This window comes from Henckelia pumila, chromosome 3, assembly GCF_033568475.1.
Source record: "Henckelia pumila isolate YLH828 chromosome 3, ASM3356847v2, whole genome shotgun sequence".
In the NCBI taxonomy this organism is placed as follows: domain Eukaryota; kingdom Viridiplantae; phylum Streptophyta; class Magnoliopsida; order Lamiales; family Gesneriaceae; genus Henckelia; species Henckelia pumila.
Genome location: NC_133122.1, coordinates 183,047,750 through 183,099,829, shown reverse-complemented (window position 1 = coordinate 183,099,829; position 52,080 = coordinate 183,047,750). Strand labels below are relative to the sequence as shown.

The following is a 52,080-nucleotide window of genomic DNA, read 5'->3' as shown; positions in this document are numbered from 1 at the left end:
AAAAAAGTACATAGATCAAGAAACATGATTTTCAGATCACATACGGATTGCATGTTCTTTATTTTCTGAATTTTCTCTGTATGTTTAGAAATAAGTTGAGGTCTTCAACTACCTATTATATCAATCAAGAATCTAATTGGTCAAACTAATATCAAAGTCTTATGTTAAAAAAATTAGACATATTAAAGACTAGACCTTAATTGTCAAATGATCCAAGTTGAATGGCACTTTCTCTTACTGATATAATTGCACTATCTGTCAATTAGGAAAACTTCATGAGCTTTGTTGTAACATGACAATAAGCAAAAGCATAAAAAGCACATAATTAAGACAATGTTTTAAACCTCAATGCCATAATTGAACTGAGCCTCTCATGCTCTTGGCTGCTGCTACAGTAAAGTCAATTCATGAAGTAAAATTGAAAATCAATGAAATAATACAGAAGGGTTTTGTATTTTCTGACAGGATCAACGCATGCATTCCATGAAGAAATGAAGCTATGATCACTTTCAGTTGGGCTATCTCTGAAAACCCATTAATGGCTATTATCTGCTGCAATTTTACCCACAAATCTGTCAAGAAAATGGCAGTAAAAGAAAAAGAAAAAAAGAGAGAAATGTACCCATCAAGATTTATGATATATATGATTATGAACATTTGGATAATATATACCGATTCAAAGAAGAAAACCAGAAAACTTTACCCTTCTCCAAAATCATAAACCTCGTTTTTTTCAAATTGTTTCCCGAACTACAGAAGTGGAGCTATATGATGACTAATATATTACGAATTTATAATACAAAACTTGCAGTTGAAGAAATAAATATACACAATTTTTTTTGATGTCTCGAGGGAAAATCAGCTTATCGCCCTCCACAGGAATGACACCGAGAGTAAACTACATAAAAAAAAATCTATAATTACTAACAAAAATGAAATATTTTTATTAACACGAGAACCTCTATAGCCAAAATCTTGCCCAGGTCCATCCAGTTGCTGCTGGAAGTATTGGAATTTGTTTAACGAATACTGCAGCTGACCTTCAATAATTAACATCTCGTACAACCTTTGAACTTATGCAAACTCTGCATACGTGGGATCACGTTGCAGTTTCGGACATTACTCTGCATCCCAAATACCTCGACCTCTAATCGCCTTTTATTGCAATATCAAGTCATAACAAAGATGTCCCGTGTCATCACCAACATGTAGAACTATTATTGGACTGTATTTAATTGACTGGCATGAACTCCAGGCTACTTGAGTGCACCTCCAGAATGATAGAAATAGGAAGTTCAAGATGTAGATACAACTCTTTTAGAAGATCAGAAGCTCCATCAACCTAACTGTAGCTTGGCTTCTACCATGTCTTTCTGTGCTTTCTTTCTATGGTAAAATAGACAGTCTCGACCGGCAAAGATATGAGCTTTTTTAGGGGGGAAAACACAAATCCCTCATAAGAAACAACATAAATAATGCCATCAACAGCTTATCAAGGAAACAGACAACGCTCATGCCAGCCTGACCTCCGCTGCCTGTCTATTTTGTAAGATTCCGAAGGTAAAACAGCAGTATTGGCCATAGTTCACAAGGACTGTCTTCAATCTAGGTAAGAGGGAAAGGGTTACAGATTCACTGGTGGCCCTGGTCTTTCCTAGTTCAAGGAACCTAGATCAAAGGCAACGTTCCACCACAAGAAAGTTGCAATATTTCCAGAGTTGATATCCTGGTTTGAATCTCCGATGAAGTTGAACTTTGTCTATTTCACACTCATTAATGATGATATTTACGAGTTTACATGCCGTTTAGTAGATAAACTTAAAGGAGTTGGTACCTTCATGGATTACGTATTACCTTAATTACCCTTTAATACACTGCCTCGTCAAATCACTAAATAACAATCCCCTTTCTCTTACATTTCCAAAACCAGGTATAAACTTTCCACGTATATGGGATGCTACAATAACAAATATAAACCCACAAATGCAGGTGTAGCTAACCTAGTGCACGCACATCCTGGTGAAGGGAACCTTGGCACTCCTGGCATTGTGTCCATAGCCTCCCAAAAAGCTGCTCCAGTTCAGTAACTGAGAAGGAAATAGCTCCTTATACCTTAAAATAAATAATTTAAATCAAATACCCATGCCTTCCTCGTATAAATTAGCAGAGCTACTGCATTTTTGTTTGAGTATTACATTTATCCTGGCACGCCTATCTAAGAAAGCTTCATTATTCACATGTTGCATGGCCAAATTAGCTGAAAGCCTAAAATAGTTATCAAAAAATTGTCGGAAAACCAGTTTGTGCACAAAGTAAGAAGAAAAATACGGGATGCCTAATGCCGTGTTTTGTGCCATTCCAAATTCAGTAAGTAAAAACATTCTAAGACTTACAAAAAATCGATAAATGGAAGAAAAAGCAGATGATGTGGTTAGTTTGGATCACTATCATGAATCAAACACGGAATAACTATGATCCGAGCTTTTAACTTATTAAAGCCTTGCATCCAATGCAGCTTGGTTGCTTTTTAGCAAATTTCATTATTCCGCAGTTTGTGAAGGGGTAGAAATGGAAATGGACCTTATGTAACTTCCTTGAAGTAGCACTTTACAAGCATTCTTCGGGATGGGTTCAAAGATCCTTAACAGTGGCTGCAAATAAATGTAGTTAATAGCTGTTGGAATCAACGAAATTAAAATAAACAAATAAAGAACCGTTTAAATGCCACACCAACCTGCTAATTTGATTTTCAAGGTCGTAATGAGGGTCTATCAGAATATTATTGTCTAATGCATATTATTGTCCTCTGAGCTTTCGTATGCCTGTTTGCAATAGATAATCAGGACTTATTTACATGCTTGATACAATCTGTGCAGTATATTAAACAAAAAAGTCACCAAAGAAATTACCATGGTACCTTTCGCAGCTTTGATAATGACATAAGGTACCCAATCACCAACATTTGGAGCATCATACTGTTGACCAAAGACCAGATTTAATAGTCAACTTTTCTGAATATATCAAATAAAATAACAGATCCTGAAAGCTTCATTGTCATGTTAAGTATTTTCAAGACCAAGTATATCTCCCTCTTTTGTGAATGCCTGGCATCTTTGACCATGAAAATATGCATTTGGCTGTCTATTTCAATCCAACTGCAGCCAGGCTCCTTGACAACACCATGCTGTTTCATAAGTTTCCTAACTCTAGTAGCATCTCTCCATCTCCCAAGCTCGGCATACATGTTTGAGAGCAGAACATAGGGGGCCGAATTTTCGGGATCAATCTCTAAAAGTTTTTTTGCCACAAATATTCCCAAGTCAATGTCATGGTGTACTTTACAAGCTGCAAGCAAAGATCCCCATATAACACTGTCAGGAGGAATAGGCATTGAAACTATCAAGTTCTTTGCTTCGATAAGCCGACCAGCACGACCCAGTATATCAACCATGCATGAATAATGGTCTTTCAGAGGTTTCAGACCATAATCTTTTATCATTGAATAAAAATATTGGCGTCCTTCCTCAACCAATCCAGCATGACTACAAGCACAAAGAACTCCAATCATACTGACATGATCTGGTTTATATCCAAATGCTATCATTTCCTTAAACAACTCGAGAGCTTCGATCCCTTTCCCATTTTGTGCATACCCAACAATCATTGCATTAAAAGAAACACCATCTCGTTCAACCATGTTCCTGAACACCCGATTTCCATCTTCAACCGATCCACATTTCATATACATGTCTATAAGAGAGTTACCAACAAAAACATCGGGCTCTGGTCCATGTTGGAATCGAAATCCATGCTTTAGAACATGGGTGTGAGCCTGCCTGCCGAGCTTTAGGTCAGAAAGATTTGCACAGGCATTGAGAAGGTTCCCAAATGTATAGTGAGTAGGCCACATAGATTCCCTTTTCAAGAGTAGAAAGAGTCCTAGTGCCTCTTCATTATCCCCTTTCTGCGTATATCCAGCAATAAGTGCGTTCCAAGATACAACATTCCTGTCCATCATCTTGGAAAACATAGTTCTCGCGGTATTTATGCTCGAAAATTTTGCATATCCACTGACCATAGAGGTTTCAGACACCACATTTCTTATAGGCATCCTATCGAAAATCCACCTTGCTTCATTTATCATACTACACTTAGCATACATATCAACCAGCGCATTAGATATTACAATATCATCTCTGAACTTCTTGAATTTCATAACTCGGGCATGAATAGTCTGGCCTTCTTTGGTTGCCCACAAGCTTGCACAAGCACTAATTACACTAGCTAGAGTCATCTCATCTGGCTCCAGCCCACAAACCATCATCTTGACAAAAACCCAAAGGGCTTCACTCGCAGGTCCATTCTGTTCATAGCAAGTAATCATACTATTCCAAGACACAATATTACGCTCGACCATCACATCAAAAGCCCTTTGAGCACAATCCACATCCCCACATTTTGCATACATATCAATTAGTGCAGAACCCATGTAAACATCCGACGTGAACCTGGACTTGGCTATGGAAGCATGAATTTGGGCTCCAAAAATTGAGTCCCTCAACCCAGCACAAGCGCTCAGCCCACTTCCATAGCTAAACTCATTTAACACAAAATTTTCTTTATGCATTTTCACAAAATACTCCAAAGATTTATCAAACATCTCGAGCTGAGCAAAACTTGACACCATCAAATTCCACGAGCATTGATCAGGTTTAGGCGTCAAACAAAATAAGCGCTCAGCCACATCAAACAAACCTGATATCATTAACGCGCCAATCATGGAATTACAAGAAAAGGTGTTTCTTGTGGGCATGTTATCAAACAGTTTACGAGCGTAACTAAAACATCCACATTTACCATATACATCAATGAGCCTGTTGTTGATGAAGACTTCCTCGCTGAAATGGGATTTGATAATGCAAGCATGGATGACACGCGCTTCATGGAACGACTTTGTATTAATGCAAGAGTCCAAGAGTTTTGCAAGCGGTGAAGATGAATACAAATTTGAAAACTTGGTATCAGAAAACAGTGCTCTCTGTGCCATTCCATTCCCAGTAAATTATAAAGCTCAACGGGCATGTCTCTTTGCATCTGTGTTCGGATTTTGCAGTTTCAGCATTCGGCACTTGCACATTGAATGAGTTTACCTGAGAGTCTCTACGTCGCTTTCTGAAACTCGATAGCTACATTTATAACAAAAACTCAAAGATTCTGTCTTCCCCGTTCAAGTTAACTATAAGCTTATGATTTGTTAAATGTAGTCTTCTGTACTAGTTAATATCTTACGACCACAAAACCTCAAAATAAACAAAATCTTACTTGTGGGCAACAAGGTGGCATGGCTGTCACCTTGTGTTTTTTAATAAAAATTTTTTAAAAAAATGAAAAAAACTTCAATGCCCGATTTCAGATCTGATCTTAAACCCTCTCACTCGCCTCTGTCAAAGAAATATTGATCTCCTCCCTACTCTGCACATTGGTCCCCTGCACATATTCATTCTTTTTTTCTAGTTGTGCTCACTAGATTCAAAATCAATGAATTTGATGTGGTTTTTTGTAGATATCTACGTAGTGTAGATTCAAGCCCACAAAATATATTCATGTGGAGAGAAATTCGATTATTTACTTCATCACTAGAATTTTTCCCGCCTGCGCACAGGTGTCGGGAAGGTTGACAAATGGCCAAATGCACTATACATCAGCTCATGCATATAATCAAAATTTGATGTGTTTTTTAGATACGCATTTGATGGCGTATTTGGCCGACGTTTAATGGTGAATGATTTTTCAGTTCTTCTTTTGTAAGAATTTTGAGGTCCCCCACTGCCCCCACCTCCCTTGGCAGAAGGTACGAACTAAGGTCAAGCAAAGTCGGAAAGAAGTTTCTTGAGCCTCCTCTCTCAACATCTACAACTATTTAATCGATTATTTACCTTTACATTTTTTTAATCATTGCATCTGACATTATAAATTGCATTGAATCCACAAGATAATATGTGATTCAAATTTTACATATTTATTCATGCACGAATTTCCAGTTTTTTTATGTATTGATGATAAATTTATCTTATCTTTTAAAATCGATGAAATATCAAATCTTGAAATTTGAAAAGATAAAAAAAGTCTGCATGTTAAGTAATGGGATTTGATATTGCTAGTTCTTATCACAGGAATATATACATATTTGCTCAACTCAATTCGTGATTCTCAAGCTTTACATCAATTTGAGATCTTCAAAGTTTGTGAATTAATTATGAGCTTAATTACATTTTCAATTTTGTATCTTTTAATTAAATATAAAAATAGAAAATATTATATACACACTCGCATATACTCCTCTGTCAACGCAATATAATCATCCTAAAAAATCATTTTAAATTACACATAATGCATGTATCCAGAAATTATTACGAAATGATTTAATAAAAACTAATAAATTGTCGGCCTAGTTCTTATTGCTCATGTGAAGCCTCTGGGGCCTTATCTAATTCTACGTCGATATTGGTCGTGATCAGCTGTACATTCCCCAAGTTGTAGATGATCGCAAGCCCAAAATTGAGATTAAATTCACATCAATACAGGGGACATATTCGTTCTATAGCCAACATGTATGAGAAGCCAGATTTAGTGGCTTTAAAGGTCGCACAAATGAAATACGGGAAATAAACAGACAAAAGTTGATAAACCGAAAAAGAATGAACTGGTTGTAAGTCAAAAATTTCAATTGTGAAAGGAACAAAATCTCACAAAATTGACCTAACTGGGTTTTCGGTAATATAATTCTTTTCTATTTATATTCGATGGGGTTCGTACTCTATAAATTTCTCTGCATTTCCACCCATTAAGCTTCTGAAATTTTCTCATCACATCGAGCCCGCAAAATACAAGAAAAGGACAATGTAGCACATAAATTCTAAGCCAGACACTTCAAAGTTCAAACACCTAATAGGTTCGGAAAGAAAAACCAATAAACCTTCAAACCACAACAGAATAAATATGATGGTGGAAATGTCTCTATTAGCATTTTAACTTTCAGTGCAGAACCGAATAATAAAGAAGCGGTGAGAATACCTAACACCCACCCCAAAACAGCAAAAATTCCACATTTTTTCTTTATTTGGGCATCATTTTAATTTTCTATCGCAGCCAATAAATTCTTTTTTTATCTCTGAAATTCTTCTAGAAAAATAAGAGATGGCAGAAAAAGAGAATGATTACGTACAGGGAAGCGGCGGCAGCGGTAACAGCCTACAATTTGAGGAGAGTATTTCGAGAGAGACGAGGGAAACCAAAGGTTCACGAATTTGAGATTAGGGAGAGACAGTGAACCTACAGAAGATGGTCTGCGTCTCAAACATGGGCTAAATGAAAGGTATAGGGTTTTCTTCATGGGCTGAAAGTGTACGCCCAATACAAAAAATTAAAATATAAGGCCAGGCCTTATTTTTTAGATAATTTTTTTTATCTAGGTAAAAGTTAAAACCTTAATATGTTTAATCTATTTTTGAACTTCAAGTTAACGGTTTCATAATCGGACCGATGATCAAATCGATCTATCTTAAAAAAAAATTGATGGGACTGTTTAAACCGAACGGTCGAACTGCAAAATTGTTTATATAATATAATATAATGAATAATATGTTGTGAATTTTAAAAACCCAAAATATTTATATAAATAGACAAAAATATATATATTTACCATGAATTGAAACAAAATAAATATATAAATATATTAAAAATATCAATTATAGTTATAGATTTTTTAAATAATAAATTAATGAATTAAAAAAGGGGAAATTTGTGATAAATCTTCAACAGCAAACTTACATACCTCCACAGTCTTTGTTTCAGAAATTTTTTGTTCTCAATCCCTGACAAAAGCCTGCATTTTGTTTCAACTCCCTATTTTGGCCATTTTATCAAAATGCCTTGATATTGTTTACGAAAAAAAAACGGGATTCTCCTGAGAAATCGTTACTTTCTCTCGCTCCTTCTTCTTGATTCTCCTCTCCCGAGTCTTTCTCTCTCAATCTTAAACGTTTAATCCATCAACAAAATGTCGCAGATCTATGTTTACTCCGGCAATGTTGAAGATCTGCATTGATGTGGGTTGAAGGGAATTGCCCATCTTTGTGCTCAAAGTTAAATTTTCACAGATTTGTAGGTTAGATTTTAGATTTAAAATCTTTTAAATTTTGGGAGAATAAATTATCGCCACAACTTGATGTATGTATTACAAATTTAAAATGTTGAATTGATGCAATTTTTTGAGATTTTTTATGATTATAGAGGTGGTGTTGAGTTTTCGTGCATTGCGTTAGTTTTATAGATTAGCTTACTAATATCAATTTTTATGTCTGTTGCTGGGAATGCAGTTCATTTGATGAGCATTTGTGATAGATTAGCTGATATTTCGTATTGTTCTAGATTATAATATTTTAATTCTTAATTTGGGGGTTTTAGTGTTGTACTATTACATTTATACTGTGAATGAAATTATTAGAATTAAAATCTAATATTCTGAAAAGTTGTTATTTTGTACTGTTTGTATGTAATATATTATAAAAAAATGTATTATGATTCGATTTACTGTATTGAAGAACATTTCTCTTTTGTAGTTTGAGAATGAAATCTGAAAGTGATCCTTGCAATATTTCATTTTTGGGTTACTGTAAATTCAATAAGTAGTTGTTTGTCATCTCAATCTTCAGTGGTTGTAGCTTGATGGATGTTTTTGCGAGTATGAGCAAAAAATGTGCAAAAATATCTCTGAAATCCATTATTCTTCAATACGTAGCTCCATTGCATAAGATGTTTGTGTTTTTGAATGATGATGATGATGATGATGATGTCCTTAATATGATTCATCTTCCTATGTGTGTAAAACTTACGACGATTGAATTGAGGGCAGAGAAAAGAAATGAACACTTCAACAACTTGAATGATGAGAGGTAAAATACTTTATTAGACGTATTTTCATTCTCCTATTTTGATATGTTTAGTAACATGTTTAATAAAAAAAATTAAAGTTACAATATTTTAGATTTATTTTATAAATTATCAATTAGCTGTTTGAAATCAAGATTAATTTTTAAAAATTTAAAATTTGTTTTTGTGGTTATTATTCTTTTTATATTATTAATTATATATTAAACTGGTGAGAGTTGATGAGAAATATACGCAGTCGAAGAGTGATAACGAGGTTGAACAGGACCCTTGCTCCAACACTATAGATGCCTGGGTTAATTGCATTCGTGGTGTAGGACAAACATTCAAGGGTGCCGGTGAATTAAGAAAATGTTTGAAAAACTTTTGTGTTGCTACAAGACGTTCATTTGTGTATGTAAAAAATGACAACAAGAAGGTTATTGTGATTTGTAGTGAAAAGAGCTGTGATTCGAAAATTTCTGCTTCGAAACATAAAAGAGACAATATTTTTGCCATCAGAAAATGTAAACTGCAACATAATTGTGGTGAGAACAATCTACGTAGCAGAGGGCAACCTAGAGCTGATGTCTATTGGATAGTGAATGTTGTGAAAGAAAATTGGGAGGATAGCCCTCTTATCGTCCGTGTACAATGCAGATGGACTTGCAAAGAGATTTTGGGGTAGAGTTAGAATACCGCAAAGTGTGGAAGGGTAAAAAGTTGGTGATGCATGAAATTCATGGCACAGATGAAGGATGCTATGATAGATTAAGATGTTAATGTGATGTTGTTAAAAAGACTAATCCTGGTAGTGTTGTAGAGTGTGAGATTGAATCTTTAACTAAAAAATTCGGAAGGTTGTTCATTTGTTTTCATGCATGTGTCGTTTTTTTTGTTAGTGTTGTAGGCCATTGATATTTTTTGTATGGTACTCATATAAAGAATAGTATAAAAGATGTATCTTAGTTACTGTGTCGAAAAATGCGAACGATGATCTGTTCACAATTATTTATGTCATAGTAGATGCAGAGAATGATGCGAATTGGGATTAGTTTTGTTATCATTTGAGTCGTGTGCTCCTTTACTATCAATGCATTCCATTCGATGAGTTCACATTTTTCTCGGACAGACATCCCAGTTTCATCAAGGCAGTGAATCAAGTATTTGTTGGGAGTCGTCATGCTTATTGTTTGAGACATTTAGTGGATAATTTCGTGAAGCAGATATGTTCGAAATTACGTATACTTGAGCAATTTTAATTTAATTTTTTCATATTATCTGATCATTTTTTAAGTTCAATCTAAATTGTTATTAATCTTTTTAGGTGTTGAGAAGTTATCCCAGACATAACAAAAAGCACTGGTCTTTGATATTCAAAAAAGCTGTGTATGCTCCGTCTTTTCAAGAGTACGAACAACATATAAACAATATATTTGAGTCAATGCCACTTGCCAGAGAGTTTATTGTAAATTCTGATCCATAGAGTTTGGCCAATGCATTGTTTGTTGGCAATAGATGAGGTGTTATAAATAACAATATAGCCGAGTGTTGGAATAGTTGGGTTAGGCCAGCTCGTCATCTGCCTATTGTTGCTATGGTTGATCACATACGCGTGCAGATAATGAAAATGATGCACCAATTACGTGAATCAACTTTACTCATGACCAGGGAATTAAGTCCAAGAAAAGAAAAGTCTGTTGCAAGCGAATATATTGAATCCTGAACATTAAGATTTCAACGTTCGTGTGATTGGAAGTTTGAGGTTTTTGATGGTGAAAAGTCATTTGTCGTGGATTTAGTGGATATGACTTGTTCATGTAGAGCTTGGCAGATCAATAAGCTTTCGTGCAAGCATGTCTGCTCTGCCATTGAGGCGAAAGCATTGTCTGTGTATGATTTTTGTGACAAGTATTTCAAGATCGAAGCGTATCGTGCTGCGTACAAAGGACATATTAATCTTATCCCAACCTTTGACATCGGTGAGTCTTGTGTTGCTGAATCCGATGTAATCCAAGCTCCTTCTGTGCGTAGTCAGCCCGATCGTAGAAGGACGAAGAAAATACCATCGCAAGTTAATACACATACCTCAGCATGTGGTCGTTGTCATGCGAGAGGAAACAACAGACGCAGTTGCAAGGAACCTATAGAGTAGTTGTAATTGTTTCAAAAAAAAAATGGTGTTTCAATTATTTATTATTTATTAGAAAAACTTTTTAACAAAACTTCTTCAGAAATTAATCTTGACTGTTCTACAAATATGTAGGAGAAAGCGATTACTGGAAGGGGGTTCGAGCATGAAATTGCAATAAAAAAAAAGGCATACACGTTCGAGTTGAAACATTGCTGGATTGCACTTGGTTTGAGGCTTTTGTGGAACCATCTGCTGTGACATTTTAACTTGAGTTGTGGTTGTAGTATAGTCAAGTGTATTGTGTTGTCTTAGATTCTTTTAAAACCAACTCTGTTTGTAGTAAACAATCATGCTACACATTGGACAAATATGTAATGTTCTAATTTGATAAATGATATTTGTCATTAATGTTTCAGTGAAATATGTCTTCCCAGTTAACTAATCAAATAAGTCGTTGCTTTAAATTTTCATATGTCAGGGACTAACTGATATGTATTTTGAACAACTTGTATTTAATATGGAATAAATCTTTATAAATTTGGAACTTATTGTCTGATTATTACAATAAACAGAGCTGCAAGTAATATTAGCACACGAACAAAACATGTGCAACCAAAACAACAACATATTCCTATGATATGGTCGGGCACTGGTGCACTAGTAGACTGGTTGTGTAGTGCATAATCTAGAGGATGAATTTTCATTACGCTTGTAATTCAGTTGTTTCGTTGAATCATGAATACACGCAGCTCTCTTTACCTTGCTTACTTGTGGTTGGTTTCAACTTAGACGATTTTTGAAGAGATTTGCCGTGATAATCATCGTACCATAAAAATCAATTCTGATGTTGCAGCTCACGAGGACAGAGGTAATACAACTCTCTCGGGCGGGTCGAACATAGTCCGACTATTTGTAATATCATTCTCCAAAACCACACAGACATTGTTGTGCAATATTCATATCCATTGTGCTCGATCTTCAAAAGTGAAATTTTATTTTGAAAGGAAAAACTCTAACCAAACTGGAACCAAGAAGCGAGTGGATAGGATGAAGTGTACCGACAGAGCTTAATAATGAGGGGTTGGTGGTAGTCAAAGTCTTTGATTGGTCAATGTCTACTAGGAGAGTGTGATCCTCATGGTCCACAATGTTTGTCCTACAAACGAAACACATTGTTCTCGATTGAATAATATTTATCTCGTCCCTGCGTACTAGTTGTGCTCGATCTCCCACTCAAATGTTCTAAATATGAGTGGAATTATAGTAAATGATAGTACTCAAATATGAGAAAGTATCATATTAAACAAGTTACGAGTTTGGGTTTTGAAAAATATGCCCCTATTGTATACATTGGGAGGCAATGGACATCCATAAATGGTGCTCTCATTGGGTAATGATCAATGTTTTCCTCCTACACCTTACACAAGAGTGGGGCAAGACACATTACTAGAAAACACTCGGGTGATAGTTCTACCAATCTCTAGAGATTGAAAACTCCTCTCCACTTGTGTGATGCAGTGTTTTATAGGATCTTGGTGCATGCTAACATGTGCATGACTTTTTGTTCCCCAAATCAAATAGATTATTCTGCATAATTCTGATTGTTCGTAATACATGACATTTTGAACCAAAATCACTTTTACTAGGAGAGTGTGATCCTCATGACTCACAATGTTTGTCTTACAATCGGAACACATTGTTCTCGATTGAATAATATTTATCTCATCCCTGGGTACTAGTTGTACTAGATCTCGCACTCAAATGTTCTGAAATATGAGTTGAATTAGAGTAAATGATAGTACTCAAATATGAGAAAGCATCATATTAAGCAAGTTACGAGTTTGGGTTTTGAAAAATATACCCATATTGTATACATTGGGTGGCAATGGACATCCACAAATGGTGCTCTCATTGGGTAATGATCAATGCTTTACATCTTAGGCAAGAGTGGGGCAAGACACATTACTAGACAAACACTCGGATGATGGTTCTACCAATCTCTAGAGATTGAAAACTCCTCTCTACTTGTGTGATGCAGTGTTTTATAGGATCTTGGTGCATGCTAACATGGGCATGACTTCTTATTCCCCAAATCAAATAGATTATTCTGCATAATTCTGAGATTGTTCCTAATACATGACATTTTGAACCAAAGCCACTTTCATTAGGAGAATGTGATCCTCATGGCCCACAATGTTTGTCCTACAAATGGAACACATTGTTCTCGATTGAATAATATTTATCACATCACTGCGTACTAGTTGTGCTCGATCTCACACTCAAATGTTCTGAAATATGAGTGGAATTAGAGTAAATGATAGTACTCAAATATGAGAAAGCATCATATTAAACAAGTTACGAGTTTGGGTTTTGGAAAATATACCCCTATTGTAAACATTGGATGACAATGGACATCCACAAATGGTGCTCTCATTGGGTAATTATCAATGTTTTCCTCCTACACCTTAGACAAGAGTGAGACAAGACACATTACTAGACAAACACTTGGGTGATGGTTCTACCAATCTCTAGGGATTGAAAACTCCTCTTGTGTCATTCAGTGTATTATTGAATCTTGGTGCATGCTAACATGGGCATGACTTCTTGTGCTGCAAATCAGAAAGATTATTCTGCATAATGTTGAGATTGTTCCTAATACATGACATTTTGATCCAAATCCACTTCCACTAGGAGAGTGTGATCCTCATGATCCACAATGTTTGTCCTACGATCGAAACACATTGTTTTCGATTGAATAATATTTATCCCATTGTTCTTACAAATTGATGTAAAAATTATTCTGAGTTATTTATCATTCGTTCTTAATTTATCTTCACATATTCAACTGGTGATCGGTAAATATCATTTTGAAACCAAACAAGAGATTATTCCCAAATATGAGGCTAATCGAACTTGTTTCATCCCAAATAGAGTCTTACAAAATAATTTAAACATACTTACGTACTACTGTATTTCCATCAACCATAAAAGCATACAAAGACTATACATGTTAATCAAAGTTGTTTTTCAGCATTCTATTTTCATGAGATAATATACTTGCAGCCAGTCTTGCACGGTAGGTGTCCATCTTCACTGTATTTTGATATGTCCACATTTCATCCGAGTCACGGGCTAGACACTCTACCCACATGCATGCATAAACACCACAATCAAGGGTTTCACCTTGATGGCGCGTACATTCTCTCAACACATCAGAGTCGGTATGATGAAATTTGAATGATGACGAAGCCAACCAACCAAAAAACGTTCCTTCAAAGATAAAAATTATCAAAACACATTTACCCTATAAAAATCACATAACATGACATAATAAAAACTTACCAAAGTTCTACATGCCCCTAGGTTGAACGAATTGGAAAGTGAATTCCACATTTTGAATATCCCTTATTTTTCATGAAATACTAGCAGAAACCAATGCACTCTGCTATTGATTGGAAAAATGAGGTATTTGCATCTCTTAAACAAATCACCATTCATTTTCTGCAAAAATAACTTTGAGTCAGAAGAGAGTCGCGAAAAAAGGAGTCGTAATCATTATTTTGAACCTTCATTTTTTTCCCAAATTTTTTGAGGTGCTCAAACAATTCTGCCTGCAAACGAAAGTCTGGTGGTGCAAGTTCGAATCCTGGGGAGGGCAAAAACTCTCCTTTTCAGGTGGAGAGAAGGCCATGAGTATGGGCCTGGGCCCCCAGAGCAGAATGCCAGATGGGCCAGAAGCAGAGGGACGCACCCAGCCGATTACATAACCAATTCCTGACCACCCACACCTTATGTATTCAAATTTTCAGAAAAACCAACACTCTTTCTCGTAACCATTTTGTCACCATCTGCACTTTTTTCCTTCAACAAGTGATCAATATAATTATGGACAGGCACATCAAAAAAATCAAAAAAAATTACCACCTTGTTCATGTCTCAAAATCAACTCTTCTTCTTCAATTGTCTTATCAACCCCATCAACACCGTCATCAGAATTTGAATCATTGTCAACTACAACATCTTTTCCTTTCCGCTTTCTACCAACTTCCTTCTCCAACACCACATTTTCTTTCGCATCAACCAACTTTCTATTCGCACTAACTCTCTCACGTTTAAATTGTGCACAAATTCGTTTTAACATTTTAATCTCACTCATTTGTTTATTCACAGTTTTTTCGAGTTCACAATTATCTCTTCTGCCTCCTTGTTCCTTCGAAACCGACAGCAACAACTACAACAATAAAGAAATTAATGAAGAATGTTTTTTTTTCTAAAACATGAAATAAAGGATGCTACTCAAATTACCTTATTGTCCAACAAGATTTCCTCCTCCGGAAAGGGATATATCGACAAAACCTGATCCAACAAAAAATATATATAATGCTCCAGCATTCGAAATAGGATAAGTAATATAGAAGGTACCTTGGTTGATATGACATCAAAAACCGTTTCACCTTTCACAGCATCCAAATGGATCTTGCTTTTTCCGAAACGAAATAGGCGGGGGAAGATATGGACACCACGTGGTACAACTAATGACGACACTCTCTCATACAACCAAGCCTAAGCCAAAAATCATATAAGTAAACAAATTCAACAAATTAATAACACAATAACTCATATAACTATATACTCACCATCAACCCAACCGTGCAACCATACAGATAAAGTTTTACTTGCTTGATTATCTAATTCTCGATATAAAAACCGAAACGCAGCATCTCCCCAACCAAACTCAAAAAATGAGCTCAGTTCATCAATATAAGGAAAGATCAAACCAAGAATAATGTAATTATCAGTCGAGAATATTACATAATTAAATATGAACAAAATAAATATTCGAACAAAATCATCAATGTCAGCTTGGACATTACTGCTCGCAAGTGAAACAAGCTTCTCTTTGATAACAATCCTGTGAGTATTGCTAATTTTCCCTCCAAACTGTCGAGACAGGAAGCTTGATTCCAACTTCAGGTTCAAATCAACTTGTTGCCCTCTATGATGCAAACCAAGTACGATGAAGAAGTCTCTTGAAGTGAAAGGTATGAAAATATCACCACCAACAATGAACGAGCATGAAAGGCTATCGAATCTTTTAAAAATATAGTCTACTCTGCCACTACTCACATGTAGAACTGACATATCTATCCATTTACCAACTGAAGTATTTTTTATTCTACTCAGTTGTTCATTCCCTGTAGCCAGCTTCAACTCCTCCATAATTTTTTTACAATAAGCAGGAGAACATCGTGTAAATATTACCTTGCCACTTTTCATCGACTCAACATCATCACATATTTCTTTCTCATCAGCCATTTCTAATATTTCAAAATCATTACAAAATTTTTTCATTATAAAAATAACAGAATGAAATATTGCATGGAAAAGAACAAAAACGTCAAATTTGAGAACAATTGGGTACTTATGTACAAAAATTTGTCAATTGTCTTCAATAATATAACACTATCGAATATATATTCAAAAAATCAAAACCATCATATTTCATAACAATATAACATTCATTTATCAAAATTGATCCCTTTTTACCAAGATATACTTCAAAAACAAATTCAAGAACAAAACCCTACAAATTGGGGATAAAATATTTAAACTGAGAAACTGTCAAAAACAAATACGAAACTTAGGAATAATGATGCGAATATTTTGAAAAATATATACAAACAAGAACGGTAGCAACACATTTGACCTACAAAACCTAAAAATAATGGAAACACATAAATATTAAAGATTCATACAATGAGAACCAAAATTACTCCTCTAATCGATAAATTTTCTCAGTTACTCGAGATAAATCATATACAGTGGTCGATTTCAAAAATGAAAAACATGGTTCACCTATTTTCAATTTCTTCACAGTGCCTGATTTCTTTCCTTCCTCACTCTACGAGCTCCTTCAACTGACTTATCTTTTGAATGTCTGCTTTGTCTCGTCATCGGTGCCATCTTCTAAGCCGAAAATCCTGTCGCCAAAGATCACTACTTTCCTGCGAGAAGAATCGATTGGGTGAGGGAGGGAAACTACCGATCGTCCCTATTTCTGGTTATTTTTTTATTTGAAAATTAAGAGTAAGGGGCATTTTGGTAAATTGACCAAAATAGGAAGTTGAAACAAATAGCAGACTTTTGTCAGGGATTGAGAACAAAGAATGTCTGAAACAGGTGCAGACAATTAAATTTGTCAACCTTCAAATATGACAAGTACGAAATAATTAAATATCAATAAAAGAATTAGCTATTTTTGGAAAGATTAAATTCCTAAAAAATAAATAGTTAATTAATTGATAGTTAATATATTTTTTGATTAAATCAAGATTGCATCTTGCACAAATTGAAAGAGAATACTAATATTTTTAGTATTTGAGATCAAATCTTGCATCAAATAGAAAAAAATACTAATATTTTTAGTATTTAAAATCAAATCTTATTATTAATGGAAGATAATCACCAAATGAATCATGAGGAGCCAATCAAATTGCGACATCTCATGAAATCAAAATGGTAGGAATATGCATCATTCAGCTATAAATAGGGGGCAGATGACCAACAAAAAACACAACAAAGAAGACTGAAGCAAAGAAGTAGAAGAATTCAAGATTTTTCTCTCAAGTCACATCCAAGAAGTTCAAGGCGCAATTCAAGGAGTTCTTCTTCAAAATCATCAAATTCGAGAAGATCAAGGCGTGATTCAAGGGATTAATTACGTTCTTCTTCAAATATACTTAAATTCATTCAAATTCAAGAAGATCGTGTTCTTCATCAAATTAAAGAAGTTCGTGTTTTTCATCAAACAAATCAAATTCAAGAAGATCGTGTTCTTCATCAAATTCAAGAAGTTCGTGTTCTTCAACAAATAAATCAAATTCAAGAAGATTGTGCTCTTCATCAAATTCAAGAAGCTCGCATTCTTCATCAAATAAATCAAATTCAAGAAGATTGTGTTCTTCATCAAATTCAAGAAGTTTATGTTCTTCAACAAATAAATCAAATTTAAGAAGATCGTGTTCTTCATCAAATTCAAGAAGACCGTGTTCTTCATCAAATTCAAGATAACAAATTTCAAGGCGCGATTCAAGGAGTTCATCGCGTTCTTCCCAAATTTTGAAGTTTAATTCGATATCAAGATGTTAACCCATCGAATTAATTTTATCAAGACATCAAATCTTCTTCTAGAAGATCAAATACTCAAGAAATTCAAATTAATCAAGAAATTGTCATTGAAGAGAAAAATCAAGAGATTATTTAGAGATTGCATTCACTAATCTTTATTTAATTTCTCAAATTCACTTTGTATCAATTTTTTATTTTTTAATTTCAAGAAATAAAGAATTTTGCGTTACAACAGGGACTGAGGAGGTATACATGTTTGCTATTAGAGATTTATCACAAATTTCTCCTTAAAAAAATCTAGTACTACTAAAATAATACCTTTAATCAAGTATATGTTCCAAATAATCATGTACATATATATATATATTTAAAGTTTTAAAAATAAAAAATTAATTTTTTGAAAAAAAAAAATTTCAAAAAATCGGTTGAGGTTTTTGACCAGTTCGATCGATTCTTGACCAATTTCGACTTATTCTGACCGGTTTTTAGGGTGTCCAGATCGGGTCTGTGACCGGTTACCGATCGAACCGATTGGTCCGATCCGATTTTGAAAACATGGATTCAAACCGGAAATTTAAATTTTTGGGAAAAAAAAAACGATCTAACCGAGTTTTTGATTTAGATTGATTTGGTCGATTATTTGAGTTAAACCAAAATTTTGCTCACCCTTACTCAATGTGCACTATATACGTTTAATCAAAATTTTAAATTAGTCACAAAAATGTTCAAGCTGTATTCTCAATCTTAAGTGGTAATAAAACAAAAAAACCTTGAGGTCTATCTTTGATTTCAAACTTAAAAATCACAAGAGGCACAGGAACAAGGACTGAATCCGACATTTCCAATGAAACTTCTTGATTTTCCAATACAAATATTTTGGGTTTATAAATAACAGCCCAGGCATGATGTGTTCTTTTAAATGGGAAATAAACTACACAAGACGCAACATTTTTTTTGACTAACACACGAGGAACACGCATCAGAAGTCAGAACTCTCCATGTACTCAAAACAGATAGCATTCGCTGACCTCCACTTGAATTTTTTCCAAGCGAAGAGAATTCAGAATTAGAGTTGTCAAAACGGGTCGGCTGCGCGGACCAAACCACAACCTACCAAAACCCGCCAGTTGGTGGGACGAGGCGGCCCACCATTTAGGCGGGTTGGGAAATTATCAACCCAACCCGCCTAATTGTCGGTGCGTGACGGGTCAACCCGCCAATTTTTAGTTATATTTGACTGGTTGGCCCGCAACCCACCACTTGGCGGGACGATACGGTCGGCCCACTATTTAGGCGGGTTGAAAATTTGTCAACCCAACCCGTCTATATAGCGGGCGGGACGGGCCAACCCAGCGGACCCAATCCACTTTGACAGCTATATTCAAAATCAAATTCATGCCACATTTTCATTTATGATACCAATAGTTGGCCAAGATTCCAACTCCTCGTACAAACTGTTAAAATTAAACAGACAAGCACCACAATTCACGAAAGGCCGTGTAATGACAGATGTTTCCAACTCGAATAAACTCTACATCTGAACATGTCACGAAATCTTGCACCACCCTAAAGCGATATGGATGTCAATTGAATCTGTACAGTGATCTGTTTCTCATTCCGTTAATGAATGAAGGGTTCTGAGAAAGGCAAGCTGATGATTTACATGTATCCAGCCACATACTGTGAACATGATGGGGTCGATATCCTTCTCAATTTTTTCAATCATCTTCAGTGTCCTTCAGAATAGCACCTCTTACTTTAGATCTGCCAAAAAGATAAAGGTCAATGACTGAAATTGAATACTTACACGATTAAACAAAAATAGATATGCCAATAACCTGCGGTGTGCAGGAACGACTCGGTTTGCGGCCTTGGTTGAGCCTGGGCTGTGAGCAGCATGCTTGTCTGCAAGTAGAGACACGACATATTACAATTTCAACAATGAAATTGAAAAGGGTCAATCAAATATATATGGCGATTAAGTGAAAGAACTGCAGGTTAAAAAAGTGTGGGGGGTGCTTTCCCTTGATCAATCAATAGTAGTTACGCTAGTATGGACCCATGTTGCAAACCCATGGAGCCAGCTTAACAAACTTTTTAACATGCTTGAATATAATTTAATCCATGTTTAAGATTATCAATGTGGTACTAACCTCAAACAAAATTGAATTTACTTCCAAGTGGAATTTGAGTCCATGTTATTGTGATAGATAGCTTTCGAACTTTAGTGAACTTGTAGATATTATATAAACATATTTATAATATAGCTTTCGAAGTTAAATAATGAAAGGAAAATATGTCTTGGAGATAAAACATAAATTTTATTCAATTGTTTTCCTTTTAATTTTTTTTTTTCTACATGTTTTGCCTTTCTTGTATTCGATATTATCTTTAATTAAAAGATGATAATCTTTTATTTAAGTAACATTGATATATGATTTGATCATGCTTACTTTTTAATTGAAGATTTGTTTCCATCTTTACAGGACTCTATCTAAAGAAAATAAATCATTCTACTTATTTATAAGCGTGAATTATTTATAAGCGTGAAGAAGGAGCAGAAGAGAGAGAGAGAGCGTTCAAAGGAAGATTAGAGAAAAAGATCATACGCGTGAAGAGGATAGAAGAAAAAGGAGAAACTGATTCCAGAATTCGGAGACCAAGCGTTTGAAGATCTAAATCTCCGGTTGAAGAATTCCAGCCACTGTCATCGTGAAGACTATCTGACAAAGAGACTTCAAACTCTTCCCTGTGGCTTTGTTTCTTCCTTTTACTACACCTCTGATTTTCCTATACTACTTTCATAATATTTACGGTGTAGTTTTAATATCTCGATTGGTTGAGATATTTGTTTGTTTAGTTTACACTCCATAATTTTCGTTTTCAATCTTTGATTGAATTTAGAGTGTTGTTAGGATTTCTCAAAGTGTTGAGAATCTAACTTTGATATGTTTACTAGGATTGGTTTTTGTAATTGAATATTACTTTGTCCTAGTAATATTTTTTGCCATGAGGCATCGCACAAGTCTTTGTACTTGTGCACAATAATTTTTGTGTTATTATTTCCGCTGCGTAATTATGCTTAATTGATAATAATTTTTAGTAATTTCTGATCTATTTGAATATAATTATTTAATTTTTTTTGAATGATGTTGTACCTTGATGTTGCTGACATCGTAGGACAACATTAGAGTATTTGACTTTATATGTTTTTGTCAATGCCCTGCGAAGATAATTCTTACAAGTGGCGTCAGAGACCACTCTTGATACACTAAGAGCTGATTCTGGTTGTTTTATCTTAACAGGTACATTATGGAATTACAAGACTCTCACAAGGATCTTGTGCAAATATCACAAGAGGTTAATGAAATAGACCTATGTGAAGAATCTACATTTCTGATTGCGAAGAAATTTGGCAGCTACTTGAAAAAAACCAGAGATTATATAGAAAGTGAGCAAAAATCCAAATCTTTGGTTGTGCCTACACCTTTGAAGACTAAAAAAACTTCTCTCCCTCAAGGAAAGAACAATTTGAGATTGAGGAAAGGAGTGACTGAATTTTTAAGTGATGATGATATTGATGAAGATCATGAGTCTACTGAGGAAGAAAATCAGACATCGCATACTGCTCTTGTAAAGAGAAAATCATTGCTACAAGTCAATCCTAATGTTGTTGCCTCTGACATGGCAACATCAGGCCACAACATCAGACGGTATGTATCTAATTCCTTGTGTTTGAATGTTGTTTTTCTTAACAATTCCAGTGTTCAGGAGGATGACGAAGATAAGGAAGAACAAGAAGATTCTCATATCAAAGAATGCACAGCAATAACCAAGGCCATTCCCGTGAGAACTCATCTTCAAATCAATCCTCACGAAGTGTCTACTGGGATAGCAATCTCAGAACTCTGCTATAAGAATGTTAATCTAAAGTTTCTGTGTCTAAATGCTGTTGAAGATACACATAGGAAAAATGAAAAAACACCTACTGAGGAAAGTGTTCAAACCATGTATGAAGAACTCACTCTATGCAGATTGGGTGAAAAGAAATCAAGCAAACTGTGTCTTGACCAAAGAAAATGCTGAGATGAAAAGTGTTTTGGCCAAACTTGAAGTTGCTCTAACAAAAAAGGAAATAGAACTCTGCACCGTGAAGGATGAATTGGTAAAAGCAAATCAAACTTTGACAAAATATAATTCCAGTTCAAACAAACTCTCGGAATTATTGATGACTGGAAAAATTGATAAAGCTGGATTGGGTTTCGAAGAAAGCACATTTGAAGTTGGTGAATCTTCGCACACTATTCCGAGACCTACAGTATTTGTAAAGGAAAGTATTGCTCATCATCTTTCAAAGAGGGACCTCCTGTTAAAATAACTCCAAAGCAGGTATGTACTCAAAATCAAAAAGGTAGTAGACCTATTTTATATGTCATTATTGTCATAAACCAGGACACATAAGGCCTCATTGCTTCAAACTGAAGAAAGATTTCATGAAGTGGTCTGGTAAGTCGATGTTGCCCTCTGATGTTGGCAACATCAGCCACAACACTGCAAAGAAACAGTCCTCTGGTAAAAGGTTCTGGGTACCTAAGGTGAAACTCAAATGTTTTGTCATTTATACCTCATTGAAAACCGACTCTTCAGGTGCTTGGTATTTTGATAGTGACAGTTCTTGTCACATGACTGGATCAAAGGAGTTTCTCACTGATTATGTGGATCAAAGGAGTGGATGCGTGACCTATGGTGGAGGTGCAAAAGGAAATATTGTTGGCAAAGGAACTTTGAATGTGAAAGGATTTCCAGAGCTTCACAATGTGTTTTATGTTGAGAGATTGAATTCAAATTTAATTAGCATTAGCCAACTTTGTGATGATAACCTATTTGTGAAATTTGATAAAAATTCATGTGAGGTGTTTGATGAAGTTAATGTTTGTGTAATGACATGTACTAGGTCAGCCGATAATTTCTACAAAATTGGTGAAGAACATGGCTGTAAAAGCTCTAAGGAAAGCGAATTGGATTTATGGCACCAGAAGCTAGGATATATGCAAACTTCAAATCCTTGAAAAATTTGGGTAAGTTTGAAGTTGTACGAGAAATGGAAAGCCATGGTGATATCAAAGGAAAGAGAGCAAAAGATGACTTCCAAAACTTGATGAATGAACAACTGGACACTCCCTGTGTTATCCCAGATGTTGCCAACATCAACGGCACAACATCAGATTTCCAGTTGAATCAATCTGTAGAAAGTCGGTCTGATGAAAAAATACATGCTGATGTGGAAGAAAGTTCTCAGATTCAGAAAGTTCATCTGACATCTCAGGTCATTGGTAACTTACTGGAAAATGTGAGAACCCAAAACAAAGAAAAAGTGGACTATCAAAAGATGATCGGGTTAGTGTGCAATGCTTCTGTGTTTTTCCAGGTAATGTATTCCAATTTTGTCTTTTTCATTGAAGCCAAGAATATGAGTGAAGTCTTAAAAGACGAGTTTTTGGTGAATGATATGAATGAAAAACTTGAGCAATTTTTTAGAAATGGTGTATGGTATCTTGTATCACCTTCTGCTCATGGAAATGTGATTGGTACTAAATGGAATTTCAAAATCAAAACTGATGAGTTGAGGAATAGTGTTGGAAATAATACTCGTTTAGTTACTCAAGGGTACACTCAAGTTGAAGGGGTAGAGTTTGATGAAACTTTTGCTCTTGTTGCTCGTATTGAATCTGTTCGATTATTGCTTTTTATTTCTTGTTATATGGGTCTTAAACTGTATCAAATGGATGTAAAAAATATTTTTCTTAATGGTATTTTGCATGAACATGTTTATGTCAAACAACCTAAGGGTTTTGAAGACCCTAAGCATTTGGATCATGTCCACAAATTGAAGAAGGCTCTATATGAACTCAAGCAAGTTCTTTGTGCATGGTATGGTAGATTGACAAAATATTTGTTGAGAATTGACTTCAAAAGAGGTGAAAAGGATAAAACTCTCTTTATTCAAAAGCTCAAAGATGATATCTTGATTTGTCAAATCTATGTGGATGATTTACTGTTTTGTGCTTCATCTCAAAATTATGTTGATCACTTTGTTGCATGCATGGAATCTAATTTTGAAATGAGCAATGGTGAGAGAGATGAGTTATTTTATTGGACTTCAAGTCAATCAAATGTCTGAAGGTATTTTGTTCTCTCAAAGTATATATGCTAAGTATCTTGTGAAGAAATTTTGTGGTGATAATCTGAAGCATACGAAAACACCAATTGGATCAAGTGAAAAACTGTCCAAAGATATTGCGGACGGTGTTGACAACACCATGTACCGCAACATCATAGACATTCTTCTATATTTGACTGCTAGCCGCATTGATATCATGTTTAGCTTTTGTTTATGTGCTAAGTATCAGTCTGATCCTAAAATATCACGTCTCAAAGCGGTAAAAATAATTTTGAAATATGAAGCAGTTGGAAGTTGTTGTTTTCAACTTTTGTGGATGAATCAAATGGTGAATGACTATGAGTTTAAAAGTGAAACTTCAACTTTACATTGTGATAATTCTAGTGTGATTAATATCTTGAAAATCCCAGTACAACACTCCCGCACTAAACACATTGATACAAAACATCATTTTATCCGTGATTTGGTTGAAAAAGATTTGATTCATATGGAATTCATTGGTACTGATAATCAACTAGTTGAAAGATTCACGAAAGCATTGGGTTTTAAGAGATTTTCCAACCTTATGAAATCTCTTAGCATGCGTTCACTTTTATCACTCACTGATGTTGCTCCGTGATGTTGCTAACATCATGAGACAACACCAAACATGCATGTGCATTTTTAGGATTTTAGGCATCTTTCATTTCATTCATGCACTTTGTTCAGTGTCTTGTTTGCTATGTTCTGGTCATTAACTGGTTTATCAGTAGTTTTTCTATTTAAAATATTTTGTAACACACGAAGCCAAGTTGATTGCTCACTTAAGTCACCAAGTAGTTGAGGAATGTTTGTGTATTCCATGATCTTGTTCCATGTGAAACGTGACTTGGAAAAATTTTATATGTGAGCTGATAAGAGAAGTGTTGACGCAATTGTCTAACACACCAAATTTCGGAAGAAAATGGAAAAAGCTACCTGAGAGAGTCCTATGAAGACCGTTCTCTCAGTGTGCAGGCTACCACTTCTAAATCAATAAACAAAAAATCTGGCTAATTAAGTGTGGAAAAATTTCTGATTTTGTTTTGAAAAACTACACTGTTCCCAGGAGATGTTTCCAACATCAGATGCAAACATCACACTTGTAAACATATCTCATGCATTGTTACTGCATTCTTGATATTCTACACTCTGTTTTAGACATCCTTAGGTCATGCATTTGCATTATTTCGTGAATAAATAAATTGGTGAAATTGTTTCGTATTTTTTTTTTGGATGAAATATGGTGAAAATCAAATTAACCATAAATTTATCCTTTGGGATTTGAATTTTAGTGGTGTTACATGCGGTGTGCAGTTTTTTTTTTTGGGATATATCAGATATTGATTTAACTAGATTATTGCCTTGTATATTGAGTTTTCAAGTTTTCAAAAAATTCAAAACTCATTAATCTCTTTGACCGTAACAGTGTGATGATTGAGAGAATTGCGATTTTACTGGCTAATGGATTTTTACTGTGTCTTTGTCTCTTCAAATTGACACATTAGAGCTTAAGATTGACACTTAGTCTGATCATTTGCACCGTTGTTCTCATAGCCTCTCTTTGTTCTATTTCTATGTGAATTATTTAATTCTTTCATAATCTCACTCACATTTGCAGGAAAAAAGTTTGATCAAGATTTTTCCTGGAGATGATTTTGAAGATGAGGATTTGAGATCGTTGCTCACCCAGAACCCTAAGTTGGTGGTGTTTCTTCCTCTGTTGTTAAGGAATCTTCACAATCTTCTGTCGCTGCCAATTTTGCTGAATTGGATCCTGCTGAATTTGGGATGTCATTGGCTCCTTACACTGTGCTCTAGTACTTGAATTTACTGAACCTTGACCTCTGATGCTTATGAGAAAGACTCCACAAATTTTGGGAGTCTATGTTCGAGGTCGTCTTCATCTGAACAATCTGCTGCATCAGATGTTGTTGCAGATGATGTTCCCAACACTGACAGTGATAACATTGAAGCGGATGATGAAAGATGAACCACTTTCTGTTGAGGGGGAGACTGTCAAGATCGATCCTACTTTTCTCAAGGGTAATTTGAAGGTTGATCTATCTTGGATGGGTAGACCTCTGCGTACTGATGTTATTTTCGATGTTGCCAACATCAAGGCACCAACATCAGAATTTGTGCAACTTTCACTTGTCTGCCTGGAGTCTCAAATCATGTTTGCTGAGTACCAGATCTTTAATGCTCAATCTGTAACACCCGAAAATTTTAAAACGTAAATCCGCATGCATAATTAGGAGAAATTAATTTTTTAATTAAGGGTTAAATGTATTTATGTGATATTATGTGATTTATATGCATGATTTAATTTATTTTAGCATTTAACCCATAATTATGGAAATTCTAGATTTTTAAGGAATTTAATATTTTGATCGCGTAGACGGGACCGCGGACGGACGAGATACCAAAATTCTTAGCCAAAAATATTTTATGAGTTTTATGAGCCTTAAAATAATATTTTAAAGTATTTTGTCAAGAAAATTTTAGTATTTACTTATATATTTATTTAAGAATTGATTTTTGGCCAAAATAAGTCATTTTAATGACTTTTATTGATTTTTAAAAATCCTTTAATATTATATTTCGGGATTTATTATTATATATCAGATTAGTAGGTATTTTTAAAAGTTTAAAATCTTATATTTATGTTATATTATCTACCTCATTAATTTATATTAGTTATTATCCTAAATTAATCCTAATTATCAAAATTTAAAAAACTAAAGCCTACCCTACCCTAAACTCAATCAGCCGACTCCATCCTTCTCTCCATTCTCTTCTTCACGTTTTCTTCAGATTTCACAATCTCCATAGCCGACCAAGCTTGATCTTCGTAGATTTTGATCCGTTCGTCGTCCCGGAGTCTCGTAAACGCATCAATCTCCATTCAAAGATTAAAAAGCATGTCTAAAACTTTTATTTGGCCACCATATAAGCTATTACTCTTGCATGATGTGTTTTATTTCAGATTTTTCATGGAAATTTCGAGTTTATGCATGTATGCCTTGATGCATGTTCTTGCTTGATTGGTCATGACTCACGTTTTTGCCAAGCATAGTATGGTCCAGAGGCTGGGGCTCGGTCAAGGGGTGTCCTAGGGTGCCTTAGGGTCGAGTGGTTCGAGTGGTTTGAGCCAAGGTTGGTCTGAACCGAAACAATATCTTCTGGTTGCATAGAAGGTCGCAGTTTGAGCGGTTTTGGAAGAATGGTTCGTGTGCACTGTATAGGACGGGTTTGAGGGTGATTCCAATTGGGTTAGAACCCCAAGACATAGAGGAAGTTATCTCAGGTAGTTCTCTAGCCAGTGATGGTCGGAGTTGGGCGGCCGAATGGCCGAAAGTCCGGCGTCGCGCGCAGCGCGCGAGCAGAAATTAGGCAGATTTTGTTTTGGTTCGTTCTCCTTCGTTAGGACTCCGTTTGGGCTGGTTTTTAGCTTTCTGGAAACGTCTTGAAGTCTTCTAGGTGTAGGTGGTGGTGCTCCGGCCATTTGGTGGCCGGAGTAGGGCGGCCGATGCCTCTGAACAGAAGCTGGTCGCAGCCGAGAGTAAGGAACAAGAGGGAAACGGGTTAAGGGTTTTGGGCAGGTCCGGGTCGGGTCTTGGGGTCTGGATCGGGTCTGGTAATTTGTGGGTCGGTTCAGATCGGTCCGGGTCCGGGTTAGGTGGGCCGGGCTCGAGTATTTTTAATTTTTAAGTGTTTAAGGTTTTAATTGGTTTTTGGGCCAATTAATTAGAAATAAAATATTTGGGCTTCCAAATAATTTTATTTTGGGCTTTAAATAATTTATTTAAGTTAGCCCAATGATTTTTATGGGCTTGGGAGCCCATGGGAATTTTTGGGTCAGTCAGAGGATTTTTGGGCCAGTCTAGTGTCTTATTGGGTTTATTTAAGTTAATGGGCTTAAATATTTTTATTTAGGCCCAGTTAAGTTTAGTTAAGTTATTTGGGCTAAAATATGATAATTGGGCTCTTATTTAAGTTTAATGGGCTTAGATTGAGTGACCAGCAGTCTGGACCAACCCATGAAAAATAACTAAGTCCGGAATATATATTTAATTATTTTTATGCATGAAGTTTATATTTTAAGTATAAGTATATTTAATATGAAAAAAATCAATTAAATATATATTACGGACAAATTTTCAGTGCATGCATTCATGAAATTTTATATGATATGATTATGATTATGTATGAGTTGAGCAAAAATATTTTCTTGATGGAAATTGAAGTAGTGTGACATAAGGGTGGTTATCCACCATATGATATATGATTTATGAGGTAGTTTACTACCATAGGAGGTGATTTATCACCGCCACGTACGTTGGTTCATGAGACTGATCAGTCGGCACAGATAAGCTTCACACTTACGGATAGGACCATAGACTGTTTCAAAAATACCCTGCTCAACTATGTTATGTATGATGAAGAAAGATGATGTTTATGCTTAAGATTTATGTTTCAGCATTTATGTTATGAAATAAAATGTTTCCATGCATGCTCATGTATCATGTATATGTATTAGTATGATTATGTGATGCATTATTTTAAACCTTGATATTCAAGTTTAGACATGTTGAGCCCCTAGGCTCACTACGCTTATATGGTGCAGGTGAGTCAGATGATACTTATGTAGCTCCTACCGGTGGTGAGGATGTATGAGCTCACGGAACAGTGGCCCCGTGACCGTTGCAGTTTTTAGATGATGTTTTAAGATACATTTATTTTTATGACGTTGAGTTTTTAAAACAAGTTGCATATTTCTATTTTATTATTTCCCCATATGAGAGTTTCAAACATGTATCATTTACTATTTTTGTTTCATGCATGAAACCCTTTTTAATTATTTATTTGTTTATTTTTATTTAAGTTATTACTAAGAAGTAGTATTTTAATTGCTACGTGTAGCAGTAATTGGTTTTAAATATGATACATATATGTATGGGCATATATGTATTGTTATTATAAAAAAAAAAAAATTCCGCATTTAAGTTTTAAGAAGGTCTAGATGTTTCACAATCTCTCATTGCTCACTACATTTATTAGGTCGCTGATTACAAGCTTCTCCTTAACATTGCCATTCATGGACAAAAAGGGGGAGATGATGTTGATGATGTTGGGGTTGCTATATTGAGGTTGCTAAACAAGAAGCTGGACCGACCATCTGGCACAGCTCAGAATGATGTGAATAATTATTGTTTCATTGTTGATGTTGTTCCTCCCATGTTGTCCAATCCGGTGACAACACCGTGAACTGATATGATCAAATTTAGGGGGAGCCTAAGTTGTCTAACTCAGAAGGAGCAACTGATAATTATTATGCTTTGTTTTGTCCAGAAAGACAAAAAAGGGGAGATTGAAAGGAAAATATGTCTTGGAGATAAGACATAAATTCTATTCAATTCTTTTCCTTTTAATTTTTTTTTCTACATGTTTTGCCTTTCTTGTATTCGATATTATCTTTAATTAAAAGATGAAAATATTTTATTTAAGTAATATTGATATATGATTTGATCATGCTTACTTTTTAATTGAAGATTTGTTTCCATCTTTACAGGACTCTATCTAAAAAAAATAAATCATTCTACTTATTTATAAGCGTGAAGAAGGAGCAGGAGAGAGAGAGAGAGAGAGAGCGAGCGTACAAAGGAAGATTAGAGAAAAAGATCATACGCGTGAAGAGGATAGAAGAAAAAGGAGAAACTGATTCCAGAATTCGGAGACCAAGCGTTTGAAGATCTAAATCTCCGGTTGAAGAATTCCAGCCACTGTCATCAAACTCTTCCCTGTGGCTTTGTTTCTTCCTTTTACTACACCTCTGATTTTCCTATACTACTGTCATAGTATTTAGGTTGTAGTTTTAATATCTCGATTGGTTGAGATATTTGTTTGTTTAGTTTACAAACCATAGTTTTCGTTTTCAATCTTTGATTGAATTTAGAGTGTTGTTAGGATTTTTCAAAGTGCTGAGAACTTAACTTTGATAGGTTTACTAGGATTGGTTTTTGTAATTGAATATTACTTTGTCCTAGTAATATTTTTTGCCATGAGGCATCGCACAAGTCTTTGTACTTGTGCACAATAATTTTTGTGTTATTATTTTCGCTGCGTAATTATGCTTAATTGATAATAATTTTTAGTAATTTCTGATCTATTTGAATATAATTATTTAATTTGTTTTGAATGATGTTGTACCTTGATGTTGCTGACATCGTAGGACAACATTAGAGTATCTGACTTTATATGTTTTTTTCAATGACCTGCGAAGATAATTCTTACAAATAAAATTGTTGATATTGTATAAACTTATTTAGAATTACACATGCTTGCAAGCTCGAGTCATTATGTGAATATTTGGTTCATAGAGGTCAATGATGAGCTCCAACCAAGCAAGTTGGCTCAAATTTGAACTCTTGACCCAAAATCGTTCATCTTTCAAGTTTCAAGCAAATTTTTTCTGGCTATAAAGGTTAGTGTTTCATTTGCATCCCTTATTTACAACTATGCACCAAAAGATCATTTGGAAAGTAAATAAATAGAAAAGAATAGATCAATACCTGGGGAGTCTTGTGAGATCATAACATTGTTATCCGAGCCCACTCTATCATTTATTTTCTGAGATTTGTGCTTTTTAGAATACAATATCAAGTCCAACTGCTTTTGCATTGTGTTGTTCTTTTCCTGACAATCATATTGAGGAAAAGCAAACACAAAATTACACAAAGATATAGCAAGCAGAATTCCTATAATTGCATATAAATCCAGTGCAGAGACCATTTCTAGAAATATTTTAGCATTCAAGTCATCAAAATCAGTTGCAATAGCTCTAAACTCAGAGAGAAGAAATGAAAAGGAGAGAATATAAATTCTTGATAAGGATCATAAACAAGCTCCTGTGAAATGTTGATGGAAAGAGAATATAATATAACGATAAAAAATAAAATCACAACATTCAACTCATGTCAAGGATAATTAATCCAAAAACACTGCTCTGATTGCATCTGGATTCTGGCATAGAAGCTCTACCCAAAGAATGAAGAATGTATTTTTTCATGAAGAAAAGAATGGCTTCAATGTGTCTCAGTTATATGTAAAGTTAATCTAGACCAACCAGGCTTATGTAAAGTTAATCTAGACCAACCAGGCCGTGTCTGGTTGGATTTGTGTAAGATTTGCGGATCGGGCTTAGGGGTGATTTTTTTAGAAGCTCTGATATATACCAAGCTGAGCTTGATTCAGGCTCATAGCTGGCCGCTTAGCCCGTATACAACTCTATAGAGAAAACAGCATAGATTAAAAAATCCAAATTGCAACTACTTCACATGGGTCCTCATTTTGTAAAAAAAAAGAAACTCAAGTTGCCAGAAAAGTGTGGGACATCTAACATCTCACAAATTGAAGTGAGACACTACTGATATTCACACCTAAAAATTTTATGTCTTAACATACAAAATTGAGACACTACTGATATTCACACCTAAAAATTTTATGTCTAACATACCAATAATTTTATGCGTTACATACCAATAAACAGAAAATTGTAAAAAACGTTGAAATTCCAAGTGAAATGCATCAAATCAAAATTCATGCATTTCTAAACCTTTGAACACCAACTTTCAGTGATTAAATTATGCAAGTTCAGTATCAAAGTAGCAACCAGTAGCAGTGAAGACAGATCCTACGGTAACTCAGATACCGGCACTATTAATTGATGTCAGAGGGAAGTGGGGTCACCTGTTCATCCACCACAGTTTTGGTCAATCGGTGATTTTGCTCTTTCTCTGACGATAGAAACACAGATAAAAAAATATTATCAACTGTAAGAGAAAAAAATTTTAGGGCATGCTGCAGATGATGTAATGATATATTTAAACGGCACATATATGATATAACAGTCTCTATCTATTATAACAGTTGGTAGTAGTCAATGAAAATGTGAATTATTAACTTAAATCAAATATCATCTCAATTTTTCCTGCCCTTGCACCCAAAGGAAAATCATTATCCGTATTGCCGCCAACGTATTGCCGCCAACATATAGCATAACTAACTGGCTTACATATCTTCATAGAGATTATACTAAATCTGAAACACAAGGTGCGCTAAAGCTTAAACATAGAGCTTAGGCACAAGGCGAGACACGTGCTTTATTGACGTGAAGCACCCTAAATAACAATAGGGTAGAATCTAAATATCTGAAGAAAATCTGATAATGCAAAATGCAATATGTACTTCACAAATATTATCAAATAACAGTAAAACAAAATTCATGACTACATAAGCGAAAATGGATGTTCTTTTTCTGGCCCAATTGCTGTTCCACATTGAATTGTGTGCTTTGAAGGGCCTTGAACCTTTACAGAGCACCAAGACTTGGGCCTATGGTTAAGGCACAGACTTCATTAAAGAACTGCGCATGACTTTGAGTCGTGATGGAAAGGCGAAGCCTTGACAAGTCTTAAGTCTAGGCACATGCCTTCAGTATGATGCAAACATAGAATCTAATCGCACTTTCACACTTCACAGAAAATCTTAATATAGAACATTTAAATTTCATAACTAAAAAGAAATAAAAATTAAACTGTTACAACCAACAAAAATATGCTCGCGTAAAGATAGAATTTTCATTTAAGTTTGATTATTTTTTCCATTCACCAGTCACTTTCTTTCAATTAGTTTCTCTTCCATTTATATTTTTCAAACTGCCCCTGACATCATGAATTCAACTCAAGAGATCAAATTTGATAACCAAGTCCTTATTTGTACACTTAATATATCACATTGTGTTTAATAACAAAATAATACAAACATAGTGGATGAGTAAAAAGACGGAGAAAACAAGAAACAGATTCAGCATTCTTAATTTTTTTACATGATGAAATTGAAAGTTTGTTTCCTGGTCTACGCAGAAGCAGATAAACTTGGACAATAAAATAATCCTTAACTAAAGAAAAGTTTGTCTGCATCAATGTAATTGTCAAAATGTCATCTGCGGACTGGCTTGACAATGTACAATTTATTAAAGTTAAATCCCTTTTACTAACTAACTTTGGTATAGTAGTGAATCTTTTTAATAATCCCCAGAACATTCTCTAACCATCCACTATATGTACCACATTTTCCTTTAATTTTGATTATCTCTCCTGTCATTTCAATTTCAAACATCAATAATCTTCATTAAAAAAAAAATCAAAAAAAAAAATTTTATTCTATTATTTTTTCATAAAACACGTGCATTATGTGTCATGATCCCCTAGTAAATAAACAATACTTTATAGAAGTGTAGTTGATTTGTGACCTTCAATAAGTGAATTATGCGCCACTCTGTATTCTGCATAGAGCTCCCGCGAGAGACTTCCCATCGCCTTACAAGCAGTCCCATCAACAAGTTTACCAAGGGAAATCGAGACTCGTGGCATTCCTTTTGATTTTTGTGCAATTAATTTTGCATGCAAAGCACCTGAAAAAAGAAGAAAAATGCAATCAACATTATTCCACATTAGACAACACTACGAGTGCTCCATAGACATTTTAATGATCAATGTAGCATTACCCCAACAGTCATTACGTGCATACATAAATGTCAGTTCACAAAAATCAATAGTTCCTGCCTTCAAAAGTTGTTTTACCGTCAGGCATTCTAACTTCTCATGGGAACTATGGATCTCGGAAACAATAATTCTCAAAGAATCAAAGCATTAAAGGACCAAACTCCAAAAAGATGCAAGTAAATGTACTAATAAAAGTGTGTATCAAAGATTGAGCTCTTAGAAATAATTAGCCACGCTCCTCTTAAATGAATAATACAGCACTATTGATATAAATGAACCTTTAACTTATCATACTATTTTCATAAAATTTAAATGCTAAAACACAATGTGATATATTATGGGTGCACATTAAAAGGATATGGATATTAATTTGATGTCTTGACTTGAATTCACGGCAGTGTTGAAAAGAAGAGGCTGGTAAATTACCTCCTGACTCAGATGATCCCTCCATGACAAGCTTTACATCTTCCGATTTCAGTGAAGCGGTGACATAATCTACAAATTCTGACCAAGAACCACCAATTCCAATCGCATCCCTCTGTATAAAAGCGAGATACAATTCATTCATGCCACCTAGAACCGTACATTAACATTGGGTTGGCAGTATTATACTTTCAATTAACATAACATTTGACAATTACATTTCTTGAAAAAACTCTTCGACCCATTAATAATCGACTTTATTCATTTAACCTACAACAAATGGAACATAAATTGAATACAAATAACTGAAACGATGATGAAGAAGATGAAAGATGACCATGTCCTCGAGCTGAAAACTGGACTTGACGGCCTGAAAGGTGTTGTATTGGAAATCGGTGACAGTGATTTGTAGAGAAGCTGAATCATTCTGCAGGGGATGAACAAGAAACAGAAAAGGCTTGAGTGGGGTGCTGTGTGGCGCTGACCAATCCGCCGAGACTTGCCCGAAGATTTGCCCTAGACCTGCCAAGCTCATGCTGCCATTGAAAGTGGAGAAGCTCGAAGAAGACGACTGGATTAGTGATTATCTAATATGGATTTTTATTGACTTCGCTGGATTCTGTGTACACGCGGTATTTTTAATAGAGATTTGTAAACTTTTTCCGACAATTGCAAGAATTCCTATCTTATTATTTTTTGTTTTTGTCTTTTGAAGTAGAAATTATTTGACATAAATAATAATTTTATTTGAAATATTATTTTAATTTATTGATAAAAATGAATTTCATTTTATTTTAAATGTATATATATATATATTAATGTAACAAAATTAAAAACTAAAAAATTTGTGATTGTGTAAAGTTAATTTTTTTTTTAAAAAAACATATGATAACTTATAAATTATTTTATCAATTATATCATAAAAATTTATTTGTTAATTTTTTTTTTATTTTTTATCATGTCTGTTATCCGATTATTCAAATATTTGAATTAAATTATATTTTATTTTTTTGAATAATATATTATTATCATTAAATATTATAATTATAAATATTAAAAAGCATAAAATAGTTCAAAATTTTCAAATTTTTGAATAATATTTTTTATTTTGATTTAAACTATCCCAAAAAATTTATGAAAATAATGAAAAAATACATGAATATAAATAAATAAATAAATAAATAAATATATATATATATATATATATATATATATTTTGAATATGGGAGAGAGTGAGATAGAGAGGAGTGAGGAGATATGAGAAAGAAAGAGAAATTATGAGTTTTAATTTTAGAAATTCATCCAAATCTTTGGGTTAGACCAAAGACATTTTTTTACAAATTATACTTGTATTTTAAGTATTAATGTTTGTATGTCAATTATTTTCGGAGTTATTAAAAGTCTATTGATATTTTGAATAACACTAGACTTTTGTAGAGTTTTTAAAAGTCAAGGTTGAATATCACTTGACTTTTAAAACTCTAAAAAAGACTATTTTGAATACCACTAGATTTCTATAGAGTAGGGGTGGCAAAATTTAAAAAATCCCGACCCGTCCCGATTCCCAACCCGTTCCCGTCCCGAATTTTTTTCGTCCCGAATTTTTTTCGACCCGAGTGTTCGGGATTTTTCCCGACCCGATCAATGTCGGGATCGGGATCGGGATAGGCAACCCTTCCCGACGGGATTCCCGACCCGACCCGACCCGAATATAAAAATAATATTTTTAATTAAAAAATTAATTTTTTTTAATTTTATGTTTTAATATTAATGTTTTATAATTATATACCATATAGTTTTTTTTATATTTATATTTTTTAATATTAACATTGAGTTATAATTTTTTATTTTGTTTTTTTTATTATTATGAATAATTATATGTTTTTTTATTAATCAAGTAGTTGTTTTAATTTATTTGTAATGTATTAAAAAAATGTTTTAGTTTTTTAATGGTTATATATAAATAAATTTTAATTTATTTGTAATGTATTAAGAAATTGTTTGATTTTTTTCATAAATTTTTTTCAAAAAAATATTTTCATAGAATTTCTTTTTTAAAAAAATATTATTCGGGATTACCCTCTCCCGACCCGACGGGATCCCGAACATTCGGGTCCCGACACATATCGGGTGCGGGATCGAGAGAAAAAAAATATCTCAATTCCTATCGGGACGGGAATCGGGTAAGGGGGTTACGGGACGGGTTCCGACCCGATTCCACCCCTACTATAGAGTATATAAAAGTCATGATTGAATACCATTAGACTTCTAAAATCCACAAAAGTCATTAATTCTCCTCATTGAATACACCCCCGGTGAACACTCCAATTAGGGGTGTTCATAATATGGGCGAAATCGAAAAAACTGAAAATCCAAACCGAAGAAATCGAAAACCAAACCGAACCATATCCGGATTTATTAGTTTGGTTTTATAACTTAAAACCAAAATTATTATGGTTTGGTTACGGTTTTATATACTTCAAAACCAAACCGACCGTTTAAACCGTACTTTAATAAAATAAATATTTTATTTATATTTAGACCATTGATAAGTGAGTATAATTTTAATAATTGAAATATAAATTATTGTATATTTATTTGTATATTTTTTTATGCGTTAAATTTGTATAACTAATTATAAAAAAAATTTACTAAAAAGTTTATTACAAGATATTTGAATACATTTTAAAATAATTTAATGTATAAATTGCATTATTGGAAAAACGATAAAAATAATTTTTATCAAATTTTATAGTTGTAAACTCATAAAACCTAACGAAAAATTATATAAACTGAATTTAAATTACCAATTTATAACTCGTAGAATGATACATAATTAATCAACTGAATTTGTTTTAAAACAACAAAACCGACCGTATAAACCAGACCGTAGTACTATAAAACCAAACCAGACCGTAGTACTATAAAACCAAACCAGACCGTAATTAAATGGTTTGGTTTTTGGATTAGACATTTAAAAAATCGTAGACCAAAAAACCAAACCGTAATTATGTAAAACCCTACCAGACCTACCGTTGCACACCCCTAACTCCAATTGATCTTTTTTATTGTACTGTTTAACAAAATTACACTTATTTATGACTTTTTTTTAATATAAAAAAATATTTTCCAAATTTTATATTTTTACATTTATTATGAAAGTTATTATGTTTAAATCATTCATATTTTTATTTTAAATATAATCAAACAATAAAAATTTAAAAATTTAAGTGCAAAAATTTTCATATATTTTATGTTTTATGTCGAATTTTACAAAATATTATAAAACTTTGGTTAAATCAAGTGTAAATTTGCTTTAAATTTTAAAATCCAAACATAATTTTGCATTCAGTTCCTATCAAACAAGAAGTATATTTGAACTCCCTAATTCATAATAAAATGTTTCTGCACGCTTTGGCACACATGTTTTTTCAGATAAAAGTCAGTATAAAACACTGAATAATGCAGTACTAACACATGATATTTGAGCATAAATTGTTTCAAATTTGGTACTAATATATGATTTTTAAAGTACTCAAAGATGCATGCAAGTATTGGTATTCATTACATATTTTTCTTTTTTTGAATGAATAACGGTACAAAACATTGAAAATATGATATAAATATATGATATTGGTGTACCAATTGTTTTAGAGAAAAATGCACAATGTCCCCTCATGAAATTTAAAAAGAGCACGTATATACCCTAAAAAAAATAAATAAGCTTTCCATCTCCAATTTGTTTTTCCCAAAAATAGCACATGTGCCTCAAATTAATTAAAGGTGAAAAATGAGCCATATATAACAGTTTTACCCTTCTATTATATTAAATATTTGAACTACCCGTCACTCTTATTTGCCCTAATTTTTTCAAGCGAAGAATTGCAGCAGAGCATGGAGGGTTAACGAGAAAGAGGCATTCTTTTGAAAAAGCGCAACCAACCTCCTTGCGTCAGTCTCTGTAGAATTTGTTTCTCTTTCCTTAATGTTTTTAGTATATTATTTATTGATTTATTCTTCAAAAATTTTGTATAAAGTGATAGTTCAAATATGTTGGTCTTTTCCTCTTTTCGGTCTTTTGGCTGGACTAATAAGTTTTAAGTACACTGGATTGTTTTTTATTTTGTGGATCAGATAAAATTTCTATATATTCATACTGTGTGTTTCAATTTTATTCATTCAATAAATTGGTAAATGTTTTTCATTTGTTATCTTAGAAAGGTAAGTATTTTGGTTGTTAATTCATATTTCTTGTTTTCTCGGGAGTTGATGGATTTTTTATTCGATGTTGATGTTTGGTACGGTGGCCAGTTTGAACTTTGCCCGAAATTGCAGTACGTCAAAGGGGCTAAGTATGAAGTTAAGCATTTGAATTTGGATATGTTAAATTTCTCTGTTTTGTATGAGTTGTACAAATTATGTGGGGAGAATATGTTAAATGTTAGGTTTTTCTTTAGGTTGCTTGGAATTGTGATTGAAAAATGTCTTATTGAGATTAAAATGGATATCGATATGACACTGTTGTATGAGCGTTACAAAAATAAAGATAAATTGACTTTGTGAATTGAGGAGACAATGACAAAGCTTTTACAGGTTCTAGATTTAGAATATAACAACGTACCTGTTAGGGAATTTAGAGAACATATAAGAGATAACATGTAGGTGATGTTCCTGTAGATGATGCGCTTAGAAATTATGAATCAGAAATCATTGGGTTTGGTTATTTAATTTAAGTGACTTTGATAATGATTTTGATGAATCCTACAAAGAATCTTGTAATAACCCGATTTAATTTTACAAGATTAATTTTCTAATCATGTTTAGAATTAATAAAACATGATTATGGGATTTTAATATAATCTAACAGACCAAGGATTTGGGTCCAAAACACCCGAAAAAATGCTTAATGGGCTTATTGGGCCTAAATAGGATTGGAGCTTCCGAACCAGGATCGGAACGTCCGATCAGATCGGAACCAATGAAGCCAGTTCGGAAGCAGCGTGGACGATCGGAACGTCCGATCATGCGATCAGAGCTTTCGATCTGTATCATCCGGGACGCGGCATTAGAGCTTGTACACGTAGCTGCATGCAAGAGATCGGAACCTCCGAAGTGCAAATCGGAGCTTCTGATCTTAGCCAATGGACACGTTGCATGCATGCATCAATCAGAGCTTTCGATCAGGCGATCGGAGCTTCCGATCATCGTCTATAAATAGGGGTTCCGAGGGAACTCATTTCACACCATTTTCCAAACCTCTCCTCTCCCGTATGGCTCTATTTTAAGGGATTTGTGACTCTTTATTTAAGAGTTGGAGTATGTAGTAGTATTTTTTTATAGTTAATAGACAATGTCCGTAGTAGTGTCCAAGCGACGGAGTTTTGGCGAGGTGTCCAGGGGTCGTAGCAAGGCTGTGCCCAGGCTCTGGGGCATGCGACATCAACGGGCTTACAACGGATGAAGGTATGGCTCTGGCTCCTTATAGGAAATAGGGAGTATGCTATAGTTTAATTAAGGCTTTTAGAGCATGATAGGTTACGTTTGGCATGCTAGATAACATGGTATTTATGTATTGTAGTGCTGCATGGTAGACTTAGACCTAGAGAAGAGCTTCTAGGATTTGCCTTAGTAAGTTACAGAAGTATTATTTGAGATATCCAGATTGAGTATGCATGTATTATGTGATTGCATGATTTATATAATACAACATGTCATGACTATATGTTGCATACATGAGCATATTGAGCCTTTATCCTAGAGGTATCCTGTAGTAGGGCGCTCACCCTACGAGTTTGTGGATGGTTATATACGTAAGTCTTGTATCAGGTCGCCGTTATGGTTGGAGACTTGTACTAGTATCAGGTCACCATTATCCACTGGGTATAGGAGCCACCTCCTGATGCGACGACGCAGCGTGCTATATACCTTGGGCCCGGTTTATTAGCTAGTTTTCTTTACCTGAGTGTCTTGATACCCAGTTCATTTGCATACATGCACATATAATAGTACTGTATACTATACTCTTGTACTGAGCGTGTTAGGCTCACTTCCGGTTATTTTTTGTTGTCTGGATACCCCATTCAATGGGGCAGATGCATGTAGTTCTCCTGAGGACAGGGAGGTTAGGTGGTGACCAAGAATGGATGACAGGGTTGACCTCTAGGTTTTGCTTATATTGTATTTAGCTTATTTAAAGTTCCACATTTACTCTGATTAAGATTATTTAATGTTTAATTGCATGCTTAAGCTTCTGATTAGTAGGTGATCATGGTGCGGGTCACTACATTTATTGTATCAGAGCATGCAATAAGATTCTTTGGGAAATAATATTGATTTTGGGTTATCTTTTGTAGGATTGCGATTTGGATTCAATGACGATAACATTATCAGTAATTCGAATAGCAAGATGTTTGGGCTTTTCCGAGATCGTCATTGCTAAGATTGACATCAGAGGTTCGTATTATCTGGATCCTAGCAGGATAGAGCTGGAAGAGAAGATCAAGTTTTCAAAGCTAGACACTTCTCAGGGTTGAATGAAATGTGTGACATGTAGTCATCCATTCTGCTTCGACCAAGGAAGCCACCCCTGAAGACTCTCCACTAGTAGTTGGTGAGATTGTCAGAAAAATATTGTCTCATCTACCAGATAAGAAACCCAACAATATTGGAAAGATCCGGTAGATTAGTGAGATTTAATCTTTTAGATCTGGCGAGGAAGAAGGTTTGCTGACATGCCTGCATTAAAGCTTTAGTGTGTGGTAGACGGGAAACCTCATGCTCAAGATCAGTAGACAGAATGAAAGAATTCCGCAAGAATTTAAATACTGTATTAAGTTTTGTTGTAAAAAATATTTCAGTTGTAATCAGTTGAATCAAATGTATTAAAGATTTTAGTTAATTGATGTACTTATTTAATTGTTGTATTGTACATCTTTCAATGCAATCTTTTGATTAAGTTATGTATTACATGAACTTGTAATAAAGATTGTATTAGAACCTGGATTAGTGGTTCAAGTATTGTAATATTTGAGATTTTCTTGATTTTATTGAATAAAGGATTGATCATTTGTGTACTTGGGATTATATTATGCATTTTTTCAAATGAATAGTTCTAGATGTTTTACCTAGAATATTCTAGTAAGTTAAGTGTTTGCCAGGAACGATGTCTATCATCAGGGGAATAATGATAAATTACACAAAGTACTGTGGACTGTGTGAATAGATGATTAGACTGAGGAGGAAGCACGACCCTAAGTTTGTATTAATCTAGAATTCTCTCATGTTTTCAGATGGTTATTCAGGGGGGGCTACCTTAGTCTAGTATTTTGCAACAGTCACAGTGAAAGTATAATGATATTGGAAGTATATCATGAAGATTTAAGAGATTCGATATTTAAGGCATTTTTTTAGTCTGATTTTTTCAGAGATACATAGCGAGAATTTCTGTTGTCAGAACAGTCTTGGAAGTGATTTTCCTTGACATGTAATCGTTTTGAGCAGATAAGTTTTCGGTCTTTGATTTGGGATTTCAAGATTTAATCCAAGAGTATAGTTGAATTGGTATTCAACAGGATTGAATTGTCAGATGCTTGCAGACTCGGTATTTGAGTTGTGTTTTTGTAAAATTATAAAAATTTTCCTTGACCAATGATTTTGGTCCAGATAGGAATGTTGCTCAGTAATAATGGAAATCATCAAAGACTCAAGGATGAGTTATTCCAGGATGCTGATGACTGTCGGGTTTCAAGATGGTATAGTAAGTGCGACCTTATGCCGGTGTGCTCTAGAAGGATTCTTTAGTTCCAATTTGGCATTTTAGGAATACTTACCTCAGTCTCGATGTATGCACAGTCATAGGAATGAGTATAACTATCAGAAGAGTATTAAGAATTTATTTGAATCTTCTAGGAATTATTTCTTGATGTTGGGTTAGTGTCAGTAGTAGTGGCCAAGCGACGGAGCTTTGGCGAGGTGTCCAGGGGTCGTAGCAAGGCAGTGCCCAAGCTTTGGGGCATGCGACATCCGCAGGCTGATGACGGATGAAGGTATGACTCTGGCTTCTTATAGGAAATAGGGAGATGCTATAGTTTAATTAAGGCTTTTAGAGCATGATAGGTGATGTTTGACATGCTAGATAATACATGGTATTTATGTATTGTAGTGCTACATGGTAGGCTTGGACCTAGAGGGGAGCTTCTAAGATCTGCTTTAGTAAGATACATATGTATTATTCGAGATATCCAGATTGAGTATGCATGTATTATGTGATTCCATGATTTATATAATACAACATGTCATGACTGTATGTTTCATACAAGAGCATATTAAGCCTTTATCCTAGAGGTATCTTGTAGTAGGGCGCTCACCCTACGAGTTTGTGGATGGTTGGATACGTAAGTTTTGTGTCAGATCACCGTTACGTTTGGAAACTTGTACTAGTATCAGGTTATCATTATTCACTGGGTATAGAAGCCACCTTCTGATACGACGGCACAACGTGCTATTTACCCTGGGCCCGGCTTATGAGCTAGTTTCTTGACCTGAGTGTCTTGGTACCCAGTTCATTTGCATACTTGCACATATAATAGTGTATACTCATACTCTCGTACTGAGCGTGTTAGGCTCACTTCCGGTTATTTTTTGTTGTCTGGATACCCCATTCAATGGGGCAGATGCAGGTAGTTCTCTTGAGGACAGAGAGGTTAGGTGGTGACAAAGGCTGGATGGCAGGATTGGCCACTAGGTTTTGTAGCTTATTTAAAGTTACGCATTTACTCTAATTAAGATTATTTAATACTTAATTGCATGCTTAAACTTTTGATTAGTAGGTGATCACGGTGCGGGTCTGGTAACGCTAAGTCGTATCGCGCCCAAATTACCCAACTCAACTCAGATAAATAAAATATATAGTAGCGAGAGTAGAAATTATTCCCACGAGGAAAGCGAAATTTATCGTGTTCTTAAAAATTACTGAAATAAAATAAAGGGGGTTTTTTTGAGATTTTCGAATTAACTACTAAAATTAAAAACAATTAAGACAAAATTTTATCAACTAACATATAAGATCAAAATTCTAGCGAAGAAATCAATTAAAACAAGCCTTGGTATCGGTCGACTACACCCTTGAAGTTATTCACTCGATCATCGATTATCTAAAAATAATTAATTTTCATTGAATATTCATCATAGGAACCTTAATTCCTATCTCATCTTAATTTTATTTAACTAGACACAAGCGTTCTAAATTAACCCTTACCAATAAATCAATCAAGATACAAGCGATCAAGATTTAAATCTAAGGTAGCCTTCAAACTAGTGAAATTGATGAACCTAGATAACACATACAAAAGCGGATGTATTTAATCTAGTCAATTGTTGTTCCTACGAATTAATAAATTCACAAGCAAAAAATATTAATCATAGTTTCTTCACAAATTAGATGGTTCAAACAATTACTGATTTGATATCTAATTTAGCTATTGATTGTATGATAAAATCACATGGTGATCAAGCCAATAATCTCACATACAAGCATAAGAATTAATTCCAAACAACTCTTGATACTCAAATAAAATTAAACAATGAAAATCTGAATCTCACAAACAAATAAATTCAAGATAAAAGAAAAAAGTCTAAGAAAATTAGAAGAAAACCTAGCCGCCAAAGAGTTGTTGTAGTTCAAACCCTCAAATCTGATTATAAAGTAGGTAAAATTCGGAATAAAAGTCTTAAATATAGACTAGAGTCCTCAAAAGACAAGTTTCATTTTTCTGAAATAATTTTCGAGAATCATGTATCGCTCGATCGGTATAAAACCACCGATCGAGCGAGAAAAACTCTGACCCAAATCTTTCGCTTTTGCCCTTTATCCGCTCGATCGGTAAGATGTTGCAGATCGAGCGGAAAAACTTTTGTCCAAATATTTTCCATTTTCCATGGTGCCCGCTCGATCGGTGATAACTTGCGGATCGAGCGGCCCATACTCTGTTCTGCACTCTCGGCTTTATCTTCACCTCGACCGATCGGTTAAAAACCACAGATCGAGCGAGCATAACTCTGATTCTTTTTTCAACAAAATGCTATATCCTACACAATAAATCCGGGAACATGTAATATAGACACGATACATGAAATATGAACAAAATACTTAATTAAACATATAAATGCATGCAAAAAAACAACAAAACGACATTAATATATGCAACAAAAACACGACTATCAAATTCCCCCACACTTAACCCTTGCTCGCCCTCGAGCAAGTCATGCAAAAGACAACATGTAAATATAACAAAAACATAAGCAATGACGAATCATGAATATCATAGCCTCAGAGAAGTTTCCCACACAAAAAAAAACTTACAAACACTCTTGATTTCAATGATACACCTCCAGTCGAATATGAATGTGTGTGTGTGACATGTTACCCCAGCTACATGCAACTTCAAAAGACATAGTTTTACGACTGTTCGCCGACCTATCACATTTCAGTGTAAGTTTCACCATTAAGAGCCCTCCTCCCAACAATCCTTTAACACAACACAATTCTCTTGAGATATAATTACGCACTATCGGATTTTGCACCCGACATTGTTAAAGTCCCAATCATTACCCGCATACTTAGCTATAACTAGGATAGGATTCGAATTTCAATCTCCTCGTCTATAGCCTGGATGGAACTACAATCTCATTAAGTCCGCAAACTTAACTATGACATAGTGACTAGAATTTCAATCACTTTCCAAGCCCGGATGGAATTTTTATTTTAAAATTTTCCAAAATTTTAACCCCATTCAATCCGCATACTTAGTCAAAAACAATATGATTAGGATTTCAATCTCTTACTCATAACCATGATGGAGTTAGATGCATTTTCTTTCAAAATTTTATAAAAATTATTTTAACAGGTGCACCCAAGATCGTATATGCCATGTCAAAAAGATCATCAAGATTCAAACACTATCAGACTCCACAAACACCTATTTTCGTGCAATGGTCCAACAGACACAAACATCATCTAATGCATCGCTACAATTGACTGGTAAAACATGTGTGCTTAAAATATTCACAAACCAAGTTATGGTTTCTCATATCCAATCAAGAGTAAAAATTTTCACAAAATTTTCATTTTTTTCAACTTCATAATCATAGGCTAACAATATTCATCCTACTTATTATGAGCTCTAAATTTTTTTTCTTTTTAAAACCCGCTGAATCCTCTCAATGACTGGCTAAGTCCTCTCCCCATACTTAAAATATTACATTGTCCTCAATGTAAGTAAAAAAATTCAAAACAAAAATAAATACTAAAATTGAAAAAAAATACTCCCCTTGGGTTGCCTCCCAAGCAGCGCCTCTGTTTACAGTTGTTGGCCCGACTGCATGCTTCAGTTGCTCATGGTGGTTCATATTTTATAACTTTATCCACCTTCACCCACTTGAGCATTTTCACAGTTAACTTCTGTCCATGCTTTCTCTCATTGGATCTCTTGGGGATTCCAATCTCTTGATGATCTTTTTCTTTTTTCATTGGTATTCCTTTTGCTCGATCTGGAGGAAGTTTTGGCTCAACTTTAGGTACCTGCAAATCAGAAAGAAATTTTTTATCATTAGAATCCTAAGCAGGTCTTGCAACAATCTTCTTCATTTTATCCTCATTCATCAATTTCTTGTTTTCTTGTGACAATTGATCATTGATATCAAGATTATTAACAACACTTTCACAATTAAAAAATTTAGGGGTATCAAAAATATTAAACTTAACAATCTTCCCATCAAATTGCATAGTAAGAGTACCATTACTAACATCTATGATAGACTTTGAAGTTGTTAGAAATGGTCTTCCTAGCAAAATTGAACTATTCAAATCATTATTTTTCATGTCAAGAACATAGAAATCAGCAGAAAAAACCAAATTACCAACTTTCACAAGAACATCCTCTAACACACCTCTAGGACAATTAGTAGATCTATTAGCCATCTGGATAACAATTGCAGTTTTATTCAAGGGCCCTAGTTTTAAGGAAGCATACGTCGAATATGGCATGACATTAATCGATGCTCCTAAATCTAACATGGCCGTATCAAGCTAAACATATCCTATTTTACAAGGAATCAAAAACATACCTGGATTCTTTCATTTTGAAGCTATCTTTCTCTGAATCACAGCAGATACATGTTCTCCTAATTCAAATTTTTTTTACATCCCTTCAACTTTTGTTTTATTTTTGCAGTACATAATTCTTTCAAAAATTTAGCATAAAGAGGTACTTGTTTGATAACATTAACAAAAGAATATTTACCTCACATCTACTAAAAGTATCATATAGCTCCTTAATACCTTCATCTTTCCTAGACTGTTTCAACGCTAAGGGAAATGGGGCTATAGGTTTATACTTAGAAAGGGGAGGGAACTTAACTTTTTCTGTGTCCTTTTGAACGGTCTCATCCTCCTCTACCTTGGATTTCTTATCATCTTCATTCTTTACCAGTTCTTGAACCACTTCTTCACGAACCTTCAACTCTCTTCCACTCCTCAAAGTTATTGCACTCACATTTTCCTTCGGATTAGGCACTGTCTGAGATGGTAAACTGCTAGAGTTTTGTGCCTCCAACCTATTGATTACGGTCGCCAACTGTCCCACCTGAGTGTTCAAGTGTTGGATACTTGCTCTCGTTTCCTGTTGAAAACTCAAATTATTAGTAGCAAGATCCTTAACAATGTTTTATAAAACTCACCAGGGGTTGGAACTTGAGGATGCTGCAGTTGTGGAGAATATGATGGCCTATATGATTGATTATTCGGCTACACTTGAGGTGGGGGATGGTTCATTGAAGGATTGTCATATATGAGGTTTGGATGATCCTTAAAACCTGGGTTGTATGTATTCGAGTAAGGATCATAATTTCTCTATGCTGGCCCTGGAAATCCTCCTGTGGCATAATTTGCTCGACCTTTTTCTCTTGAAGTATGGGACACATGTCAGTTGCATGTCCCCTTACAGTGCAAATTCCACAAACTTTCACAGTTTGTCCAATCCCTGCAACCATTTGACGCACAAGAGACGTCAGATCAATTAGTTGTTGTTCAAGGGAAGAAACATTTACCTCATTACTCCTTCTAGGCGTCGGTTCACCTCTACTGGTGCCAAATTGTTGAGAATTGGCAGCCATGTTCTCGATTAGATTCCTTGCATCTTGCGGTGTTTTATCAACAAACACTCCTCCACTGGCCGCTTCAACCATGCTCCTGTCGTGAGGTAACAAACCTTTATAGCAATATTGAATTAAGAAATTTTCACTTATCTGATGTTGCGGACAGCTAGCACAGAGCTTCTTGAACCTCTCCCAATATTCATGAAGTGACTCTCCCATATACTGCTTGATGCCATAGATCTCCTTTCTAATGTTCGCCGCTCTTGAAGATGGAAAATACTTCTCTAAAAAGATCCTCTTCATCTCTGTCCAGGTTGTGATGGATCCAGGAGGTAGGTAGTATAGCCAATCCTTTGCAGCATTCTTTAGAGAAAACAAAAAGGCTCTCAGCTGAATTTGTTCCTCAGTCACTCCAGCAGGTTTCATGCTTGTGCAAACCACATGAAATTCCATCAGATATTTATGGGGATCCTCACCTGCAAGACCATGGAACAAAGGCAAAAGATGTATTAGTCCAGATTTTAATTCAAAAGTAGCAATAGCATCTAAAGTAGGAAAAGTAATGCATAAGGGCTGATGATTCAGATCGGGAGTGCCAATTTGTCTCAAGCTTAAATTTGCGTTTGCAACCATCTCTTCTCTAGGCTCTTCAAAGGGAACTTCTTCTTCCTCTTCTAATCTCCTTCGGGCTTCCTCCCTTCGCCTATGCAATGTTCTCTCTATCTCCAGATCGTAGGGAAATTCTTCTTCTTCTGAAGATTCACCTGCAAGAATGAACAAACCAGAGAAGCACTGGGGAAAAAAATAGAAATAAAATAAAACAAGAACACAAAAAAATTAAAAGCCTTCCCTGTCAACGATGCCAAACTTTGGTAACGCTAAGTCGTATCGTGCCCAAATTACCCAACTCAACTCAGATAAATAAAATATGTAGTAGCAAGAGTAGAGATCATTCCCACGAGGAAAGAGAAATTTACCGTGTTTTTAAAAATTACTGAAATGAAATAAAGGGGGTTTTTTGAGATTTTTGAATTAACTACTAAAAACAATTAAGATGAAATTTTATCAACTAACATACAAGAACAAAATTCTAGCGAAGAAATCAATTAAAACAAGCCTTTGTATCGGTCGACTACACCCTTGAAGTTATTCACTCGATCATCGATTATCTAAAAATAATTAATTCTCATTGAATATTCATCATTGAAAACTTAATTTCTATCTCACCTTAATTTTAGTTAACTAGACACAAGCGTTCTAAATTAACCCTTACCAATAAATCAATCAAGATACAAACGATCAAGATTTAAATATAAGGTAGCCTTCAAACTAGTGAAATTTATGAACCTAGATAACACATACACAAGCGGATGCATTTAATCTAGTCAATTTTTGTTCCTACGAATTAATAAATTCACAAGCGAAAAATATTAATCATAGCTGCTTCACAAATTAGATGGTTCAAACAATTACGGAGTTGATATCTAATTTATCTATAGATTGTATGATAAAATCACAGGGTGATCAAACCAATAATCTCACATACAAACATAACAATCAATTCCAAACAACTCTTGATACTCAAATAAAATTAAACAATGAAAATCTGAATCTCACAAACAAATAAATTCAAGGGCTTGTCTTCCTTAACCAGGAATTAAAACTTAGCCACAACGATTCATGAAATTCAAAAGAAAAATTCAAAATAAAATAAAAAAGTCTAAGAAAATTAGAAGAAAACCTAGCCTCCAAAGAGTTGTTGTAGTTCAAACCCTCAAATCTGATTACAAAGAAGGTAAAATTCGGAATAAAAATCTTAAATATAGACTAGAGTTCTCAAAATACAATTTTCCTTTTTCTGAAATAATTTCCGAGAATTTCGTCTCGCTCGATCGGTATAAAACCACCGATCGAGCGGGCAAAAATCTGACCCAAATCTTCCTCTTTTGCTCCTTTATCCGCTCGATCGGTAAGCTGTTGCAGATCGAGCGGAAAAACTTTTGTCCAAATTTTTTCTCTTTTCCATGGTTCCCGCTCAATCGGCGATAACTTGCGGATCAAGCGGCCCATACTCTGTTCTGCACTCCCAGCTTTATCTCACCTTGCTCGATTGGTTAAAAACCACAAATCGAGCGAGCATAACTCTGATTTTTTTTTTTCAAAAAATGCTATATCCTACACAATAAACCCGAGAGCATGTAATGTAGACACGATGCATGAAATATGAACAAAATAATTAATTAAACATATAAATGCATGCAAAAACAACAAAAAAATTACATTAAAATATGCAACACAAACACGACTGTCAGGGTCACTACAAATCTGGAGATTCAATTTCATCTGATGATGATAATTCAGATTTATTTAGTGAAGGGTCTATTGATGAAGGGGGTTTTGATGATGGAAAGACAAAGAGTAAGAGTGAGAAAGTGACTATTGATGATGGGTGAAGCAGTGACCCAGTTGATGATGATGATGAGATTTTAAGTATATATGGATCTGATGATGATGCTCCAAAACATCATATTTATAAAAGGTGCAAGACATGAATAATTTCAAATTAATGGTAGGTATGGAATTCAAATTTGCAAGAGAATTTAAATTTGTGTTGTAGACAAGTTGGTGTTAAAGGGGGAGTTTGAAGTGGTGTTTTATAAAAATGAAAATGGTAGGATAACAGCCGTGTGCAAGGAAGAAAAATGTGAGTGGAAGATTCATGCTTCATTAGTAATGGTTGGACCAACTTTTCAGATCAAAACATTGAAAGGTAGGCATACATGTTCTAAAGTAGCAACTGACTGAATTGCAAATTACAAGTATTTGGCCAAGAAAATTGAACATGTTGTGAGAGAAAATCCTAATGTTAAGATTGATCAATTGATTAATTACATTAGGAGATAATGTGGTGTAAATGTTAGCAAGTGGAAAGCAGTGAGAGATAAGAAATATACTCTTCAGAGTATTAGAAGGGTTGATAATGTGCAGTATGAGATCCTTACGGATTATTGAGAAACCGTGTTGAAGTATAATTATGATAGCCAAATTATAATCAGGACCAGAGAAAATTGTGTTGCACCAACATTTAGAAAACTGTACTCTTTGTCTGGATTGAAAATGAACTTTTTAACCAACTGTAGACCAATTATAGGTCTTGATGGTTGCTTCCTTAAGATTATACATGAGGGTCAGTTACTTGCAGCGATTGGAAGAGATGGTAATGATGGTATGGTGCCAATAGCAATTGCAATTGTTGAGGTTGAGAATAAAGATACTTGGAATTGGTTTCTTAGTGAACTATTGGAGGAAATTAAATAGGAGGGTTGGGGAAAAACAAGTGGACATTTATAATTGATAGACAAAAGGAGTTGATAGAGACACTAATAGATTTGGTTCCTGATTCTGAGCATAGATTTTTTCTAGGACATATGTATCAGAATTTTAAGAAAAAAAATAGTAGTTTAGAACTAAAGGATTTGTTCTGGAAAGATGCAACAACTGAGAATAAAATGAGTTCGATGTAGTGATGAATGATATTTCCCGAGTATATTCGAAGGTTGATTATGTCCTTGAAACAGCCCATGAGTGGCTTCTAAAAGTCCCAGCTGTTCATTGGACAAGAATCCATTTCACAACTCATTGAAAATCTGATGTACTAGTGAACTACATATCTGAATCATTCAACAGTTTCATCTTGGAGGATAGAGAAAATCCAGTTATCACAATGCTAGAGAGCATTAGAACCAAAGATGAGAAAAACACAAGAGAGGAAGGCTGGGATGGAAAATTACCCGGGCAAAATCTTTCCCAACATCTTGAAGAAGATTGAGAAATGTCAAGACATATCCAGGAGTTGTTTTCCCATCTACTCAGGAGATCTTGAATAAAAGGCTACATGCAACAAACCTATTAATCCAAAATCAAAGTTGTACAAGGTCAGTGAGTTATGTTTTTATTTTGAGAATAAAATTATTTGTAATCTTACCCATTTGATTCTTTATTTAGGCAACTGGTGTTGGAAGTAAGGCTAATGAACATGATAATGAGATGCATTCCACACAAGCAAGTAGTACTTCTAGACCAGTTAAACAAGCCAAGACAAAACACAAGGTATCTTTAAAGGTTAAATATTTTAGCAACTAGTAGAATTACATAATTTTCTGAAAGCAAATATGTTGTGTTTGGAGAATTTGAATGCAAGTACAAGGGGTGCATCAAACATGAATGGTGTGGGTAGCACATTTGCAATCACAAGTACTGCTAGTGCTAATGTAGATTGTGTTGGTAATGCCATGACTAGACAATTTGGAAGCACGACCAAAACTAGATCAATTGCAAGTACAAATGAAACTTCGTGTCAAGACACAACTACGACAAGTGCTAATGAAGATTGTTGGTACAAACTCAAGGAACGACAAGACAAAGAAGAAAAACTAAAGTATTTTCTATAGATCTTGAAATTGGAAGATCTTTGTGGGATTTATTTTGTTAGATTGGACTGGTATCGTACATTTGTTTGTATTGACATGAATTTGACTTAGCTTATT

At 34.5% G+C, this 52,080-nt stretch overlaps 3 protein-coding genes across 9 annotated transcripts in view; all 3 read right to left on the bottom strand.

Moving 5' to 3' along the window:
• Positions 1 to 7,353, bottom strand: part of LOC140886296 (pentatricopeptide repeat-containing protein At2g13600) — a 9,421-nt gene extending 2,068 nt beyond the window's left edge. Inside the window, exons 1-7 of one of the 7 annotated variants that reach the window (XM_073292826.1) lie at positions 7,226 to 7,353; positions 2,918 to 5,186; positions 2,735 to 2,822; positions 2,581 to 2,651; positions 2,001 to 2,112; positions 345 to 386; positions 196 to 255 (exon numbers count right to left, since the gene is read on the bottom strand). In XM_073292826.1, coding sequence (XP_073148927.1) covers positions 2,996 to 5,047 — 2,052 coding nt within the window. In that variant the 5' untranslated portion in view covers positions 5,048 to 5,186; positions 7,226 to 7,353 and the 3' untranslated portion in view covers positions 196 to 255; positions 345 to 386; positions 2,001 to 2,112; ... (1 more) ...; positions 2,735 to 2,822; positions 2,918 to 2,995. The other 6 variants (XM_073292829.1, XM_073292827.1, XM_073292824.1 and 3 more) reach the window with 6 other exon arrangements.
• Positions 7,354 to 19,577: 12,224 nt separating this feature from the next.
• LOC140890658 (uncharacterized) lies at positions 19,578 to 35,007 on the bottom strand. The gene is made up of 7 exons (XM_073298601.1): positions 34,719 to 35,007; positions 34,385 to 34,496; positions 33,706 to 33,867; positions 32,142 to 32,188; positions 30,965 to 31,088; positions 20,029 to 20,095; positions 19,578 to 19,954 (listed from the first exon to the last, which is right to left on the bottom strand). The coding sequence occupies exons 1-7, from the start codon at positions 34,914 to 34,916 to the stop codon at positions 19,909 to 19,911; spliced, it is 756 nt and encodes a 251-aa protein (XP_073154702.1). The 5' UTR covers positions 34,917 to 35,007; the 3' UTR covers positions 19,578 to 19,908.
• A 10,766-nt stretch (positions 35,008 to 45,773) lies between these two features.
• LOC140890118 (uncharacterized) lies at positions 45,774 to 49,603 on the bottom strand. Its single transcript, XM_073297877.1, has 7 exons — positions 49,465 to 49,603; positions 47,721 to 48,297; positions 47,515 to 47,627; positions 47,252 to 47,418; positions 46,681 to 47,058; positions 46,143 to 46,466; positions 45,774 to 45,959 (listed from the first exon to the last, which is right to left on the bottom strand). Exons 1-7 carry the CDS (start codon positions 49,601 to 49,603, stop codon positions 45,774 to 45,776), a joined length of 1,884 nt encoding a protein of 627 aa, XP_073153978.1.
• Between the last annotated feature and the right edge of the window lie 2,477 nt (positions 49,604 to 52,080).

What these genes read in the sequence shown, in the direction of transcription:
- LOC140890658 (XM_073298601.1), bottom strand. Translation starts at nt 34,916, where the DNA reads ATGAGCTTGGCAGGTCTAGGGCAAATCTTCGGGCAAGTCTCGGCGGAT. An exon ending in GGGATCATCTGAGTCAGGAG is followed by an intron (nt 33,868 to 34,384) that starts GTAATTTACCAG and finishes TTCTTTTTTCAG; the next exon opens with GTGCTTTGCATGCAAAATTA. An exon ending in GATCTCACAAGACTCCCCAG is followed by an intron (nt 20,096 to 30,964) that starts GTATTGATCTAT and finishes CTCTACTTGCAG; the next exon opens with ACAAGCATGCTGCTCACAGC.
- LOC140890118 (XM_073297877.1), bottom strand. Translation starts at nt 49,603, where the DNA reads ATGGGCCGCTTGATCCGCAAGTTATCGCCGATTGAGCGGGAACCATGG. An exon ending in AGCAAAAGAGGAAGATTTGG is followed by an intron (nt 48,298 to 49,464) that starts GTCAGATTTTTG and finishes TCATTCTTGCAG; the next exon opens with GTGAATCTTCAGAAGAAGAA. An exon ending in CTCGAATACATACAACCCAG is followed by an intron (nt 47,059 to 47,251) that starts GTTTTAAGGATC and finishes AGTTTTCAACAG; the next exon opens with GAAACGAGAGCAAGTATCCA.